Source organism: Lutra lutra, chromosome 1 (genome assembly GCF_902655055.1).
Source record: "Lutra lutra chromosome 1, mLutLut1.2, whole genome shotgun sequence".
NCBI classification, from domain to species: domain Eukaryota; kingdom Metazoa; phylum Chordata; class Mammalia; order Carnivora; family Mustelidae; genus Lutra; species Lutra lutra.
This window is the reverse complement of record NC_062278.1, coordinates 95,937,955-96,010,043: the sequence shown is the minus strand read 5'-3', so window position 1 is coordinate 96,010,043 and position 72,089 is coordinate 95,937,955. Positions and strand designations below refer to the sequence as shown.

General features: G+C 41.7%; 2 long non-coding RNA genes across 2 annotated transcripts; both read right to left on the bottom strand.

Moving 5' to 3' along the window:
- Positions 1-22,359: 22,359 nt before the first annotated feature.
- On the bottom strand, positions 22,360-30,285 carry LOC125100277 (uncharacterized). Its single transcript, XR_007127488.1, has 3 exons — positions 30,054-30,285; positions 29,592-29,868; positions 22,360-22,545 (listed from the first exon to the last, which is right to left on the bottom strand). It is a non-coding gene; the product is annotated as an uncharacterized LOC125100277 (long non-coding RNA).
- Positions 30,286-49,116: 18,831 nt separating this feature from the next.
- LOC125100275 (uncharacterized) lies at positions 49,117-64,785 on the bottom strand. Its single transcript, XR_007127485.1, has 3 exons — positions 64,302-64,785; positions 51,278-52,202; positions 49,117-49,380 (listed from the first exon to the last, which is right to left on the bottom strand). It is a non-coding gene; the product is annotated as an uncharacterized LOC125100275 (long non-coding RNA).
- Between the last annotated feature and the right edge of the window lie 7,304 nt (positions 64,786-72,089).

Genomic DNA, 72,089 nt, shown 5'->3' with positions numbered 1-72,089 from the left:
TAGATCAAGATTACACTTATGGCAGGGCACCCGGGTGGCTCTGTTAGTTGGGCGTCTGCCCTCGGCTCAAATAATGATCCCAGGGTCCAGGGATGGAGTCCCCCATGGACTCTCTGCTCAGTGGGGATCCTGCTTCTCCTTCTGTCTCTGCTGCTCCCCCCAGCTTGTGCTCTCTCTCTCTCTCTCCCTCTGCCAAATAAATAAGTAAAACCTTAAAAAAAAAAAAAAGAAGAAGATTACATTTACGGCTATGTTTCTGAATCCCAGAAGGCAGAGTAGGTAAGTAGCTATCCTTCAGAAAATCTGTCTCAATAAAACTCATTTCTTCATCATTGTACCATGAATTGCACTTGGTGTGTGTGTTTGGCAACTCAGGATTTTTTTTCATACCTTTTCCCCAATTACAAAAGTAATAAATATCCTAAAAACAATACAATATAGGAAAGTATAAAGAAAAATGAAAATCATACTGAATCTTGCCTTTCAGAAGTAAAAACTTTGTGGCCCACCGTGTTTAACTTTGAGTTTTGGAAATTAGGTTGATGAGCTCCATAAAGAACAATCTGGAAATCGCACATTGGAACTTAGCCAAGATCAATGTATGTATTTAAAAATTCTTGAAATTCACGGGAGAAATGTTCAGTTTTTTAAGTTCTTCAATTGTTCCTTAAGGATCCTAGGATTTAAGTATTTGGACCTGCAGAACTGAACATTTGATGTATTAAAATCAACTAGAACTATATTCATTGTTCAAGGTGTACTAGCATAGCTGATGCATGTGTGCAAAGGAGCAACAAGGAAAAGCGTCCATTCTCTCCCTTGTTATCATAGAAAAGGGGACTTCTTTCCTCCTTTTACAATTATATACCTTTTATTGCAAGTGCACCACATATTATCATGTCTTAGCCTCTTTACATGTTGTCTATGCTGTTTTTCTGATTTTACTCAAAGAAATGAGATGGAAATAAAAAGGAATGTAATTTTAAATAAGACTTGATATCCTAATTATTATTATTACCTGTCTCACTCTGTAGTAATTTAAAAATTATTACATTCTACAGGCAAGGTCAAAAACACTAAGCCTGCAAGGACATCAATATACGTGTCTACTTTAAGGTGTTTGGTATAATATTTTGGTAATACAGGAGGACTTACTTGCCTAGAAAGATGAAATTCAGTGAGAACAAGGTCTTCTGGAGATGTGTTTAACCCCCTCTAGTGGAGAGAAGTGTAGGGAAAATTCTCCAAATATTTTGATTAGCCTGCAAAATTTATCTAATTAGATGATTCTCTCCGAGCACATTAGACTTGTTAATTAGTCTTTATTTAGTTAAGCAAGAGAAAGCTGGCCACCATTAAAAAAAAAAAAACCCTCTCATTCCCTACACACCTATAAACTAAATCAGCTTTACAGGGGCGCCTGGGTGGCTCAGTGGGTTAAGCCGCTGCCTTCAGCTCAGGTCATGATCTCAGAGTCCTGGGATCTCAGAGTCCCCGCATGGGGCTCTCTGCTCAGCAGGGAGCCTGCTTCCTCCTCTCTCTCTGCCTGCCTCTCTGCCTGCTTGTGATCTCTCTGTCAAATAAATAAATAAAATCTTTAAAAAAAAAATCAGCTTTACAGAGATATTTAGAAATTAACTGAAATGTTATTAGCATATTTCATTTCTTAGTCAAACCAAACAGGACAGATCCCTGATATAGAAAACACAGCTACTTCGTCTTTAGAAAACTAAACAAAACAAAACTATCTTTGGCCAGATTTCTCCTCAAATCACTATTTTAGGACAAAATCTTATCATTTCTATTAGCAATCATCCAACAAAGAGGGGAAAAATACCTGTCCTCCTTGCTACTGTTGTGTTTAAGAAGAAAAACGCGTCTTATTAAAGCATCTTCAGCTGGCGTTTGTCATGAATTGATGGATCTGTTGAACTTGGGTGTTGTGCAGCTCAAAACACGTTTATTCTCTTAGCATTCTTCGGGGGCTCTGTGCATTCGCTGGGTGCCAAAGATAACATCTAGATCAGCAATTTCTCATCAATCATTGGAACATGGAACATGAAACAAGTAGAAATCAGGAATTCAATAATAAATATGGCAAGGTGCACAAACAAGAGAATTGAAACCAGATGAAAAGGAGCCTTTCAGTACAGAAGGTCAAGGAACACTTTTCCCCTGCTCTCTCAAAGACTTAGAATAATCCCTCTGATTGTGCTCTCCATCCAGCCATCAGCTTACTGCTCCAACTTGGTTTTGGAATATTTATGTGGCGGATTTAAGGCTTTAACATACAACTGAAAAATTAATTGACTTTATTTTAGTTTGCTCAAGGCCCCAGACCATTATGCCATGAAGAGGAAAATAGTGTTTCGTGTACTTTCAGGAGTCCTGTGCTCACATGCCTTGAAATAAATTCTAGATATGTGTATATAAATATAACTCAATTTATACAATAGATTTTTTAAACTTGAAGTTACATATGTGATTAACAAAAGGTAATGTGACTGATTTTGTTTATAAATAAGATGTCAGAATTTCTCAGGAGCCATCTTAGGAAGATATACTTACTCTAACAATGTTAACATTGCTAGAGATGTTACAGGAATTGCTATTTGAGTCTTGAAAAGCTTTAATCTATTTTTAACAAAGCCTCTGTAGTGGCAAAGCCTCCTTTGTCAGTGAGTTTGAACTTTTAGAAACATAGTCATTTGGTGACAAGTATGGTAAATCATGTAGGTGGATTGATTTTTTTTGCTAAAAACAATGTAGAATAATAAATTAATGATAAAACTGGTTTTGAAAGCATTTCCCAGGAAAAGTTACAAAATATGACCAATGTCTGCTTATTCAGTATACTTGGTGAGTATGGAGACTTTTGGATTCTGTTTTATCTTTTAACGAAGAACCTTATTTTGCTCTTTTATCTTTAATATTTTAATTTAATTTGATTGTAAGTACATGATGATAACTCAGTTTAAGACAGCATCCTACATTAAGAAGGGCACAAGATGTAGTGAGCACTGGGAGTTATATAAGACTGATGAATCACTGAACTCTACCTCTGAAACTAATAATACACTGTATGTTAATTAATTAAATTTAAATTAAAAAATAATGAGTATCCTAATACAATCATTAGAGACTAAAGAAATTATTTATTATGTGAATAAATAAGTAGTTGATCACTTTTCAAATTTAGATGTATAAATATTTGTATGTTATTGTTGTTTCTCTTTTTAAATCCAGACAGTTTCATGACATATTTTGTGATTGAGTTAAGTTTAAAGTACTGAGTTGATTCATTTTGGTCCCTTGAAGTTCTCCTTAAAGTTTTTGTTTACCCTTGATTTCAGTTTCCCATATCAGCCTTATCAGAACCGAAGCCTTGCAGAGCAGCCAGGCAACTGACCCTGGACCCACCTCCCTCAGTGCCCCTCTGAGCTGCTTTCAAAGGATGACTTCCTTCCATGCAGAGATGCATCATGGTTGCCATAGGAAAAAAGAAAATGCCTAATTCTCTTTTGTCTTCTAGGTTTCTTGATACATAGGTAGGCACTGTCGCTCGTGGTTAAGCGTGTAGGTATAGATAGAACACCTGGGTCCAAGTCCCAGCCTTCCACCTGCCAACTGTGTGATCTCATCCAAGTTGCTTAATTGCTCTGTATCTCAGTTTTCACACGGGCAAACTGGAAAACCTCACAACTCCTAATTTATGGGGTTGTTGTAAGGTTTAAAGGAATTAACATATTGAAAATGTCTGGTACATGGTGAGTCTCAATGAACATTTGCCATTATCATTACACTGAAATAGATATACACAGTGAGACTTTTTGCTGTTATAATTTCTTTTAAATTTAGAAATTTATGGAGAACCTTTTTTCATGTCTGTAAACGTGTCACAGCTCCTAGTATTTCAGCTTGCAGATACACCGTGATTTACTCGTTAATCCCTTGTGCTTGATATTTGGATGGTTTCTATTTTTTTGCTGTTTTAAATGATGTGATAGATTTGTTTATCCTTGTTTTCTTAATAGGATGTGTACATTTTTAATCCTTTTGATTTTTTTCTTCCAAATTGGCTGTAGAAATATATCGACTTGCATTCAGCATCTGTAGAGATGATGCGGATGTCTGTAGCCTACCACACACACTCCCAGCTGCCTACCCAGCCTAATCCCTCCTCCACTATGTTAGATTAGCCGCCTCTGCACATATTGGACTCCCCTCATAGAAAAATAGCTTTTACTGGTTCGATCATTCAAATCATGATCAATGATGAATATATTAGGGATATATGTATCCCTAATGTTAGTTCTTTCACATTACTTTTCTCTTTAATCTTGGCTCCATTTCTCCAGTCTCTACACCTCATTCCTTACCTCCCGTTCATATCTGTCTCTCCAGAAAGGTTCAAGTTCCAACCTCAGAAACGTTCTTCAGACGTGCCATCACCAGAGTTCTTAGAAGCTTAGGGTCACTGTGGCACAAAGATCCGATTGCCCTTTATGCCAAATGAAATGTAAGAGGAATTGCAAGAAGGCTTAGAACCAAAAAACCACAGAAAAATCATCAAGTAAGGGACAAAACAGATACAAACTGAAGGAACTTGTGTTATGGGGCATGATTTTAAGGTAAAGATCACAGAGAGAAAAGTCCTTTATATACTGAAACGTAAACATATACAAGAGACATTTTTAGTGTAAAAACAAGGCGTGGAATGGTCTGTGTCAAACACTGTGCTCCTATTGGCATCAGAAAATCGGGTCAAAGAACTATGTGTGTTGCTTGTTCATGCATAATGTCCCTCTGACAGAACACAAAAGACCCTGGTGGCTCTGCAGAAGCCCTGGAGAGGAAAACTGGGGCGTGCGGAACAGGGATGTGTAGAGATTGTTTCACTCTCTGTCCTTTTGCACCAAACAAATTTTGAATTACACGAATGCATTGCCTCTTCAAAAGTAGGAAAGTAAGACTTGAGGAAACTTTTCTCTCACAAGTGAGTATCTTGTGTTACTCCTTAACTTCCATCACGGTAGTGTCCTTTTTAGAAGCCACTTCCTTGGGGCTCCCGATTGGCTCAGTCAGTTAAGTGGCTGCCTTTGGCTCAGATCATAATCCCAGGGTCCTGGGGTGGACTCCCACATCCATCCGGCTCCTGGCTCAGCAGGGAATCTGCTTCTCCCTCTCTCTGCCCCTTCCTCTGCTTATGTGCTCGCTCTCTCTCTCTTTCTGACAAATAAATGAGTAAAATCTTAAAAAAACAACAACAAACCACTTCCTTTACTTTATCCTAAACTGTCTCATTAACACACATAATAAAGATCCCTTGAAACTAAAAGGCATTCTTCTGATGAAATTATTACTTGTAAATTTCAATTATCCACAGGCTAAATACAACAAATCTCTATCATAGAGGATCTTTTCTTTTTTTTTTAAGTAGGCTCCCTGCCCAGCATAGTGCCCAGCACAGGGCTCGAACTCATGACCCTGAGATCAAGACCTGAGCTGAGATTAAGAGTCAGACACTCAACAGGCTGAGCCACCCAGGCACCCCCATGCCATATAAAATCTTTGCAGGTCATCTTCATTTTCATTTTGTTAGAAGAAAGCTAAGGACTTCTGGGTCCAGGGGACAGCAATTATTTCCAGGTTTCATAGAATCAGTGGCAAGTAAAAGAGCTAAACTTTCCTTTTTCTTTCTTCCTTCCTTCCTTCCTCCCTCCCTCCCTCCCTTCTTTCCTTCCTTCCTCTCTCTCTCTCTTTCCCTCCCACCTCTCTTTCTTTCTTTCTTTCTTTCTTTCTTTCTTTCTTTCTTTCCAAAAAGAGGAAACTCATTATGTTTGGCTCCTACAGCTATATATTCTAAAAACATTTGGCTTTTTTTTTTTTTTTTTGAGGTACTTTAATCAAACACAACTCAAAATGATTCACTTGGACAAGTGGTCTTAACAGCAAGGAAAACAAACACTTTATGAAAACAACATCTATAAGCCTAAACTTCGGGTCTTTTATCTTTACTATTTTCTCTGAGTCTGGCATGAAACAGACACACACTAGCCTCCACAGGGGGTTAAACAGAGAACCATCCAAACATCACAAAGTGCCGTCCAGAATTTTGATGACTTCCATTTCCTGACTCTGGAGCACAATGCCTGGTTCGTGGCACAGAGACCATGATGTCCTGCCGCGGACAGACACTTGCCGCGAGTGCCAGAAACAGCAGTTCTTGTTAGCCCCGGCACAAGATGCACGCGTCTTAGATCGAGCCTTCATCCCTTTTCTAGGGCACTGAGCATAAATAGCTTGTTTTACATCTGGCTTAAAGTCACTTCTGCTCAATCTTAGAGGAGGGTCTTAGCTCCCACTTCATTTTAGGTCAGCTTTCAGCATTTATTGTAGCTCACTTGTTTAATTCACGAAGTTCTTATTTCTGTGTATTATCATACATAGGGATGGAGAGAGAGTTAAGGGATCTGGACATCTGCTTTCAGCGGGGGAAGCAGGACATACCCGAGGGCTAAGGCTTTGGTTCCTGGATTTTCAGATCTCAGAGAAAGTAACCTTCCCTGGAGCCTGAACTCTGTTAGAGACCACAAAGTAGCCTTTAAATCGGGTCTTAGATAGGGGGAAATTCTACACAGAAGTACACTGAATTGTGTGGAGTTGTGGGTATTCCTTGATTCTTCTTTATAACTTTTTATACCTGTCAAATTTCCTACCGTGAGCCCACTCCTTAGCAGGACTGTAAGCTAGAGCGGTGGTGTTATCTCTCAGACTCTCTCTTTTTTAAGAAGCTTTTAAAGGGAGATAAGAGTAAACATGCTTAGGGCTTGACATGAAATGAGGCCACGAGCATGGGGAGCCTGACTTGGAGTCGTTGCTTGGTGAACCCTAGTCTCCTCACCATCACGCCCCTCACGTCCCCTGTTCATTACAGAATCAGTGGTTTGATGTAGGACCAGCAGGCAGGGTCACTTCTGTCAGAGAAGATCTGTCCACCCCCGTGGTTTTCAGATTTTAGCATGAGTCAGAATCACTGTGAGGCCTTATTCAAAACAGGCTGCTGGGTGTCATCTCTAAAGATCCTGACTCAAGAAGCCTGACGTGAGGGCTGAGAATTCGCATTTTTAACAAGTTCCCTGAGATGCTGCTGCTGGTTCAGAGGGCACACTTTGAAAACTGTGGCTCTACAGGATGCACAACAAAGGTTAATTTCAAATTATTCCGAGTATAAATATCTGATCTCTGTCTTCTCTCTCTCCCTTTCTGCCTCTCTCCCCACTCCTGCTTCATTTTTTTCATATTTGAGGGTTATAGAAACCACCAAACTCTGTGTTTCCCACCTCTGTATTTTTTGTCAACAGCTCAAGTCTCTTCTAATGTCAAAAAACCAGGAGGGAGAAATAATATTGTTATGCTTTAAGTATCTTGTTTCATTTAGATACCAAGAGAAAGAGAAACAAGCATTCTCTGGACATTCACTAATCTCAACTGATATTGTCTACTAATAAAAGATAGTCTCTTTGATGACTAGTGCCTTAAAAAAATTTTGGAAACTCTATAGGCACCCTGGTGCCAAGAAACATTTTTGACATTTTGGACTTGTTTAATCTTTGATCAATATAAATATTTGAAAAATAAAATGATCAGGAAAATGGCTAAGGAAAACATTTCAGGCCAGTGCTTGGAATAGTAGGTCATATTCAGTTTGGAGCCCATAAAAGCCCTCTTTGTCTTCCTAAACTCTGTAGGATAGAAGTTCTTTGCTTGGGAACTTGAAGTTGAATGCAGGATGGCATATTTGCTCATGTGCATTTTTCTGGGAAGAGGGTTCACGTTTTTCAATGGAAGGTCAAAGGGATTTTTTAACTCAGAAAGGGTTAATGGTGCCATGGAGGCTTGCTTGGCCAAAATCCACGTGTTAATTTTTTAGTGAAGAAAGCGAATTTCTAGCGAGGGAGAAGGAGCTGGTAGCATGGGCTGGTAAGTGGCCCATTGCAAGATGGATAAGGAGTGAACTCTGCCAATGATCTGTAGCAGGGAACCATTTTTATTGCCCTCATCTGTAACACCAAGGTAATAAAATACTTAGCTAGCAGAATAGTTCTCAAGTTCAGTGAGATATTTGCAAGGTGCTCAGCATAGTATCTGGCACACGTGGATGCTGAATAATGGTAGAAGTCCTAGCGTGCCGTACAGTGATCGTTACATTAGCACTAGAAGCAAAGCTCTCCAGCGCGTCTTTGGTTCCAGCTGAAGGATCAAAGGTCTCCTTCTGTGAGATAGTGTTATTACCCTCGTCTTACAGTGACGAAACTGAGGCTTACTTCCAAAAGGACTCAGGGCAGGTTGTTCTTGCGTGCTGTATCCATGTATTAGAGCCGTAGTTTCTGCCAGTAAAATTGTGTCATATCATTCTGTGAAATACATAAATATTTCATCCATTCATCCATTGTGCTTTGTGGGGAGCACTGTGATTTGCAAGAACTCAACCTCTCAAACAAGCATGAGAAGCACTGGCCAAAGTGGTGTTTCAGAAAATAGCCTGTGAGAGGCTGGGAACCTCAATCATCTGGTTCTGAACCCATGATCTACCTACTGAACCGCTTGCTTGGTTAGGAGCAACACTTGTATCATACTCCTTGGAATTGGCTTTGTATTTAAGCAAAAACTTAGCTAAAAAAATGGAAATATAATACACATTGACACACAATAACAACACACTCATACTACTTAAAACATTTATTTTCCGAAAAGGTGACAACGGACTCCAAGCAAGATAATATTTTTTTTTTGTTAAGATATAATGTATTATTTGTTCCAGGGGTACAGATCTGTGATTCATCAGTCTTACACAATTCACAGTGCTCACCGTAGGACATACCCTCCATCACCCAGCGACCCTATCCCTCCCACCTCCACTCCCCCCCAGCAACGTCAGTTTGTTTCCTGAGACTAAGAGTCTCTTATGTTTTCTCTCTCTCTCTGGTTTCATCTTCCCCTCCCTTCCTCTGTGATCCTCTCTGTCTTGTTTCTCAAATTCCTCATATCAGAAAGATCATATGATAATTGTCTTTCTCTGATTGACTTATTTCACTTAGCATAATACCCTCTAGTCCCATCCACATTGTTGTAAATGGCAAGATTTCATTTCCTTTGATGGCTGCATAGTACTCCACTGTATATATACACCACATCTTCTTTATCCATTCATCTGTTGATGGACATCTGGGTTCTTTCCATAGTTTAGCTATTGTGAACATTGCTGCTATAAACATTGGGGTGCATGTGCCCCTTCAAATCACTACATTTGTATCTTTAGGGTAAATACCCAGTTGTGCAATTGCTGGGTTGTAGAATAGCTTTATTTTCAACTTTTTGAGGAACCTCCATGCTGTTTTCCTGAGTGGCTGCTCCACCAACAGTGTAGGAGGGTTCCCCTTTCTCTGCATCCTCACCAACATCTGTCATTTCCTGACTTGTTAATTTTAGCCATTCTGACTGGTGTGAGGTGGTATCTCACTGTGGTTCTGATTTGTATTTCCCTGATGCCAAGTGATGTTGAGCACTTTTTCCATGTGTCTGTTGGCCATTTGAATGTCTTCTTTGCAGAAATGTCTGTTCATATTTTCTGCCCATTTCTTGATTGGATAATTTGTTCTTTGGGTGTTGAGTTTGATAAGTTCTTTATAGATTTTGGATACTAGCCCTTTACCTGATATGTCATTTGCAAATATCTTTTCCCATTCTGTCAGTTGTCTTTTGGTTTTGTTGACTGTTTCCTCTGCTATGCAAAAGCTTTTGATTTTGATGAAGTCCCAATAGTTCATTTTTGCCCTTGCAAGATAATATTTTTTTAAAGATTCTATTTATTTCTTTATTTATTTGAGAGAGGAGAGAGAGAGCACGCCAGTGAGGGAAGGGACAGAAGGAAAGGGAGAGAGAGAATCCCAATTTGAGCACTGAGCATGGAGCCCAAAGTGGGGCCTAATCCCAGGACCCTGAAATCATGATCTGAGCCAACCAAGAGTCTTACACTTGACTGACTGAGCCACCCAGGCACTCCAGAAAGATAATATTTTCAGCTAATTTACACTCTGCTGATGATAATACTCAGCAGAAATGTTTGCTATTACTCCCAGCTAATGAATCTCTTATGTTTTTACAGTTCCTGCTTTTAGTAAAGGACCTCACAAATGGAGACATTAGGTTCTTGCTATTCAAAATGCGATTTATGCACCCATAGGATCAGCGTCCCCACGGAGCCGGTCAAAAATGTCAGAATCTCAGGCCCACCCAGACCTGTCTAATCAAATGTACATCTTAATAAGATCCTCAGGTGATTCATATGCACCTGAATACTTGAGAAGCATTTGTTTAGGTAGCTAGAAAGTTTCTTCTGGAGAGTGTGAGCCCATTTCTAGGGTGTGGAGATGATTTCTATTTCCTGCCTCTCGTCTTTCCAGCATGTGTGCAAGCTGGTACCAGGTGTGGCTCTTGGGTCTCTGGAAATGCTCTCTTGTTCTCCCTTGGTGGCTTCCAGCTTATGTTACATGAAGATGCAGCCCTCTTCAACCAATCTTACTTGCCACCTTCTTCCGAAAAGCCCGGAACCCAGAGAATCAGAAACTAGGCAGAAGCCATCCATCCTCCAGCTGACCAAAACCCCTCTGGTCAGGCACTAAAGGGTTCAGGCTGTGCTTCCAGTGACAGAGCTTCTAGAGCAAGTTTTTAATGACTTAAAATGAGAGAAATTGGGGCGCCTGGGTGGCTCAGAGGGTTAAGCCTTTGCCTTCAGCTCAGGTCATGATCTCAGGGTCCTGGGATCGAGCCCCCGTTGAGTTCTCTGCTCAGCAGCGAGCCTGCTTCCCCATTTCTATCTGCCTACCTCTCTGCCTACTTGTGATCTCTCTGTCAAATAAATAAAAAATCTTAAAAAAAAAAAAAAAAAAAAGAGAGAAATTGCTACTGAGAATTCTAACCCATGATAACTAGGAGCTTGCTGAAGAGGAGAGGTTAGGAAGTGAGGAGTGGAGAGAGAGAGATTTAAAATTGAAACATTGTTTCAACTTTTGGTTTTAAGCCCTTGCTGGGGTCCTGTTCTAGCTGTGGGTGAGCCATTTACCTAATAGAACTTCTGTGTTTGGTCAAAGCGCTTTTCCCCATTTCCAAGAGTGCCGATTTTCATGGAGTATGTTTGCATCAGGGAAGAAAATCTGATCCTGCTCTTGGCCAAGAATAAGCTGACCAAGTGGATTCTAGAGCTGTCGTTTCAATGTCAGTATCACAAAGTGGTTACGAATTATTATTATTATTATTATTATTAATTTTATTGTTACTGTTATTAAAATTGTCCCCAACCTTGAGGAAGAGGCACCCCAAGGGACAGAGTAGATGATAGCAGCTCCCCAAAGAGGGAGGAAGAGAGAAAGCAGATGTAGACTTTGTGGGTGAGAGTCAAGAAGGATAATCCTTTTGGGGCCAGGCTTTGACAGGACTTTCTGCAATAGAAAGTCCTGTGTGGACTGTCAGGCTTGGGGCACTTAAGTGGTTTGGTTGAGGTCATGGAGCTATAAAGAGGCAGAGCTAGGACTGGAATCAAGTCCAATGGGTTCCTTGGCTTGGAGAAGTCCAGGCTAGAGAAAAATGTTTACTTCTTAAATGTCAGCTGACTCAGAATCATGTGGAGGGCTCGTTGAAGGTGCTGGACTCCACCCCAGTGTGTCTGACTCAGTGGGTTTACAAAGGGATCTGAAGGGCTGCATTTCTAACAGATTCCCAGGCAGTGCTGATGCTGCTGGTCCAGGGACTAGACTTGGACAACCACTGCTCTACTGCCTCCCTCTACCAGAAGGACGGTCCTGACAGTGCCTTCCTAACAGGCCCTTATTACCTTCCTAATCTCCTAAGGTGGGTTTGTCTGCTAAAAAATATTAATACACAGTGAGGACAGGAATGATCAGTGTCTACACTTTCAGATTTCTCCTCCCTTTTTAACATCCCTGCACCTCTTCCCCCTCCCAGCTTCTCAGTGGGTGAAGATTCTTGCTTGATGGTCAACTGCTATCTTCCTTTCTATCGTGCTGAATCCTGGAACTAGACAAAACTGAGGCTAAAGGAAGCCTGAGAGGCTGAACTCATGTACACAGTAAAGTGCTAAAGAGAGGGAGCTGGATTAAGAATCCACTTTGGCTGGGCACTGGGAAGAGTCATAGAAGAGAACAGAGAGCAAGGGGCTTTAGAGAATGAGGGGCTCCAGAATCACCATAGGAGCTGAAAACAGGAGTGGAGGAGGGGAGAATGGCTCATGGGCCATGGGCTAGATGACTTTCATGTCCTGTAGCTGATACAGTTACAGATTGAAGCTTGTTTTTGCTCCTTAACTGTTTCTTTGAATACAATACCACATGACTCTGGGCCCTGGGGGTCCTAGGATTGATCTGGGACACAGACTTGGTCTTGCAGTAGTAATGATGTTTCTCTTCTGACTCATCCACACTGCAACCTCTAGTTCTTATTGCTTGCTACAAGCTGGGAAAGGATGCCCAAGGAAATTCAAGAATGCTGATGTTGCATATCTGTTTGAGTTACTCCTTAATCTATGCTAGGATTCTTCTCTGTTACTTCCAAATATTTAGTACAAGTCTACTACGCAAAACAGCATTGCCTTGGAGAATGAGGAAAAGGGTAGTATGTCCACGTTGGGCATAAAGAGATCATGGAAAGGACACAATGGATGAGAACAGTGATGAAAAAACAGAGGGGATGGAAATGAGACCAGAAGAGGAGGTTTGGAGTGAGAGGTGGCAGGAGAGTACCAGAGTAATGTGAGTGCTCCTAGAAAATTTGTAGAAAGCACAGGGTTTCTTAGAGTTGTTTTGTTTGGCTATTAAATGCACAGATGAAAGACGGTTGGATCCTTTATGCAATTTTTGTCAACTCTTACAACTAATTTAAATATACATCTGATTCGCCTTGAAACAAGGGGCCATTATGCTAAGAGACAAATCACTGGCAGGGCTCTGAGTTCATAGGAGCCCGGATGTGATGAAGAAAGAGAAAAACCTCACAGGAAAGCTGCATTTTGATATGTTCCCAGGTGGATTCGCCCTGATTAAAGAGATTTGGACATCTGGATTACAAGAAATCTTTAAAGAACATTGGTATTCTCAAAGGAACCCAGGGCCCAATTTAATGTAACCAGTTAGTTTTTAGACCAAAAATCATCTGCCTTGCTCTGCAATACTTGGAGACCAATTTTACTTTCAAGCACACTGACATGATATCAGATCCTTGTATTTTTCGAGGCCTCAGCTTCCCATGATTTCTCGGTTTTGCTGCCTTCATTGAAAACCTACTTTCCAGAGTGAAAAACTGAAAGAAGTATCCTATTTTGTGATATGTTGTAATTATATTCTTTATTGTATTATTGTCACATCTATCATTATTATACACCAATTATATCTCATAAAAATGGCCTGGGTCCACAGTTCAGGATGCCTATGCAAGCCAAAGTGTGATTCTGTTTGCTCCACTCCCCCCACATTCTTCACTTCCTTTTGTCTTCTCCTCTGCCCATCTGCCCTTCCTTCTCAGCTCTTCTTTTCACACCCACAGAGAACCTGATTCCAGTAGTGAGAAAAACATGTGAAACAAATATTTGGGTTGTATTACAAATCAGTTGTCATTTGTTTTCCATTTCCTCTGACTATTTACATCTGCCTCCCTGCCTGGGTTTATCACAAGAGGGGAATGCACCCTCAAGCCTCAGTGTACCAACCAAAACAGTAGGTCTCCACAGCACAACCACGTGCTTAACCCGAGTGTTTGCTAGTACAAGATTTTCATTTTGGCAATATATTGGAAACCTTTTCTTTTTTTTAAAAGATTTTGTTTATTTATTGGAGAGAGAGCGGGAGAGAGAGCAGAGTGAGAGAGCACAAATGGGGGGGTCGGGGTGGGGGGAGGGGAGGGAGGGGGCAGGGGAAGAAGCAGGCTCCCGGCTGAGCAGGGAAGGGGACTATGCAGGGGCTGAATCCTAATACCCTGGGATCATGACCTGAGCCAAAGGGAGATGCTTAACCAACTGAGCTACCCAGGTGCCTCTATTTGCAACCATTTGAAGCTTGCTCTCTGAAGGAGATATGGGTGCAAATGGAGTTCTGCCAATGGCAACCAGTTTTGTAATGTAACATGTTTTACAGTCATTTGGAATTTGAATTCCATATTTGGAATTATGAATCCCATGGTAGGTACCATTTTATGTCTTACTTTGTTTTTCTTAATATTTTATAATATAAAGTTATCTCGTCATAAAATTTGTTTGTAGAGGAAAATACCCTTAATGGCTGCATTATACTCCAGTGTACAATGTAGCAACATTTATGTAATCTCCATCTATTTTGTTAGATAGTTAGGTAATTCTCAGTCTCTTACTAAAATAAACCATGCTGCAATGAACATCTTGGTGAACAAAACCACCATCTGCATTTGAGACCCTTTTCATGGGATTGTCACCTTGAAGTGAAATTTTTTGGCCAAAGAATATGAACATTTTGAGGGCTCTTGATGCATATTGTCAAATTGTTTTCCAGGAAATCTGCACTACTTTACTACTCCATATCCATTACCTCTGTCTCTGTCTCCAGCCTCTTCATGAGTAGTGGAAGAACAAAAGGTGAAATGCTTAGTCCACAGTATTTGGTAGTGGGTAATGACTCAGTCAAGGGTCATTGGTGATGATGTTGAGGATGTACAAGCTTAATATCATGATTGTTTCTCCCCTTCTGTCTCTGACTCTTCATGGAGGTCCAGAGCTCCTGTGGTGCTCTCGGCTTTTCTCTGTTGAGCCTTATCAGCATAACCAGAATCATCTGTTTATGTCCCTTCCTGCAGTGCACTGTGAGGGACAGACAACCTAAGGTGATAAATTTCTTGAAACTGGGGTTGTTGGAAAGAAAATGATTTACAGTCTTACCTGCCCTGGATTTCCAATAGGTGTCTTAAAATTGTAACTCAGTGGTTCTGAGCTCAGGCTGTACAACAGAGTCACGTGGGAACTCTGTAAGCAATACCAGAGCATGGCCTTTGTTGGTTTAGGGTGGGGCCTGATTTTAAAAATCCTTCTCAGACGATTCTAATAGAAGCAAGGGGTGAGAATCGTAACCCCAAAGATGAGCAGTTTGGACATGGCATCTATGGACAGACTTCTTTGGAAGCCAGCTGCCTTTCCTGCTGTCTCTCAAAGGTCAGACCAAGAATATGGGATAAAATCCTAAGAGGCCTCAATCTTCAACATGTTAGCAAATATTTACTAATCAACTAACCCCGTCTAGAAAAGCTATATTTTTCTCTGCATTCATAATAAATTCCATAGTACCTCATGAGGAAGAAAGTGAAGCTCAAAGTGGTTAATTAACTTGCTTGTTAATCTCTGCTATTAAGAGGCCTATCAGGAATCAAACCTAGGACCCCGGACCCCCTGATTTTTCTACCCTTAAAGAAAAATTGTACTCGTCTCTTTGTACCATCTCTTGTGTAACCAATTCTGATTTTAATTTTTTGCTGTGTGGGGCCAACTTGGTTCCTCATTTCCAAAGAAGCTTGTCAATGAAAGTGCCCCTCTCCCCTGACAAACAACAACTGTATCTTGATCAGGTACTCTGGGTGTGTTCTGGACATAGCCTAAGAGGAATGTAGCTGTATCTAGTCATCATTTTATAAATATTGATGAAGAATGGTACAAATGTTTTAAAGGAAACTTTATCTGAAGGAGTGCCTTGGAATTCAGCTGTTTCTTTTCATGTCTTTGATATCTCCTACCCCTAGCTCTGAAATCCAAACAGCTAAGAGTGGGCCAAATCCCAATGTTTATTCACTACTGTGGCACCTGCAATTCTGTCCCTGGTAGGCTTTGAGGCAGGATGACACCAGGGAAGGCATTCGGCACATTCAGCCATCATCCCTGAGCTGTGACAAATACTTCATAACACAGTGGCTCCACAGAAGGAGGTACTGAGCTACAGATCACTCTCCTCACTCCTTTTAGCCTACAGATAGGAGAAAAGAAAAAGCCCATTTTATAGCAGAGAAAACTGAGCCGAAGAAACATTGCTCAAGTTGCCTGAGGACAGTCACACTGGCCAGGCTGGAAGGGAACTTGTGCCTTGGATGGTGGTGGTCCTCTGGGAGCTTGGCCACCTTCATCATTTTCCTCCATTAGCTGCTCATGTAAAAGTTGGTGACCAAAAAGTATCCACAAAGGAGTTTAATGCTGCCCTGGTTACAGTAGCAAAGTTGGAAACAATTTAAATGACAAAAAAGAAGGGGAGTGGTTGAGGGAAAAAATATGGCTTACTGATTGTTTGAAATACATAAATATTAAAAATAATAGTTAAGAAACAGTTTTTAAATAACTTGGGAAAATGCTTCAAATAGGAATGATTTTCCTGGGTCTTCTTCATCTTCTTGACCTCTAAGCCTGTGGTACTCAGCATGGGGCTCACTGACCAGTGGAATCATGCAAATACAGAATCTCAAGCCCCAGCCCAGGCCTGCTGAATCTGCATCTACATTTTAACACCCTCTTGGTGAGTCACACCGCATTAACTTTTCAAAAAGCACTTACCTGAGTAAGGAGTTCTCGAAGATTCAGTCCTCACACATCTTCTCTACTCTAAATACATTTGTGCCTTGAGCTAGTGATCCGCCACCTGGAGGCAACAGAAAGTTTCTGATCCCCTTGGCCTTGAGCTATGGCCTTGGGGACTGGCACTTGTGTAAGCACTTCAGGTGTTTTAAAAACGAGGACAAGGGGCACAGGGGTGGCTCAGTGGGTTAAGCCTCTGCCTTCGGCACAGGTCATGATCCCAGGGTCCTGGGACTGAGCCCCCCATTGGGCTCTCTGCTCAGCAGGGAGCCTGCTTCTCCCTCTCTCTCTGCCTGCCTCTCTGCCTACCTGTGATCTCTGTCTGTCAAATAAATAAATAAAATCTTAAATAAATAAATAAACGTGGACGAGGTTGAGGTCCACGGTCTATGTGATTTCCCCAGTGATGAAACTGTAAGCTGGAAAATGCATGGTATCAAAGAACATGTTCTGTGTGATATTAATTATGGAAAAACACATCAAGAAAAGACTGGAAGAAAATATACCCCTCAATTAACTGTGGTACAATTAGAGGTGGGGTTTTTTTTTGGGGGGGGGGGTGATGAGTTTCTTTCTACATTTCTCTATATACAGATAACAAACCTCAGGCCACAAAATCAGGTGTGTAAGAGATGTAACTTTATTTTTATATACTACAAATTAATTTCTACTTTGAGCCCAATTCTGCTTGTGATGAAAACTCTTCAGTCAATTCCAAGGAAACCCTGTCCAATAAAGTTTTGCTCAATCTGGCCGCCACTGGCCAGCAGCAACACTGCCCATCATAAAGCTGCCCCTTCAGGCCAATGCAACCCCGTCCTAGCAGGAGTGCGATGGCAAGGCACCTACTCCATTTTGGCCTCTTCCTGCTCCCTGGTGGGGTGTCTCCATGTCGTGAACAACCTGCATTCCTGTGTATGGTGGTCCTGGGCTCAGCTCATATAAGACCCTACTTTTCATCCAGTATTTTAGGTAAATTCCAGGAAGTTTGGTGATGGTGCTGGATTAGGAGGGAGGGAAGGAAGGCGTAAAGTCTGGCAATTCATCACTAACATTGTCCTTGTTCCAGTGTCCTGATTCCCGTCTGGCCTTGAAGAGAGTTGGTTGACCAGACTGATGCTAGCAGTTCTTCCTGTTCCAAAGCTTCTGGAACTAACTGGCTGTTCAACAAGGCTCAAGGGAAACAGGAAGTCTGCGAGGCTGGGTCAGCCCCAGCTTCCTGAGATTCCTGCTGCCATCGCCCATGTTGCATTTGGGGTTCCTTCGTCACACTTGCTGCCCTCCTCAGCCCCACTTGTGTACCTCAAACCCTCCTGTGGGTTTTGTCTCCCCTCCCCCAGGACTGGGTGGGGCTGGGGCAGGAGTGGGCAGAGCACAGAGCCGCTTTTCCGTGCAATTCTTTGTGTTTCTACCCAGAGAAACTTTTGCTCCGCTGAAGCAGGCGGACTGTCTTGTGCATCACCTGCCGCATTCCGAATCTACTGTTTATTCACAGGCTTCCTCCCTGGTCTAGGATTTACAAACCAAACTTTGACTTTTGTCCCCAAAGGTATCCCTTCCCCTTTTCACCAGTTTCACCCTTATCTGGCTTGATTAAAGCCTCCAACTGAATGGGGGAGGGAAGGAGTCTCCTAAGGAAACATGGGGGGGAATGTGGAGATCTTAAAGTACTGTCTTTACATGTACTTTCCATATATATTTATGTAGGTCTCGACAAGAAGCCAACAAAATGAGCTGCAGGAAGAAATCTTGCAAGGATTATTTTATAGAGAAGGTTATGCTTTTTTAACAATCACTTTCCCCTTTATTCTTTTCCTGATGGAAGGACAGCTACTACGGAACATTACTGAACACTTATTCTTTGCTAGGCACTCTCGAGAGGGCTTTGTGTGTGTCAGCTCACTGACTCCTCTCTATGACATGATATTATCATCACTGAATTTGGGATGAGAGAACGGAGACATGCAGAGGTGACAGAACTTACTCAAGGCCTCACATCTTGCAACTGGGGACTGACACTCAGGATCCAAGGCCGGCAGCTCCGGAAGAGCCCTGTCTGGGAGCCCGGAACTCAGTCTTACCGAAGTGTATGCTTTCCAAAGTGAGAAGATTCTCCATGGCCACTTGAAGTTCAGAGGCAACAGCCTTTGCTCCCTTACAAAGCCGTATAAAAAATATTTATTTTCTAAAAAGTCATTAGTAACTGTGGATATGTTTTTGCAGGTGGCCTGATGTCTGTTATTCAAGGAAAGATAAGGTTCATGGTGAGAACCTTATATTGAGAAGGGTTTTGGCTCATTCCTCACAGGAAGCCCAGTTTTCTCACTAAATTTTGTTGATCAAAATGGAACAAAGGCCACAAAACCCAATGCTGGGTGAGAAATGCAGCATTCCTTCCTGGGTGCTTGCGGACACTCACGGGGGTGTCAAGGAACCACACAGTTTGAGGGGGGCATCAGAGAGCTTTGTGCTACCTAATTTCATCTCACCTAGTGAAAAGTTGATTTCAAGCTCTCCTACCCATGAAATCACCGACAGCCTACAGCTAGGACAGTTCCAGTGGGAGGAAAACAACACAGGGTAACGGCTTCACCCGGGGTGTTTGGATGGATGCACACAAGTCTCCCTGGAGGTCTTATGTGATGGGAGGACAGTGGGTGAATTTCTTTGAGAAGCAGCTGGTACAGAGACACCATTTACATTGGTTCTCAGTACAGATTAATTTCCATCCTAGCTCCTTCTTTGGAAATTAGAACTGCACTGTCGTCTAGTTGTAAGAGTTTCATTAAAGAGCTTTTCTTTTCTTTTAAAAAAATGTTTTTAATTAATTTATTTTGGGGGTGGGGCAGAGGAAGAGGGAGAGAGAGAGTCTTAAGCAGGCTCCATACTCTGTGCAGAGCCTGCCATGGGGCTCGCTCTCAAGACTATGAGATAATGACCTGAGCCAAAATCAAGTCAGATGCTTAACCAACTGAGCCGGCCAGGCGCCCCAAGAGCTTTCCTTTATGTTCTCCTTTGTGCACAGGCTGCCATAACAAAATACCACAGACTGGGCAGTTTCAACAACAGAAATTTATTTTCTTATAGCTCTGGAGGTTTGAAGTCCAAGATTAAGGTGCCAGCAAGGTTGTGTTCTAGTGAGGCCTCTCTGTCTGGCTTGTAGAAAGCTGCCTTCACATGACTCTTCCTCTATGTTCATGAAGTGAGAGAAAGATCTCCGGTATCCGTTCTTATGAGGACACTAGTCCTAGGCGATTAGGGTCTTATCCTCATTGCCTCATTTGATCTTAATGATCTGCTTAAAGGCTCTATCTCAAATACAGTCACATTGGGTGTTAGGGCTTCAACATGGGATTTGGTGAGGGGGCACAATTCGGTCTATAACTTGTATTGGGGCTGTTCTAGGAGGTGAGAATAGTGATTTATGAAGACATTTCAGTCTCTGGGCTCAGGAGCTCCTACTCTAGGGACTGATTCCATAGCCGTTAGAGTTGTGAGGGCCCTGGACACAGACATCTGCATCCCATGGTAATTCCTGTATGGCCTTTCTCTTGGCTAGATCTTAAGCAAGCCAATTTCACAAATATTCTGGGTGAGTGGTGGTGGAGCTATTTTCCTGGGGCTGGTGAAGTTGTACATTAAGACCCATAAATTCTCTCATTTGTGTTGCACCGTTTCCTTGATTGTAGCTACAGGTTAGATTGGAGCAGCACCTTGGCAGAGGGTTGTCGCAAGATAAGGAGGCTACCAGCCCTTCTCAAAAAACAGCTGTGTGGAAAAGGGACATTCTAAAGAAGATACACCAGACAGAGAAAGATGGATGCTACACAGACCCAAAGACTTTTAAGCTCTTCACTAGATATGACTAAATGTCCACCCTGTAGCCCAAAAATGTCCTTGAATTTGACACATGAGGTTGGCCACAGCCGGTCTGGTAAAACTGTCAATCAACAAAGAAAGAAGGGCCTGGGAGTGCACTAACTACCCTTCCGCCACGAGGGGGCGAGCACGGCCTCCCTCTCCTCTGAGGAATGAGGGAAGGAAGCACTGTGCTGGGAATATGGCTTTAGGGTGGAGCGTTCAGGGTGCTATTGGGGGTGGGGCTCAGAAGCTGTTGTGGTTTTTGGGGAGGGATATCAAATACTGAATTACTTAAGGAATAATATAGTGTATATTGACTTGGCCTTGACCTTTTTAAACCTAGCAGTCCTTATATACTAGCTCCTGAAGAGTTCTGGAGAGTGATGTCCCAAACAAATAACTGTTCATCTTAAGATAACTGACTTATTTGTGTGAGCCTGTTGTGCATCATGCAGGAGAATGCTATGCACCTATGCACACTCGCACACACACGCACACACACGCACACACATTATTAGCCACGTTCACTGACTTAAATACATTAATACAACACACTGTCTAAATATTGCCTCCGTTTGAAAAAAAAATGTTGTATTTAAGCAGAGTCTTTTCAAAATACACCTGCAGTGAAAATAGTGCCTATATTTCAGAGAGCCTTTAAATAAATAGTAGTATATCAACTTATGCTACCAAATGCTAGGAGGAGATGAGTCATCCAGCCAGAGACACTGATCACAGGTAACCCCAGGTCCTACTCCTCGCTCCCCGCCCCCCAACCTACCATCCCCTAACCTTTCCTGGCTCACAAATTTGTGGCTCATGGTCAGTACCAGAATTGACTGGTACTTCTCATGTTCTTGGGCCTGCCTCCTCAAGTCTCCCAGACATGGTAACTTGCTTTCTTCTCTCAAATATTGAAGAGAAAACCTCCAAGGGCTTCCTTCTTTATATTTGGGATTATGGGATAAAAAGATTGAAAGCATAAAGCCAGATTTCCTTGGAGCATTCTCGATGACGGCTTGCCCTCCTCACCTCAGCTGTAGGAGGTGATAGTTACACAAAGGGGTAGGCTGAAGGGCAATGGCCCTGAGAGTTGTAGGGCAAGGGAAGGAAAGCTCGCTCCAGGTGGGTTAAGTATCAGGCCTGATCCTGTCAGTGTCATTACATCACTTAATCTTCACTCTGATTTGCAGGCTTTCTAGTACTATTTCCATTTTATATAGGAGGAAACAAAAAACCAGAGAAGCAACGTACCTTCTAACAGCCATACAGATCTGCCATTTGAACTTAGACATTCTGAGTTGAAAAGTAGCATATTTTTCAGTCCTGGCTTCAGTGATTGGTTTTTTTTTTGTTGTTTGTTTGTTTTTTTTTTAAAAGATTATATTTATTTATTTGACAGAGAGATAGAGAGACCAAGAGAGCACAAGCAGGGGGAACAGCAGGCAGCAGCAGAGGGAGAAGCAGGATCCCCCTGACCTGGGAACCCGATGGTGAACTCAATCCCTGGGATCATTATCTGAGCTGAAGGCAGACACTTAACCAACAGAGCTGCCCAGGCACCCTGTCTTCAGTGCTTTCATCTACTTTTCCGGAACTACCTGAAATCTTCTTCCTTATTCTCTAACTTCTCCATTTGCTAGTCTCCCATGCCTTCCTTATTCTCTAACTTATACCTATCGCAATGACTATGCAAATGGTGTTAACAGTTGACTTTTACTGATCACTTACTACAGGCCAAACAATGTGCTGAGCACCAAGCCTTCCTCACCCTCCACCCTCAGAGCAGGTCTCACAAACTTGGGTACCACGGTCACCATTGCAGAGCAGAGACACCCGATGTGTAGGGGTGTTAGGAATCTTGCCCAAGGCCATGCAACGTGCAAGTGATTGCGCTGGGATTTGAATTGTAGTGTAACTGTCTATAGGCCCTAGGATTTAAACCACAGTGCTATCTATCCTTTTCATCACAGAAGTATTAAGTCTATGGAGAAAAACTCAGGGCTATAGGATTATTCAAAAGATCCTTTAAAAACCTAAAATAAGATGGAGGAGTCAAGATGGCGGAGAAGTAGCAGGCTGAGACTACTTCAGGTAGCGGGAGATCAGCTAAATAGCTTATCTAAAGATTGCAAACACCTACAAATCCAACGGGAGATTGAAGAGAAGAAGAACAGCAATTCTAGAAACAGAAAATCAACCACTATCTGAAAGGTAGGACTGGTGGAGAAGTGAATCCAAAGCGACGGGAAGATAGACCGCGGTGGGAGGGGCCGGCTCCCGGCGAGCGGCGGAGCAACGGAGCACAAAATCGGGACTTTTAAAAGTCTGTTCCGCTGAGGGACATCGCTCCAGAGGCTTAACTGGGGTGAAGCCCAGGCGGGGTCAGCGCAGCCTCAGGTCCCACAGGGTCACAGAAGGAACGGGGTTGTCTGAGTGTCGCAGAGCTTACCGGTATTAGAACAGGGAAGCCGGCTACAGAGACAGAGCCGAGGAGTGAGCTCTAAACTTGGGGTTACCTTGAACCGGTCGCAGCCTCGGTCAGCTCGGAGCACGGCCGGAGGCCAGGGTGACGGGAGTCATTGGGCGCTGTTCTCTGAGGGCGCACTGCGGAGTGGGGCCCCAGGCTCTCGGCTCCTCCGGGCCGGAGACCCGGAGGCCACCATCTTCATTCCCGCCCTCCAGAACTCTACGGAAAGCGCTCAGGGAACAAAAGCTCCTGAAAGCAAACCCAGCAAACCGGAGTGGATTACTCAGCCCGCCCCGGGTAAGGGCGGTGCAACTCAGCCTGGGGCAAAGACGCCTGAGAATCACTACAACAGGCCCCTCCCCCAGAAGATCAACGAGAAACCCAGCCAGGACCAAGTTCACCTACCAAGGAGTGCAGTTTCAATACCAAGGAGAGCAGCGGAATTCCAGAGGAGAAGAAAGCAAGGCACGGAACTCATGGCTTTCTCCCCATGATTCTTTAGCCTTGCAGTTAATTTAATTTTTTTTTCCTTTTTCAATTTTTTTTCTCTTCTTCTGCTAAATTTTTTTTAACTTTTACCGTTTTCTTTTTTAACGTTTTTAAAATAGTTTATCTAATATATATATATATATATTTTTCCTTTTTATATTTTTTATCGGCTTTCTTTTTTAAATAGTTTCTTTCTTTTTTTTTTTTTTTCTCTTTCTGAACCCCTTTTTATCCCCTTTCTCCCCCCTCACGATTTGGGATCTCTTCTGATTTGGCTAAAGCATATTTTCCTGGGGTTGTTGCCACACTTTTAGTATTTTACTTGCTCCTTCATCTACTCTTATCTGGACAAAATGACAAGGCGGAAAAATTCACCAAAAAAAAAGAACAAGAAGCAGTACCAAAGGCTAGGGACCTAATCAATACAGACATTGGTAATATGTCAGATATAGAGTTCAGAATGATGATTCTCAAGGTTCTAGCCGGGCTTGAAAAAGGCATGGAAGATATTAAAGCAACCCTCTCGGGAGATATAAAAGCCCTTTCTGGAGAAATAAAAGAACTAAAATCTAACCAAGTTGAAATCAAAAAAGCTATTAATGAGGTGCAATCAAAAATGGAGGCTCTCACTGCTAGGATAAATGAGGCAGAAGAAAGAATTAGCGATATAGAAGACCAAATGACAGAGAATAAAGAAGCTGAGCAAAAGAGGGACAAACAGCTACTGGACCACGAGGGGAGAATTCGAGAGATAAGTGACACCATAAGACGAAACAACATTAGAATAATTGGGATTCCAGAAGAAGAGGAAACAGAGAGGGGAGCAGAAGGTATGTTGGAGAGAATTATTGGAGAGAATTTCCCCAATATGGCAAAGGGAACAAGCATCAAAATCCAGGAGGTTCAGAGAACCCCTCTCAAAATCAATAAGAATAGGTCCACACCCCGTCACCTAATAGTAAAATTGACAAGTCTTAGTGACAAAGAAAAGATCCTGAAAGCAGCCCGGGAAAAGAAGTCTGTAACGTACAATGGTAAAAATATTAGATTGGCAGCAGACTTATCCACAGAGACCTGGCAGGCCAGAAAGAGCTGGCATGATATATTCAGAGTACTAAATGAGAAAAACATGCAGCCAAGAATACTATATCCAGCTAGGCTATCATTGAAAATAGAAGGAGAGATTAAAAGCTTCCAGGACAAACAAAAACTGAAAGAATTTGCAAATACCAAACCAGCTCTACAGGAAATATTGAAAGGGGTCCTCTAAGCAAAGAGAGACCCTCAAAGTAGTAGATCAGAAAGAAACAGAGACAATATACAATAACAGTCACCTTACAGGCAATACAATGGCACTAAATTCATATCTCTCAATACTTACCCTGAATGTTAATGGGCTAAATGCCCCAATCAAAAGACACAGGGTATCAGAATGGATAAAAAACCAAAACCCATCTATATGTTGCCTACAAGAAACTCATCTTAAACCCGAAGACACCTCCAGGTTGAAAATGAGGGGGTGGAAAAGAATTTGCTATGCTAATGGACATCAGAAGAAAGCAGGAGTGGCAATCCTTATATCAGATCAATTAGATTTTAAGCCAAAGACTATAATAAGGGGCGTCTGGGTGGCTCAGTGGGTTAAGCCACTGCCTTCGGCTCAGGTCATGATCCCAGGTCCTGGGTTCGAGCCCCACATCGGGCTTTCTGCTCAGCAGGGAGCCTGCTTCCTCCTCTCTCTCTGCCTGCCTCTCTGCCTACTTGTGATTTCTCTCTGTCAAATAAATAAATAAAATCTTAAAAAAAAAAAGACTATAATAAGAAATGAGGAAGGACACTATATCATATTCAAAGGAACCGTCCAACAAGAAGCTCTAACAATTTTAAATATCTATGCCCCTAACGTGGGAGCAGCCAACTATATAAACCAATTAATAACAAAATCAAAGAAATACATCGACAATAATACAATAATAGTAGGGGACTTTAACACTCCCTTCACTGAAATGGACAGATCATCCAAGCAAAAGATCAACAAGGAAATCAAGGCCTTAAATGACACACTGGACCAGATGGACATCACAGATATATTCAGAACATTTCATCCCAAAGCAACAGAATACACATTCTTCTCTAATGCACATGGAACATTCTCCAGAATAGATCACATTCTTGGTCCCAAATCAAGTCTCAACTGGTATCAAAAGATTGGGATTATTCCCTGCATATTTTCAGGCCACAATGCTCTAAAGCTAGAACTCAATAACAAGAGGAAATTTGGAAAGAACACAAATACATGGAGACTAAACAGCATCTTTCTAAAGAATGAATGGGTCAACCAGGAAATTAAAGAAGAATTGAAAAAATTTATGGAAACAAATGATAATGAAAACACAACAGTTCAGAATCTGTGGGACACAACAAAGGCAGTCCTGAGAGGAAAATATATAGCGGTACAAGCCTTTCTCAAGAAACAAGAAAGGTCTCAGGTACACAACCTAACCCTACACCTAAAGGAGCTGGAGAAAGAACAAGAAAGAAACCCTAAACCCAGCAGGAGAAGAGAAATCATAAAGATCAGAGCAGAAATCAATGAAATAGAAACCAAAAAAACAATAGAACAAATCAACGAAACGAGGAGCTGGTTCTTTGAAAGAATTAATAAGATTGATAAACCCCTGGCCAGACTTATCAAAAAGAAAAGAGAGAGGACCCAAATAAATAAAATCATGAATGAGAGAGGAGAGATCACAACGAACACCAAAGAAATACAGACAATTATAAGAACATACTATGAGCAACTCTACGCCAACAAATTGGACAATCTGGAAGAAATGGATGCATTCCTAGAGACATATAAACTACCACAACTGAACCAGGAAGAAATGGAAAGCCTGAACAGACCCATAACCAGTAAGGAGATTGAAACAGTCATCAAAAATTTCCAAACAAACAAAAGCCCAGGGCCAGATGGCTTCCCAGGGGAATTCTACCAAACATTTAAAGAAGAACTAATTCCTATTCTCCTGAAACTGTTCCAAAAAATAGAAATGGAAAGAAAACTTCCAAACTCATTTTATGAGGTCAGCCTCACCTTGATCCCAAAACCAGACAAGGATCCCATCAAAAAAGAGAACTACAGACCAATATCCTTGATGAACACAGATGCAAAAATTCTTGCCAAAATACTAGCCAATAGGATTCAGCAGTACATTAAAAGGATTATTCACCATGACCAAGTGGGATTTATTCCAGGGCTGCAAGGCTGGTTCAACATCCGCAAATCAATCAATGTGATACAACACATTAATAAAAGAAAGAACAAGAACCATATGATACTCTCTATAGATGCTGAAAAAGCATTTGACAAAGTGCAGCATCCCTTCCTGATCAAAACTCTTCAAAGTGTAGGGATAGACGGCACATACCTCAATATTATCAAAGCCATCTATGAAAAACCCACCGCAAATATCATTCTCAATGGAGAAAAACTGAAAGCTTTTCCGCTAAGGTCAGGAACACGGCAGGGATGTCCGTTATCACCACTGCTATTCAACATAGTACTAGAAGTCCTAGTCTCAGCAATCAGACAACAAAAGGAAATTAAAGGCATCCAAATCGGCAAAGAAGTCGTCAAGCTATCACTCTTTGGAGATGATATGATACTATATGTGGAAAACCCAAAAGACTCCACTCCAAAACTGCTAGAACTTGTACAGGAATTCAGTAAAGTGTCAGGATATAAAATCAATGCACAGAAATCAGTTGCATTTCTCTACACCAACAACAAGACAGAAGAAAGAGAAATTAAGGAGTCCATCCCATTTACAATTGCACCCAAAACTATTAGATACCTAGGAAGAAACCTAACCAAAGAGACTAAGAATCTATACACAGAAAACTATAAAGTACTCATGAAAGAAATTGAGGAAGACACAAAGAAATGGAAAAATGTTCCATGCTCCTGGATTGGAAGAATAAATATTGTGAAAATGTCTATGCTACCTAAAGCAATCTACACATTTAATGCAATTCCTATCAAAATACCATCCATTTTTTTCAAAGAAATGGAACAAATAATATTAAAATTTCTATGGAACCAGAAAAGACCTCGAATAGCCAAAGGAATATTGAAAAAGAAAGCCAAAGTTGGTGGCAATACAATTCCGGACTTCAAGCTCTATTACAAAGCTGTCATCATCAAGACAGCATGGTACTGGCACAAAAACAGACACATAGATCAATGGAACAGAATAGAGAGCCCAGAAATAGACCCTCGACTCTATGGTCAACTCATCTTCGACAAAGCAGGAAAGAATGTCCAATGGAAAAAAGACAGCCTCTTCAATAAATGGTGTTGGGAAAATTGGACAGCCACATGCAGAAAAATAAAATTGGATCATTTCCTTACACCACACACGAAAATAGACTCAAAATGGATGAAGGATCTCAATGTGAGAAAGGAATCCATCAAAATCCTTGAGGAGAACACAGGCAGCAACCTCTTCGACCTCAGCCGCAGCAACATCTTCCTAGGAACATCACCAAAGGCAAGGGAAGCAAGGGCAAAAATGAACTATTGAGATTTTATCAAGATCAAAAGCTTTTGCACAGCAAAGGAAACAGTTAACAAAACCCAAAGACTACTGACAGAATGGGAGAAGATATTTGCAAATGACATATCAGATAAAGGGCTAGTGTCCAAAATCTATAAAGAACTTAGCAAACTCAACACCCAAAGAACAAAGAATCCAATCAAGAAATGGGCAGAGGACATGAACAGACATTTCTGCAAAGAAGACATCCAGATGGCCAACAGACACATGAAAAAGTGCTCCATATCACTCGGCATCAGGGAAATACAAATCAAAACCACAATGAGATATCACCTCACACCAGTCAGAATGGCTAAAATTAACAAGTCAGGAAATGACAGATGCTGGTGAGGATGCGGAGAAAGGGGAACTCTCCTACACTGTTGGTGGGAATGCAAGCTGGTACAACCACTCTGGAAAACAGCATGGAGGTTCCTCCAAATGTTGAAAATAGAACTACCCTATGACCCAGCAATTGCACTGCTGGGTATTTACCCTAAAGATACAAACGTAGTGATCCGAAGGGGCACATGCACCCGAATGTTTATAGCAGCAATGTCTACAATAGCCAAACTATGGAAAGAACCTAGATGTCCATCAACAGACGAATGGATAAAGAAGAAGTGGTATATATACACAATGGAATACTATGCAGCCATCAAAAGAAATGAAATCTTGCCATTTGCGACAACGTGGATGGAACTAGAGGGTATCATGCTTAGCGAAATAAGTCAATCGGAGAAAGACAACTATCATATGATCTCCCTGATATGAGGAAGAGGAGATGCAACATGGGGGGTTAAGGGGGTAGGAGAAGAGTAAATGAAACAAGATGGAATTGGGAGGGAGACAAACCATAAGTGACTCTTAATCTCACAAAACAAACTGAGGGTTGATGGGGGGAGGGGGGTTGGGAGGGGGGTGGGATTATGGACACTGGGGAGGGTATGTGCTATGGTGAGTGCTGTGAAGTGTGTAAACCTGGCGATTCGCAGACCTGTACCCCTGGGGATAAAAATATATTATATGTTTATAAAAAATAAAATTAATAAAAAAAAAGTAAAAAAAAAAAGAAGATGTGGTATATATACACAATGGAATACTATGCAGCCATCAAAAGAAATGAAATCTTGCCATTTTCGACGACGTGGATGGAAGTAGAGGGTATCATGCTTAGCGAAATAAGTCCATCGGAGAAAGACAACTATCATATGATCTCCCTGATATGAGGGAGAGGAGATGCAACATGGGGGGTTAAGGGGGTAGGAGAAGAATAAATGAAACAAGATGGGATTGGGAGGGAGACAAACCATAAGTGACTCTTAATCTCACAAAACAAACTGAGGGTTGATGGGGGGAGGGGGGTTGGGAGAGGGGGGGTGGGGTTATGGATATTGGGGAGGGTATGTGCTATGGTGAGTGCTGTGAAGTGTGTAAACCTGGCGATTCGCAGACCTGTACCCCTGGGGATAAAAATATATGTTTATAAAAAAATTTAAAAAAATGTAAAAGTTAAAAAAAAACAAACCTAAAATAATAGCAAAAAGGAGACCAATTGTATCTTTAGGTGGCACAGTATATTGATGCAGCTGGCAAAAATGTTTACCTGCTAAAATAGGAGGCTTTCCAACTCTCCCTGCTTAGGAAAATAATCGACCATCATTATTTTCATTTATCTTGTTCCTGTATTGAAAATTCCTGGAGTCTGGTTTTAACTGCATGGGAAGCCAACATGGACTGTTACTGTTTGTCAGAAGCCCCTTTCATCATTTCTATAACCAGTCAGCAGGCTCATCCCTAGGAACCTAGTTTTTTTTTTTTTAAAGATATTTTTTATTTATTTGACAGACAGAGAGGTCACAAGTAGTCAGAGAGGCAGGCAGAGAGAGAGGAGGAAGCAGGCTCCCTGCTGAGAGGAGAGCCCGATGCGGGGCTCGATCCCAGGCAGAGGCTTTAACCCACTGAGCCACCCAGGTGCCCCCTTAGGAACCTAGTTTATGTGTGTTTCTGGTTCAACGAATGCTTTCAAGTAATTGAGATTGAGGGAGTGGATGGTTATTTTGTTGTCAGCTACTAGCATCTGGCTATAAAACACTGATGTGAGGAATGATCAAGGGGACATGGAAGTATGACTATCATTGAACTTGAGTTGATCTGTCTTGACCCACTGAATTTGAGTCAATTGGTCTGGTATTCTCCTGTCTGCAATGCTGGGGATGAAGTAGATGAATCCCTTCTTCCCAGCACCTTGAAAAAAAAATCAGACATCAAACTGGATCTCAGCAGCCAGTCAACACTCCTGGAGTAATATTTTAAACCTCCCTAACAGTATTTCAAAGAACAAACAAAAAGATGTGTATTACCTGGGGTCAGATGGGTACGACCTGAATATCTAGGATAGGACTAGTTCTGCTAATTGGTGAGCTGAGCATGAAGAAGGATTTGTTAAGGAGATAGACACTGAACAGGATGACCGTGCATGGCATCTGTCCCAAGGCAACAGCCCAAGGAAGAGAACTCACTTTAATTCCCTAGGTGGCAGCAGCCAACAAGGATTTAGAAGTCTGCGAGGGTATGGCATCTTGGGGAAGGGAACCTTCTGGAGACACAGAGAGACTCTGGATTTACTACAGAGTTTAAGATTCTGAGCTGGGTGGTGAAGAGTGTGAGAAGGGGAGGCAAGTCACAAGGAGGAGTTAGACTCAGGAAGTCTGCATCTAAGTCTGGCTCTGCCACTGGCTGGCCGTGGGACCTGGGGCAGCTCTTCTGTCAACAAATACCACTCCACGGGTCATTGTCCTCATTCTCACCTTTATTCAAATAAGTGGGGTTGAATGAAGTTACTTTTAAGTACTTTTTGAGATTATATGGCTCACAATCTGATGATTCCCTGACATTTTCATCACATTCTTTCCAATGAAAGAACTTGAGTACATTGGAGGGAGTTGTGGAGGGAAGGGCAGAAGGTGTGTGTTGGAGAGAGAGGCATTATGCCATTGTCATTTTAAGAGCCTTATGTCCAGAGAATATGCTGACCTTCACGAACTAGGACACTGTTGTCCTACCATTGGCAAAGGTGGTTTTTCTGTGGTTGGTGACATAATGTGGCACCTCTCACTCCCTGTCATTTGGACCTCCTTGAAGTCCAGCCATGGTACCCATAAGAGACAGAGCTTTTTAGCATTGTTTTCCAGCCAGCTGAGCTTGTGGCTAAGCAATGACAGTAATAATTCTTTGTTCTCTTCCCATGTCCCAGACTCTGCTAAGCCCTTAGTATATTTCACATGCATATATCTCTTATTCTACCTTTAAGTCCCTTTTAATTATCCATGTTGAAACAAAACAACCTCTTAAGCCAAGTTCACCTGAGTAATAGTCGATATGTACAATGCTTAGTATGTTCTAGGCACTATTCTAAGTGCTTTACATGTATTATTTTATTTAACCCTCAAAACAACTCTATGGATTAATATTTGTACTTAACATTATTTATATTTATAGATGGAAATTGAGGCACAGAGAGGCTAAATAACTTCCCAATGTCGCACAATTGATACATCACATAACCAGGGTTTAAACCCAGGCACTCTGGCTGTAGGATTCCCCAAGACACCACACTTCAAAGAGGGCTAGTGATCTATGCATACTGCTTCTATTTTTTTTCACACTAGGTTGAAAGCAGACCCTCCCCCCCCAAACTTGGTAATTTATTATAGAGACATTCTGATTTAATATTGTTCTCTTGCTAAGATTTATAATTTGGGAGTGTAGTTACAACAAATTCTACCACCACTCCACCAAAACAATATGACTCTCCTTTGGAGTATCTATCTGTCTATCTGTCTATCTATCTATCTATCTATCTATGTGTGTATGTGATTGGAAAGGAAATAGTTGTTGGAAGATGGAGAAGCACCATTAGGACATTAGGAGGAAAGGAGCAGATGCCTTGCATTGCAGGATTATCTGAAGGGGGATGTCATTGGCTTGGATGAGTCCTTTACAACAGGACACAGATATGAGAAACAATGAAGGATTGTGAATGACAGAAATACCAACGGTTTCCTTGAAGGAATATAGCCAGAGTCCAACACCACACCGGAGGAACCCCAGCGAATTTCCCAAGTCAAGTAGGCTGAGGACACTCAGACTATACTTCTAAGGCTTTTGATTCTGACTATAGAAAAATTAGTCCACTTCATGGACGTCTCTTACTTAATATTCTTTGGAGGACTTCTCTGTGTAGTTGGGCTGGTATTCCAAACTCGAAATGTGCCCATTTTCGAGATGGAATGAGTGTGAGAATGATTATTCTACTGGTCTGCAGCTCACAGCACACTTCATCCCTCCCAGAAACCCAGGAAAATAGCTCAGCATTTCAGTCAAGTTGCCTCTCCTTCCCATTCTGTCTCCTTAACCTAAAAGCAACTCAAGTGTTTATGTGATGTCTGCCAGAGGCCAAGGTGATCATAGGCTTCTGCATATTTTGTTCAGTATTTATGCACCTCAAAGGTGGTTCAAATCCAGTCTCAGAGCCAAATTGGCCATTGGCCATTGCCTTTGGTTTCCCCAGAGGGAGGACTTGTTGCCCAGCCAAAGGCTTTTATTCCTGAAATTTTTAAATCACAATCTATATCCGTTCCTTAGAGACGAAACTGGCAAAGGCTAATCTCGCTGCTGTGAGTTTATTACTTAAATGATACTGTTTGGAGCACACTGTCCCAGTGATTCTTGGCAAGTCAGCAGAGTTTTTCTCCAGCTGCAAACCGTTTGGGTTTTAACTGTATTAAGACTGAAAGCTCGGGGCACCTGGGTGGCTCAGCTGGTTAAGCGACTGCCTTCGGCTCAGGTCATGATCCTGGAGTCCTGGGATCGAGTTCTGCATTGGGCTCCCTGCTCAGCAGGGAGTCTGCTTCTCCCTCTGACCCTCTCCCCTCTCATGCTCTCTCTCTCTCTCTCTCTCAAGTAAATAAACAAAATCTTAAAAAAAAATTAAAAAAAGACTGAAAGCTCATGCAATGTGCTTCCTACATAGAGCCTCTCTCACAGTTGCTCCTTGGAGGATGTTTTTTAAAAGCCATATTAATCCCAGGAGAACCTGTGGTGCCAGGAAGGAACAGAAATGGGAGTAAGTGCCATTTGAGATGTATCCTTGACTTCCTCTGTGTCTTGTCAGTACCCTGTACCTTTGGCTTGGAAGGAAAATATTGAAAGGTTTCTGTTGATTTATTCTCTCCTCAGTGTCTGAGGGAAGATTCTCGAGTTCTAGGGACAGCTGAGTCAGCTCCCTCACTCTAGAAGATGTCACCTAACCTCCACTCTATATATGACATCTTGGCTTTTAAAGGGTTCTTGGCAAAGAAACCTGATTATTTATCATTCATTATTCTGAAGTTATGAGGCCATTCTCTTTCAGAAATGCATATTCTTTGGCATTATTTCAATAGGTAATAGTAGAAAACATGGTTTAATAGGTAATAGTTTCTCCAATATTTCCTAGTACTAAGAGGCTCCTCCAAACACACATTTTCTTGGTGTTTCGCAGCAGCTCTACTGAGGTAGGTTATTAGAATTTCTTTTGTTTCTTTAAAGATGTATTTATTTGAGAGAGAGAGTTGGGGGGAGGGGCAGAGGGAGAGAATCCCCAAGCAGACTCCACACCGAGCCTGGAGTGGTGGAAGGGCTTGATTCCACAACCCTGAGATCATGACCTGAGCTGAAACCAAGAGTTGGACATTTAACTGACAGAGCAACCCAAGCACCCCTAGAATTTCCAACTTGCTATCTGAAAAATAAAGACTGGACAAGTTAAATGACTTGCCTGAAGCCACACAGGTGACAAACAACAGGCCCCAAACTCAAATGCAGGTGTCCTGACTCAAAGGCTAGCATGCTTTGACCACCTTCACCTTTTCCTTCCCCCTCACAACCACCAATCTGCTCTCGTTTCTGTGAGTCCAGTTTTTTTTTTTTTTTTAGATGGGAGGGGTTCTACATTGGAAGGAAGCAGGATGACGTTGGGGAGGTTAGAGGATAGTAGGGAGGGATGGGTGGAGACCTTCATTACCAAGAAGCCAGGAGTTCAGCACTAGAACAACTAGTTTAGCATCTGATCCAGTTCTACTACCTTGTCAGTTCTTTTTTTCTTTTTTTTTTAAGATTTTATTTATTTGACAGAGAGAGAAATCACAAGCAGGTAGAGAGGCAGGCAGAGAGAGAGGAAGCAGGCTTCCCACTGAGCAGGGAGTCTGATGCGGGGCGTGATCCCAGGACCCTGAGATCATGACCTGAGCTGAAAGCAGAGGCTTAACCCACTGAGCCAGGGTGTCCCTTCCTTGTCAGTTCTTAAAATGAACGGCAGATTACAGAGTTTCCACAAACAGGAAGTTGCACTCTAGTGAGAGGTTCCAGAGGGAGGGCTTCTTGTGGGAGAGACAAGTCAAAGAGGCATTTCTGTGGCCACTCTTGGAGGAAGGAGAGTAAATATCAGGGATTATGGGACTAGCTCTTGAGAGTACAGGTGTGCAGGAAATGTTGATCCTGAGGCACAAGCTCACAAAAATAGGAGTTCTTACATTAGGGTTTATGAATCCCTTGAAATCAAATGCAAAATTATCTGTGTGTGTGCACATATGTAGGCGTTAGGAAGAGTGTCCATAGCTTTTATTGGAGAGTCCTGTGACTCTAAAAAGATTAAGAGCAACTATCAATGCAATTAATAGGATCCAATTTTGAAGGATTGGAGGAGAAACTGGGAAACAAACTGATGACATCAGTAAAGCTAATGGAATGGGATTGGTCAGAAGATGAGAAGACTATGGACTTTCTCTGCATTGTTTGACTTAGAAAAGTGAATATGTGTTACTTCCATGATTTGGAAAAGTTTAAACAAAAGAAGAGAAAAATTTCCATTTGAAAAAAAAATGAGCCACTCTAGACCAAATAAGATATAACTGTTCTTCCTGAGTGGCTGGTTACAGAGAAAACACATAGGAAGGAGCCCTGTTCTGGGGGTTGGTAGGGCAGGGGTGAGGAAGGGGCGGGAGCCCAAGACAAAGGGAGTTCGTGGGAAGGTGAAGAAAATGTCTGCTGTGTGAGGCAACTTATCTGAAACCAGAGAATGTTTCCCTGGAGGCCAAGGGGGAAAGAAATTTCCTCATGTAGAGACACTAGAGCCATTGACTTGAAGAGAGGGTGAAGGGTTGATTGACACTGGGACATGGGTCAAGTGACCCTTAGAGCCAAAACTAGGAAGCAGCTCATAAGGACCAGAATCTTTTTTTAAAATTTTATTTACTTTAGTTATTTATTTGACACACACACAGAGCGAGAACGTAAGAGAGAGCACACAAGCAGGGAGAACAGCAAAAGGAAAGGGAGAGGGAGAACTGACTCTCTGCTGAGTGGGGAACCTGATGTGGGCCTTGATCCTAGGACCTGGGATTATGACCTTAGCTGAAGGCAGACACTTACCACACTGAGCCATCCAGGTGCTAATAAAGACGAGAATCTATAGATCCGGCTAGATCCAATCTAGCTCACACTGTCTTCCAGGAGTGATGCTCTCTGAGGAGGTTCTCTGGCCATTTGGGAAGCAGGGAAGACCAGTGAAGGTCTAAGATCCTTTGGTTACCCATTGGCTGCTTCACCTAATTAGGTAGTGTTGAAATCCTCCAAATAAAAGAGACCTAAATGTTTATTTGGGTAGCCAATAAGGAAAGGGAGGTTGGGAACACTGTGCCTTCTGTCAGATCATGTCTTAATGGAAGAGGACACCCAAAGTATGGAGTAGGAGATACACCAGGAAAACTGAAAAGGAGATAAATGCAGGTTGAATCCTTGGGACTTCTGGGAAAGAAGAATGGGGAAGAGAAGGGAAGGTGGGGGAGTACCTGCTGGTGGGCCTCTGCACCCTTTAACAAGCCAACTTGTGGTCTGCATTCAGACCACCAAGGAAGCTGAGCCAAACCTATATTGGACGTTTCTATGCTTTGTCACTTAGACGTCTCTGGCTCCTGTTTCAGACAGTTGGTCTCTAGGTCTGCCCAAATCCTCCCAGTACTTGCTGGCACCGAAATGAGTTGAAGGAAGTGACTCAGAAACCATTTTGTCCTCCTCTTATTTTGGTTCAGGCAAAGTAGTATTATTTTAGGGCCCTGGAAGATTCACTCCCCCTAAAATGCCATACTTTTTCTCTGCCCTTGGCCCTCATATTTTTGCCCCCAGACACCACCTCCCCCAAAAGAAATTGAAGCCTTTATTTTTAAAGTTAGAACTGTATCTTTCAGCTTATGACTTCAAGTTTGGTTAATGGAAGTGCTGTTTTTAGCTATTATCTACCAAAGATAGATTCCTTTTTACTGTCCATTTAATGCTCTCAAGTTTACAGAATACTTTTTCATGCATTATCTGGTTAAAACTTTACTACCAGTCTTTGAAGGTATGTGTTGCTGATAGACAGCTGATGCTGTGAGGGATTAGGTAAGTCCGTGAGGTGGTAGAGTCGGGCTTTTAACATAGTTAGACACCAAATTCCAGACATTTCCCACTATACCAGTCTGCTTATTTATAGATGGAAGTGTTGTCTGTGGTCGGTAAGTATCTGGACTCTGAAATTGTGTCTCTCAATCACATCCCAATGCACCACTGACAGTCGAATGACCTTGGATAAGTCACTTAGCATTGGTTACATCAGTTTTCTTATCTGTAAACTGGTGATGTATTATTATTGCCCATCTTATAGGGTTGCAGGGAGGATTAAATGAGTTTATACATTTGAAGGCTGTAGACCAGTTTCTGGCACATCAGGCACATTGTATAAAAACTTGATATCATTAAGAAATTGCTACTTCTTTTTTTTTTTTAAAGATTTTTATTTATTTGACAGACAGATCACAAGTAGGCATAGAGGCAGGCAGAGAGAGGAGGAGGAGGCAGGCTCCCTGCTGAGCAGAGAGCCCGATGTGAGGCTGGATCCCAGGACCCTGGGATCATGACCTGGGCCAAAGGCAGAGGCTTTAACCACTGAGCCACCCAGGCGCCCCAAGAAATTGCTACTTCTAAGAGCCTTTATGGTAAAATGAATCTTGTTCTTTGTGCATTTCATTCCACCTTTACTTTTCTCTTAGAGAATAATAGGAGGAAAATCAGCTGCTTCCCTGGTAGAAATACTGGACCGAGTCTCTCTGGAACTTTCCAGAGATTTCCTCCAGGATGAAGAGATTAAACTGAGGAATTATAGAACTCCTGGGTTGGAAGTGACTTCAGTAAGTGTCCTGTTCTGGAGAAGAAGCTGCAATCCAGATAACTCCTCACCTGACTGGCATCTGAGCCATTTCTTGACTCCTAATCTAGTGCTCTGACTTGGAGCTAGAGACCACATAGACATCATACCTTTTCAGCTGAGAGGACAAGCCAGCATCCTCAGGAAATTTTTGTACCGCAGTACATTTGTACTGCAAAGCCTGTTTGAAATCAAGTGGGTGATTGTCATAATAGCACGTTGTTTTTAAAAAAAAAGGTGGAAAGAAAAAGATGATTATGTGTGTAGAAGCTACACTTTTTAATTTTTATTTATTTATTTTTTAAAGATTTTATTGATTTATTTTGACAGACAGAGATCACAAATAGGCAGAGAAGCAGAGAGAGAGAGAGAGAGAGAGAGGAGGAAGCAGGCTCCCCGCCGAGCAGAGAGCCCGATTCGGGGCTCAATCCCAGGATCCCGGAATCATGACCTGAGCCGAAGGCAGAGGCTTTAACCCACTGAGCCACCCAGGCGCCCCAAAGCTACACTTTTTTAAAAAGTATAACTGACATATAACATCCTATTAGTTTCAGGTATACATCATAGTGATTCGGTATTTTTATTTATTTATTTTAAAGATTTATTTATTTATTTATTCATTTGAGATAGAGAGAGAGAGTGCAAGTGGCATGAGGGGCAAAGGGAGAGAGAGAGAGTCCTCAAACTCCCTGCTGAGCATGGGACCTGATGTGGGGCTCTATCCCAGGATCCTGAGATCCTGACCTAAACCAAAATCAAGAGTTGGCTGCTCAACCAACTGAGCCACTCAGGGCCCCCTTAATAATTTTATATATTATGAAATGATCCCCATGATACGTCTAGTTACCATCTGTCACCATGCCAAGTTATTACAATATTATTGACTACATTCCCTATGCTGTACTAACACAGTTAAATTTCTCCTCCTTCCTGAGAAGGAAGCCATTTTACGTGTCTTCTAAAGAAGAAAAATTCTGTGCATTCAGGCTCAAAGCAGAAAAAAATTCAAACATGCTGTTATATTTATTTCCTTTCAAGGTCATCAGAGGAAGCAAATAGAAACTGACGCTTTAACCAAAGGTAAAGAAAAAAATTCGCTCCGAGATTGAAACTGAAATGACACGGACATTTCTCATCACCAGGCAAGATCTTAAGGGAAGGAAAACATGTGTTTCTCATCTCATCCCCTAAAAGAAATGTTAGCAAGCTTTGGATTATTCATCTGAGAAATTTTTCTTAATGTGATTAGTGATCAGACTTTCAATTCCTGTGCTTTAGAGTCCAGGTGATGAACCATGTTTGGTATGTAGTTGTTTCATCAAAAATAAGAGAACATCAAAGAAATAAGGATTCGTGTGTAAGCAAAAGATTCTAGTTTTCTCAGATTGGGATGGGAAGCCAAGACTTCAAGGGCAGAGGCATAGCTGACTCCCAAGGAGCCCCTGCCAAACCTGCAAACCTTCGACAAATGACGGGTCCCCCAGGAGGAGGGCATCTGGCCAATGTGATCTGGAAAAGAAACACTTCCCACAGTTTTCTTTGAGGGAACAGATTTAAATTGTAGATCAATTATACCAGTTAAGATCAGCGATTATCTCTCTGAGTCCTACAATGTGCTTTATTTCTTTTAATTACACAAGGATCAGACAACTGGGGCCTGGGCAGTTCCACCTCTAACTTATGTGGGATCTGAACAACATTAAAAATGGAAGCCCACATACCAAGAGTCTCAATAGGTACAAGTAATAAATGAAGCTAACAAACTGTTAAACAAAATTTGTTCTGTCTTCTTACCCTGACAAACGTATCTTCTGGTCTATTGTTCCAGCCTAAGATGGATCCTAGAAGGGAGTTAATTGTCCTTCAAGGCAGAGGCAAGAACACAAGCACTGGGTATGGTCTGCAGCTAAATTAGCACATGTTATGAATTTTCTGGAATGATCGTGATTTAAAATATGCTATCGTGTTGTTTGACCATGGGTCAGGCTACAGGTTGTAGTGTTTAGCTTGGCGACCCATACATATGTGCGAAGTTCCAGGGTTCTTAAAGAAGGCAGCATTTGCGATTCTATTGGGATAATTTCTCATTGTATGTGACTGTCATGAGCCTTGCAACAATTTTAGCCTTCCTGACCATTTTCCATGAATATCTCAGTCACTGACAAGTAAAAGTGTCCCAACTTTTTCTCAGATGCCCCCTAAGGGAGTGCTATCACTCCTGGTTTATAACTTCTGGTAGATTGTATTTTCAATATTTCTTATCAACTGCAGGGGCTAAATGGGTGTTGACCACTTTCTATATGTAGAACACTGTCTTGGGTTCTGGGCTGAGAATACACACTTGATCCAGTGACATTGTGTTTTCACTGGTATCATCAGGATAACTTGGGAGATGATGTAAAAATTATCCTTAAGGTGTATGGGTATATTTTTTGTCCCAAGTCTGTATTGTCACAATAGCATGGCACCCTATTTGATAAACCAAACTTTTTTTTAAAAGATTTTATTTATTTGACAGAGAAAGAGCCCATGTGGGGTGGGGTGGGGAGTGGCAAGCAGAGGAAGAGGGAGAAGCAGGTTCTCCGCTGGGCAGAGAGCCTGACACAGGACTCAATCCCAGGACCCTGAGATCATGAAGGCAGGCGTTTAACCGACTGTGTCACCCAGGCACCCCTGATAAACCAAACTTTTAAGAACACTAACATTTCCCTCATCTTGTACTTGGTTTATAAAGAATACAGTTGTAATTTTTCACTAGATGGTCTTATTAGTAGCAAGAAATAGGATTCACTTCAAATAATAGATTTATCATGAGGATACTCTTGGGCTTAAGTGAAACAGACCATCAGCCCCCATGGGACCCCAGGAATTGTTGTTGACCCCAGGGAGCAGAGAGAACAGGATTTATGAACTAAAAGGTCGCTGGGGTCCAGTGCAGTTCTAGAGGCTGAGTAACATGGATATCCTCTTGGCAGTTGGAGCTGTCAGTCCTAACTGAGGGGCTCTGAATTTATAGGGACTCAGCTCTTTGCTATTTATCCTCCTACAATTCCCAAGCAACTACCTTCCTCTCTAATATATGCGTCCTTTAGCTTCTGTTAACTCAAGGTTCCCTTCTGTCCTGGTTTATTCTTATTTTCTTCCTCCTCCTCCTGTTTTCTTCTTTAATGGCCTCTGCCTTCTAATATCTTCTGGTCCTCAATGGTGTATTGACTCATGTCTTCCATCAACTCATGACCTCTGCTGCTTCATGACCTTTGCCCTGCAGTCTTTCTGCTTCTGCACCTTTTCCTCTGCCTCAAATTCAAATTCTCAAGAAAAATAATCAGATCGGTTCAGGTAGTCACTAACATTTGTGAGGGGCAGCTCTCACATGCGAAGTTCGAGCTGTTCTTTGGTTCAAGTAGTGGTACATAAAATGGCAATCAGGGACTCTCTGGGGCTACTGTTGTCTTTTGTAAGTGTGGTGTGAATCTTAAGGCCGGCAGACTACCCTTCAGGATGTGAAGGGGTATAAAAGGAGAAGGTGATTTACAACTTGGATGGAAGAAATGGACAAAGTATGAAATGATAGAAAACCCTATTTACAGGACCCTGAAACCCAAATATTTTTATTGTTCTGTTTTTTTCTAATTAAAAATGAGAAAACCATCTGTTCTCTCTTTCAAAGTCACTATGCATAATTTGATTAAAGAAGACCTGGGTGACCTTAAGCCATTGATGTAAGTCATTCGAACATCATCACCTGCATGATGGAGGTGCACTTTACAAAGGGCCAAACGAGGTTCCCACGAGATCAAGCTGTGAAAGGTGTTTGGGCATGCTAATGTTATAAATGATTTTTAGTGTTTTTTGACTTTAAAAATGTGTGTATAAATAACGCACATTATTCGGTAACATGTTCATAGTCCTTTAAAATCTCCTCCCCCCAATTAACACTACGTTTCCTATTGGTATTCATCTGTGCTTCAGTTAAACAATTTTACTCAGAAACAGCACATGTACATTCTGGAGTGGCAAATCATGTGGATGCTGGAGCCTCCCTGAGAGACTTTTTTCCAGAAAGTAGAATTCAGTAAGAGGGTCTCCTGGTCACTGTCCACGGGGCTTTTCCAGGAGGATTTCTATAGGGTGGTTTCATTCCTTATACTCCTGGGAACAAAGCCTGAACACAGGCTCCTGGAATGGCTTCAAGAAGATCACAATCATCCCACGCCTAGTGTGGGTGGCCTGGCCTGAACCAGGAGGGAAACAAATCATAAGCACAGAAGGACACCACAGTCCCCTGACAGATGCTCCTCTGAAAAAAAACAGAGAAGGCGAGAAAAAGTCACTGCCAAAGGATCTTCAACACCAGTTGTGTTGCAAAATCCAATCTCATGTTTGTGATTTATAATCCCCCTGGTGTGAAGGACTCAAGCTTTAATGCCTGAAGGAGAAAACGGTTCTTTAGCCCAAGATATTACTATCCACAGTGATAGAAGGAAAAGAAGGGAAACGAAAGAGCTAAACTACCCCAGCCATGTGCCAATGTTGATGCTGCTGCTATGATTATCAGTGTTCTACTTCCAACTGCTTGGTGATTCTCAGATTGGGAATAACAAGATGTAGTTTAGGGTCATTTAAGAAGTCATTTGGTCATAATCTGGATGCATTTGGCTGTGAGATATGTAGGTACCTCCATATAGGTGACCGTAAGTTCTTTGACACTGGTCCCAATGAGAGGTAGGGTCTGCTCCCGTTCTCCGTGAACCTGGCTGGCCTCTGCTTGGATGGAGCAATAGAACATGGCAGGAGTGATGCTGTGCAGCTCCAAGCCTGGCCTTTACAAGGACTGGCAGTGCCTATCATAGTTTCTTGGAGCTCTTGGCTATTGTGTAGATAGGCCCAACTTGCCAGAGAAACCACATGGGGAGGCTGAAACTACATGCAAGTAGAGAAGAGACCCACTGAGCCAGCCTTCCTATTGTCTTGGACCCTCTGACCTAGCCCAGCTGCTAACAAAATAGAGTGAGGGCTCCCAGTTGACACCGGGTGGAGCAGAAAATTTATTCAGCCAAACACTGCTCAGATTTCCTGGTCTACAGAAGTATAAGGTATAATGAAATGTGGGTACCTTAAGCCATTAAATTTGAGGTGGTTTTTAAAGGTAATGATAGATAGCTAAAATACAATAGCAGGAAAGGAAGATGGGGTGGGCTTGGACCTGAGGGAAGGGAGTAAAAAGGCCAGAGACTAGTGGATGAGTCATAAGAGGACTATCCCAATTGGAGGGCATCATGGGGTCAAAATGCCTAAAAGTTTAATCAACTGTGCATCTACTGAGCCTTTGAAAACTCCAGATCCATTTAGTCAGTGACAGTGTCAAGGGTGCTAGAGCAGAAGATTCTTAAAGAGGACAAGCTCGGACTCAGGAGATGGGGGCATTGGGATTCCTTATCTTCTGACTGGTGGGTGCAGGGCTCAGCCCCGAAAGAAGAGATGTGAAGTGGTAGGGAAGTGTTTCAGAGCCTCAGATGAACAGCCTGAGAGTCAGGGACAGGATCCATCCCCAGAACATCCTTAGAGGACAAATGGAGAGAGACAGTCATGTGAGTATGAAAATGGGGAGAGGACTCACAGTTTAGACTGTGCCTCAGTAGCCTAGGGGTGCCTTGTATGCTCCGTGGTGAGTCTCAGACCTGGGAAATGCTGAAGAAAAACTGAAGAGAAAGGTTGTGAGTTTGCTGAAGTGACTGCACATCAATTTATATATGAATATGAACAGATATGTAGATAGGTATGGATATTGGGTTGTTTTTTAAAAAAGATTTTATTTATTTATTTGACAGAGACAGAGATCACAAGTAGGCAGAGAGGCAGGCAGAGAGCAGGCTCCCCCCTGAGCAGAGAGCCCGATGCGGGGCTCGATTCCCGGACCCTGGGATCATGACCTGAGCTGAAGGTAGAGGCTTTAACCCACTGAGCCACCCAGGCGCCTCTGGATATTGATTTTTACTTGTTAAGGTCCCAGGGGAAATAAGCAACTGACTACAAAGCACTTGATTAAAAAGTCTTAAATGAAGAAATCCTTTACAGAAATGTGGGCAGGTACACAGGAAAGAGTTAGCATAGTAGACTGCTCTCCTTCAAGAGGTCAGTTTGCAAAGTTGGCCCTTGGCTGGCACCCGAGAGGTTGGATCTGGGGAGGGTTCCCATTATTCCCTGAAAAGAATGGCTCACTGTGCACAAGCCACTTATGCAAACAATATGGTTTATGCTGGATACCTACTTTTCTTCTAGGAGTCTGGGATTTTGGTAGGTGCTATATAAGAGGTGCTTATGTGACTGGCTCCCAGTAAAAATCTTGGGCACTAAGTCTTTAATGAGCATTCCTGGTAGACAACATTTCACCCATGCTGCCACAACTCATTGTGGGAGGAAGTAAGCACACCACGTGGGACTCTGCTGGGAGAGCATCCTTGGAGTTTGTGCCTGGTTTCTTCCAGACTTCACCCTGTGTTCCTTTTACTTTTGCTGATTTTCCCTTTCACTGTAATAAATCTGAGCCCTGGATATGACTGTATATTGAGCAACGTGTGTCCTCTTAGTGAACCATGAAACCCAGGAGTGGTTTATCTCCCCTTCCCTAATACTTCAAGGTAAAGGGAAACATTAAGGGAGGGTGAGGCATCCAGGGACCAGGAACAGCAGGAAGCCGTTACCATCCTTGGAGCTGAAGGGGCAGGAGAATGCAGCAGTAACCAGAACTTGGTGACTGTTGTAGCTGCAGAAAGAGCTGGAGCCTTGATGCAGGCACACAGTCCCTGAACGAACATATCTTTACCACTCCCTCCTTCTGGCTGCCCAAATCCAGTTGGTACCTCCCTCTGGCCACACCCTACTGGGAGGCAGAGGGCAAGGGAGCCTGGTGGAGCCCTCAGCTTCCGGGGACACAGTGCAAGAGAGAGAGAGACAGGGAAGAATGGATCTTAGCAGGCAAACAGAATAACCAGGACAAGGTTAAAAGCAAATAATTTTTAATCATTATTGAGCTAGGTTGATAAGTCAGCTTTTTACTGAAAGGTCATATGCCACATTGTGTTACTCAGCAATCCTGGGTGGATTCTCATTGCGCATATAGAATAAAGTCCAAATTACTTATCATGGCATTTTCAAGGCCCTTCTTAATCTAGACCAGGTCCCTCTTGAATCTCCTTTCTCCTTCCCACAGCTGCATACACGCCACATTCCTGATGCACCATTACTAGCCATGGCTACTGATAGGAGCATTCTCTAGACTTCATATTTTGCTTTCCTCTTCCTTGTACTTTTGCATACCCACTCCTTGTTACTTCTGCTTAATGAGGTCCCACCTCTCTCTTAGGGCTCAGCTTAGCTGCTTGCAAAGCCTTCTTGAACCCCAGCCATTCTCCTGTCAGATAGAGCTGCCCGGTCCCATGGTATTAACCAGCTTACCAGGGGGTGAGTGTTGGGCCGTGTCTTCCTTTACCAGCCCCACTCAGTGTCCAAGACAGAGGCCATGGGCCCCATCTAGGAATGTCCAAATGAGCCCCGATTGATGCATTTCTTCACACATTGGCTTCCCTTGTGTGGTAACCCACTCTGAGCTGCTACTCTGATGCTACTCTGGTACCCTGACAATGCTGCCGATCTCAATCAGCCCTTTGGCTAATAACCAATGCAAGCTCCAGACCCGTGTTTCTGCAGACCCCAAAGCAGGTCCTGGGATTATCCCCGCTGCCTGGAGTGGCTCAATCCTCTGCTCTTCTGTAGACTGACACTGGACATGGTGCTCACGTCTGTGAGATAAAAGACAGTGACTGTTGGGTATTTATCTTTGTGCTCTCCAGACTGGTTAGTAACTCATACATACACGGTGTTCAAAGCACATTGCTGAACTGAATTAACTGGAATAAAAATAAATGAAAGAATATCCAATTTTTTACCTTCTAATCTATGTCACTTTCAGAAGGCAGGGGAAATAAATTATTCTCGCTTCTAGTTTTGAAACTGAGAGCCCTAAGAAAGAAGGAGAAAATGGATCTCCTCTGAAGGAGGACTTTTTCTGTACCCTAGAGATTTCATCTTTGAGAGACAAAGTGAGTCAGCCATTCTAGAAGGAAGAAAAGGTTTCTGTGATATGACCTCCCCTTCCACTTATAGGCAAACTAATACACAAAGCTAAGACTTGCAACTTTAATGATAAAGTTGGGTTTTTCCATTTTTATTTTTTTTAAGATTTTCTTTATTTGATAGAGAGAGAACATAAGAAGGGAGAGTGGCAGGCAGAGGGAGAGGGAGAAGCAGACTTTTCACTGAGCAGGGAGCTGGATGTGGGGCTGATTCCAGGACCTGGGCTGGATGTGGGCTGCACCATTTTACATTCTCAGAGTAAGATATGAGGGTTCTAATTTCTCCACATTTTCACAGGCACTTGTTATTGTAGACCTTTTTTAGTACAGCCATCCTAGTGGATGTAAAGTGGTATCTTACTGCACTTTGATTTGCAATTACCTAATGATTAATAATGATGAGCATCACTTCAGATTCCTTTTGACTATCTGTAGCTCTTCTTTAGAACACTCTTACATTGTTGGTGGGAATGTAAGCTGGTGCAGCCACTCTGGAAAACAGTATGGAGGTTCCTCAGAAAGTTGAAAATAGACCTTCCCTACAACTCAGCAATTGCACTACTGGGTACTTACCCCAAAGATACAAATGTAGTGATCCAAAAGAGTACCTGTCCCGCAATGTTTATAGCAGCAGTGTCCATAATAACCAAACCATGGAAAGAGGCCATATGTCCATCAACAAATGAATGGATGAAGAAGATGGTATATATTTATATATGTGTATATATTACACAGGGATATTACACAACCATCAAAAAATGAAATCTTGGGACACCTGGGTGGCTCAGTTGGTTAAGCCGCTGCCTTTGGCTCGGGTCATGATCCCGGTGTCCTGGGATTGAGTGGCACATGGGGCTCCTTGCTCGGCAGGGAGCCTGTTTCTCTCTCTCTCTGCTTCTTCCGCTGCTTGTGTGCTCTCCCTCTCTCTTTCTCTCTGACAAATAAACCGATAAAATCTTTAAAAAAAAATGAAATCTTGCTGTTTGCAACAATGTGAATGGAACTAGAGGGTATTAATCTAAATGAAGTAAGTCAATCAGAGAAAGACAATTATTGTATGAACTCACTGATATGTGGGATTTAAGAAACAAGGCAGAGGATCATAAGGGAAGAGAGGAAAAAAATGAGGCAAGATGAAACGAGAGAGGGAGATAAACCATAGAGACTCTTAAGCTTAGTAAACTAACTGAGGGTTGCTAGAGGTGAGGGGATAGAGGGATGGGGTAACTGTGTGATGGACATTGGGGAGGGTACATGTTGTAATGAGCACTGGGTATTATATAAGACTGATAAATCACAGACCTGTACCCCTGAAACAAGTAATACATTATATGTTAATTAATTGAATTTAAATTAAAAAATAAATAACTCTGGACTGCAGCTATTCATTTTCCCCTTCCTTTTCCCTTCCCCTGGCAACCATTGATTTTTTACTATATCTATACTTTGCCTTTTCCTAAATGCCATATAGTTGAAATCCTTTTTTTTTTTTTTAAGATTTTATTTATTTATTTGAGAGAGAGACAGTGAGAGAGAGCATGAGTGAGGAGAAGGTCAGAGGGAGAAGCAGACTCCCCATGGAGCTGGGAGCCCGATGTGGGACTCGATCCCGGGACCCCGGGATCATGACCTGAGCCGAAGGCAGTCGTCCAACCAACTGAGCCACCCAGGCGTCCCCATATAGTTGAAATCTTACAGTGAGTAGCCTTTTTCAGATTGGCTTCTTTCACTTTCTATTATGCAATTAAGTTTCCTCTATGTTTAGCTTGATAGCTCATTTCTTTTTAGAGCTAAAATATATTCTGTTGTGTGGTTGTACCACAGTTATTTATCCATTCACCTACTGGAAAACACCTTGGTTTCTTCCAAGTTTTGATAATTATGAGTAAAGCTGCTATAAACACTCATGTACAGGTTTTTTTGTTTACATGTTTTCAGCTGTTTTGAGTAAATACCAGGAAGCAAGATTGCCAGATCATATAATAGTATGTTTAGTTTTGTGAGAAACTGCCAAACTGTCTTCCAGAGTGGTTATACCATTTTGAATTCCCATCAGCAGTGAATGAGAGCTCCTGTTGCTATACATCCTTGCTAGCATTTGGTATCATTAGTGTTTTGAATTTTTGTCGGGGTTGACTTTTTACTATCTTGGTGATGTCCTTTAAGACACAAAAGGTTTTAATTTTTATGAAGTCTAATTTATCTATTTTCGTTGTTCTTTGTGCTTTGGTGTCATAGAATATCTTGCCTAACCTATAGTCATGAAGATCACTCCAAGATTCACTCTCCAAGTTTTATGTTTTAGCTCTTACATTTAGGTCTATACTGCATTTTAACTTATTTTTATTTGTGTGAGGTAAGGATCTGATTTCAGTGTTTTGCCTGTGGATATTCAGTTGTCCCAACACCATTTGTTGAAAGGACTATTGATTCCTTATTGAATGGTCTTGGCATCCTTGATGAAAATATGTAGCTCATAAATGCAAAGGTTTATTTCTGAACTCTCAATTCTATCCTTATGCCCATACAACACCTTCTTGATTACTATATATTAAGTTTTGAAACCATTAAGTGTGATTACTCTAATTTTATTTATCAAGATTGTTTTGGATATTCTGGGTCCTTGAAATTTCCATGTAAATTTTAGAATGAACTTGTCACTTTCAACACAAAAGTGTATTGGCAGGGCACCTGGTGGCTCAGGCAGTTAAGCATCTGACTCTTGATTTCGGCTCAGGTCATGATCTCAGGGTCCTGAGATGGAGACCTGCATTGGACTCTGTGCTCAGCATGAGGTTAGCTTAGGATTTTCTTTCTCCTCTCCCTCTGCCCCTCTCCCCACTCACTCTCTCTAAATACATACATACATGCATACATACATATGTAAAATTTTTTTTTAAAGTGTACTGGGATTTTGATTAAGAATGCATGGGATTTATAGATCAATTTAAGAAAAATTGACATAATAACAATATGTTCTGTTATCTGTGAAGATAGTATCTCTCTCCATTTATTTAGATCTTCTCCAGAATATTTGGTAGTTCTCAACATACATGTTGTAGACATATTTCATTATATTTATTTCTAAATATTTAATTTTTTTGCATGGTGTTAGTGAAATAACAGACACATAGATCAGTGGAACAGAATAGAGTCCAGAAGTAAACCCACACAAAAACAGTCAACTAATCCTTGACAAAGGAATAAAAATAATTCAATGGAGAAAGGATAGTCTTTTCAAAACAAATGGTGCTAGAACAATTGAACATCCATATGCAAAAAATGAACTTAAACACAGACCTCACATTTTTCATAAGCAATAAATAAAAATTGATCAGAGATATAAATTTAAAATGTGAGAGTATAAAAACTTCTTGAAAAAGTAAAAAAAAAAAGATATTTGCACAGCCTTGTGTATGGTGATGAGTTTTTAGATAGAAAACCGATAGAAATGAAAGAAAAAATGACAAATTGGGATTTCTTAAAAAATAAAGACTTCTGCTCTGTAAAAGACTGTTAAGAGAATGAAAAGCCAAGACTCAGACTGGGAGAAAATATTTGCAAAACACATATCTGATAAAAGAGGTATCCAAAATGTACAAAAGACTCAAAATCAACAATAAGAAAACAAATAATCCAATTAAAAAATCAGTAAAAGATCAGAGAGAAGACACAGATAGCAAATAAGCATATGGAAAAAATACTCAACACCATTTGTCACTAGGGACTTTCAAAGTAAATAACAATAAGAAATCACTATACACCTATTAAAATGACTAAAATCCCCAAAACTGACAATATCAATTGTTGGTGAGGATTCAGAATAACAGGAACTCTTGTTCATTGATGATCAGAATGCAAAATGATGCAGCAACATTGAAAGGCAGTTTGGTTGTTTCCTGCAAAATTAAAAATAGTTTACTATAGGATCAAATAATCATGCTACTAAGTATTTGCTCAGCTGATCTGAAAACATACCCACACAAAAACCTGCTTGTTCAGCTTTATTCATAATCTCCAAAAAACAATGACAGTATTTTTCAATGAATGAATTGATAAACAAATTATATATCCACTCAATGGAAATTAATAGCATAATAAACCTTAATGTATGCAAATTTTTAAAAACATATCATTTAGGAAGTCAGAAAATCTTAGAATGGAACGTAGAATGTGAAAAAGCAATCTACCTCTATCACAGGGAGTGGGGAGAGAGAGTGCTGATATGAGTTATCTTTTAAAGTGAGTGGAGTCTATAAAAACCAAAGGCAAAATAGACTGTACATAAACATAATACTCTAGTTGATAACATTGTTTCCCACAGAGGTGGAAGTTAAGAATTCTGAAGCCACTGAACATATATACTGGAATTGAATAATTAAGCAAATGGGTGACAGAGAGAGCCAGATTTTTCACTGTTGGAGTGGGAGGTTACAAGGGGAGGAGGCTAGACTGATCCTTGTGCGAATGGATTAAGTTAGAAATATCATATGAACTGATGGTCGACTTAATAGACATTCACATGGTTACATTAGAAATATTAATAATTATGTGTATATACACTAGGTCATTTACACACGTGAAATTACATTCACACATATGTCTTTGTGCTCTGTCACCTAAGAGGATTTGAAGCAATGACAAACCAATAGTAATGAACACACTTTGTACCCAGATCTTGGTTTCCAATACCGCTCTCCAGTTAAGAAATCAGGTCTCCTTTTTCTGGAGGAGGAAATACACAAGATGACTCTCTAGTGCCAAAAAGCTGGAAAGTGCTTGAAAAAACCCTCACAACAATGGAGATGTGTCAGATGGACACAGAAGTCAACTGAAAGAACTCCCAGTGGCCAAAGCTGGAAAGAGAGCTACAAAGTAAATGTAGTGTTGGATTATAACCCAAAGCATAAAATAAGTACCCATGAGTTCATACTGATATAAATGATTGAACAAATAAATGAGAAAGAACAGAAATATCATTTGTGTGGAAGAATCTCCAATAATTTGGGTAAATACTCCACCATAACTCTTCCCTCCCTAAGTGCAGGTTGTGCATAGAGACCACCTTCCAAAGAGTACAGCTGGAAAGGACCAAGTAGCCTTACTTGAGGGGCTAGCTTATTTTGCCTATGCCTTCCAAAAGAATAACAAAAAAGGCCATGTAGTAGGAGTTCTGCTAATTCTTTAAAGCTTCCATTTAGGGTCCTGATGCAGAAAATTACTAAATGCTATGCTGGGATTTTGAAGGTATAAATACAGCTGACAAAGAGCTTGGTGAATTCCCTTGGAAGAAAGCCTTGTTTTAGGAAAATGTGGTTCATTAACTGTGATAATGGATCAGAGATAGATGGATATGCAAGCATTTTTAGAACAAGAACTCTGGAGTTTGTGCAAATGATGCATGGATTAGGTATGGGAGTAAGAATATTAGTGCAATATAGTGAGGAGAAAAAAGTGGAATCTTGGGAAACCTCTGAGACTAAGGTAGTATTTCTCCAATAGTTTGGACCTGACCCCTGTACAAAAATAATTTTACATCATGATCTACTATGTATATATGCATATGTAATATGTATAATTAAAATTATTATTTGTGTTCTCTTCTATTTTACTTTTAAAAAAGGCTCACCTAACTCATTAAAGTATTTTTTACCTCCCACTAATGAGTCAAGGTTTACAATTATTTCCCAGACACCTTATTATAAAAAAATTCCAAATACACAGAAAAGCATTGGCAGAGCTATATTCCTTTCTGGAGTTTCCAGGGTCTGGGGGCAAGGAACCCTGTTTCCTTACCTTTTCCAGCTTCTAGACATCACCCACTTGCCTTGGTTCATAGCCTCCCTTCTCCATCTTCAAAGCCAGCAACATTGCATTTCGATGACCATCCTTCCGTAATCTCATGTCCCTCTTACTCTCTTCTTTGCCTCTTCTTTCAATTTAAAGGACCCTATAATTACCTTGGACCCATTTAGATAATCCAAACTAATCTCCCTATTTTAATGTCAGCTGATTAGTAACCTTAATTCCATCTGCAACCTTAATTCTCCTGTGATAAGTAACATAGGTCTGGGTATTCAAACCTGAACATCTTTGGGATGGTCATTGTACTGCCTACTATAGGTACATAGTCAGGAGTGGAATTGCTGATCATAGAAAACAGTTACATTTAACTTTTTGAGAACCTGCCAGAACTTTCCTTGAAGTGATTATAAAATTTTATATTTCCACCAACAATGTAGAAGAGTCATTACTCTCCTACCAACAATGTACGAGCATTCTGGTTGTGACACATCCTTGTCAATATTTGTTGCTGTCTTCCTCGTTGTAGCCTTTCTAGTGGATATTGTGTGCCATTGTGGTTTTAATCTCCTTTTCCACAATGCAGCACTTTTCATTTGTTTATTAAGTGATTTATATATTCCTTTTGTGAATTTTTTTCAAAATTTTTGGTCCTTTTTTATCAAGTTGTTAGTTTGTTACCGAGTTGTGTGAGTTCTTCTCATATACCGGATAGCAACCTTCTTTTATATATATGTTTTGCTAATGTGTTTTGAGTCTATGGTGACATCATCAGGGGCCTGCTCTACTATCCTTGGCATAGTCTCCTTGTACTAAACGCCTTCATGTTTCCAAGATTGCTGCCACAGGTCCAGACATCACATGAAGAAGCAACATCCCATAAAATAAGATCTGTTTATCTTTTATGTGTCTTTAAGAGCTTTAAAAAAGCAAAAAACAGAAAGAATGTTACTAAATACATGCCCTCCAGGAGAATCCCACACATATTTCTTTAGTTAGGGTAAGCCTACCACTGAGTTAATCAGTAATAAGGGAAATGGCACCACAATAATTAGTTTGGTCTAAAGGGTGTGGAACAAAATCTGGCTCTCCTAGTATGGAAAAAGGGTCTTGGGTATTGGGTTGCAGGGGGTGTGGGGTGGGGGTGAGGACAACAAACATTGCCACCTCCACTGGAGAGCTTCTCAGCTGTTTGTATTACTAAGTCCATCACCGTGTGTCAGGAGTAGACAGTCTATATACTCTGCCCTTATATACTATATACTCAGTCTATATACTCTGTCCATGAGACAGACTCTCATGGAGCTTTACATAAGAAATTGTCAGATCTCCACCATTAAAATAAGAGCACCTCCAGCAGAAATCTCTGTGGATCTCTGGACAAAACTGTGGCTGCTACTTCATGCTACACTTGGACTGACCTTTAAAAAACTACGAGAAGCCCAAAAATCCAGCACTGGAAGATAGACAAATATAAAAAGGAACTATATTAATCTCTATTAACAAAACAGAATGAAACAAAACAAAAGCAAGGCTGCAGTAATTGCAGAGACTAACTTTCTGTGAGTATTTGAGGTTGGATCTTGAAATGGTTATTTTGAGTCCTTGGAACTTTATTTTGGCTATTTATATCTTAATGAAGCTTACATAATAATGGCCAGGAAATGCATAAACTGCAAAATTACTTTTCTTCACACAGGAGGATATTCAGGAAAGTGCATCAGGGAAATAGCATCAAATCTAGCCACTGTTTTGCTGGGGACACATCTTGATGGAAAGAAGAAGCTAGAATTTGTGTCTCAGCTCTAAAGGCACAAGTTGATAGCATGCATCCTACCACCGAGTACAGCAATACAGACATATCAGAGGAAAAAGCTCAGGAAGACTGGGCAGAAGGAGGTCATGCCACTTAAATAGAGACAAGACCTCTTCCAGATAATAAGCAACTTCAGCTGACATTTTGCAAAATATATTAAAGAAGAATAAATCTTCTTAAATTCTAGCATATAATGAAGACTTAAAGAATGAACTTTAAAGATCATTGTTGCCAAGAGATTTGTGAAATCTCTAAAACAGTACTAAAATATTTGCTAAAAGGAAGCAGCCGTTTCAAATGCAGGTGGTGAGTGTGGTGAACGCCTTCAGAAAGGGAAAGAATCGGAGGGAGGAGTCAAGATGGCGGAGAAGTAGCAGGCTGAGACTACTTCGGGTAGCGGGAGATCAGCTAAATAGCTTATCTAAAGATTGCAAACACCTACAAATCCAACGGGAGATTGAAGAGAAGAAGAACAGCAATTCCAGAAACAGAAAATCAACCACTTTCTGCAAGGTAGGACTGGCGGAGAAGTGAATCCAAAGCGACGGGAAGATAGACCGCGGGGGGAGGGGCCGGCTCCCGGCGAGCGGCGGAGCAACGGAGCAAAATCAGGACTTCTAAAAGTCTGTTCCGCTGAGGGACATCGCTCCAGAGACTTAACTGGGGTGAAGCCCAGGCGGGGTAAGCGCGGCCTCAGGTCCCGCAGGGTCGCAGAAGGATCGGGGGTGTCTGAGTGTCGCAGAGCTTACCGGTATTAGAACGGGGAAGCCGGCTGCAGAGACAGAGCCGAGGAGTGACTCTCAGCTCAGGGTTGCCTTGAACCGGTCGCAGGCTCGGTCAGCTCGGAGCGCAGCCGGAGGCCAGGGTGACGGGAGTCATTTGGCGCTGTTCTCTGAGGGTGCACTTTGGAGTGGGGCCCCGGGCTCTCGGCTCCTCCGGGCCGGAGACTGGGAGGCCGCCATCTTTATTCCCGTCCTCCGGACTCTACGGATAGCGCTCAGGGAACAAAAGCTCCCGAAAGGGAACCCGAGCGGATGACTCAGCCCGGCCCCGGGTAAGGGCGGTGCAACTCCGCCTGGGGCAAAGACGCTTGAGAATCACTACAACGGGCCCCTCCCCCAGAAGATCTACGGGAAACCCAGCCAGGACCAAGTTCACCTACCAAGGAGAACGGCGGAATTCCAGAGGAGAAGAAAGCAAAGCACGGAACTCATGGCTTTCTCCACATGATTTTTTAGCCTTGCAGTTAATTTAATTTTTTTTCTTTTTCAATTTTTTTTTCTTTTTCTCTTCTTCTGCTAAATTTTTTTTAACTTTTACCGTTTTTTTTAACGTTTTTTAAATAGTTTATCTAATATATATATATTTTTTCCTCTTTTTATATTTTTTCTTTATCGGCTTTCTTTTTTTTAATAGTTTTTTTTTTTTTCTTTCTGAACCCCTTTTTATCCCCTTTCTCCCCCCTCACAATTCAGGATCTCTTCTGATTTGGCTAAAGCATATTTTCCTGGGGTTGTTGCCACCCTTTTAGTATTTTACTTGCTCCTTCATAAACTCTTATCTGGACAAAATGACAAGGCGGAAAAATTCACCAAAAAAAAAGAACAAGAGGCAATACCAAAGGCTAGGGACCTAATCAATACAGACATTGGTAATATGTCAGATATAGAGTTCAGAATGATGATTCTCAAGGTTCTAGCCGGGCTTGAAAAAGGCATGGAAGATATTAAAGCAACCCTCTCGGGAGATATAAAAGCCCTTTCTGGAGAAATAAAAGAACTAAAATCGAACCAAGTTGAAATCAAAAAAGCTATTAATGAGGTGCAATCAAAAATGGAGGCTCTCACTGCTAGGATAAATGAGGCAGAAGAAAGAATTAGCGATATAGAAGACCAAATGACAGAGAATAAAGAAGCTGAGCAAAAGAGGGACAAACAGCTACTGGACCACGAGGGGAGAATTCGAGAGATAAGTGACACCATAAGACGAAACAACATTAGAATAATTGGGATTCCAGAAGAAGAGGAAACAGAGAGGGGAGCAGAAGGTATATTGGAGAGAATTATTGGAGAGAATTTCCCCAATATGGCAAAGGGAACAAGCATCAAAATCCAGGAGGTTCAGAGAACCCCCCTCAAAATCAATAAGAATAGGTCTACACCCCATCACCTAATAGTAAAATTGACAAGTCTTAGTGACAAAGAAAAGATCCTGAAAGCAGCCCGGGAAAAGAAGTCTGTAACGTACAATGGTAAAAATATTAGATTGGCAGCAGACTTATCCACAGAGACCTGGCAGGCCAGAAAGAGCTGGCATGATATATTCAGAGTACTAAATGAGAAAAACATGCAGCCAAGAATACTATATCCAGCTAGGCTATCATTGAAAATAGATGGAGAGATTAAAAGCTTCCAGGACAAACAAAAACTGAAAGAATTTGCAAATACCAAACCAGCTCTACAGGAAATATTGAAAGGGGTCCTCTAAGCAAAGAGAGACCCTCAAAGTAGTAGATCAGAAAGAAACAGAGACAATATACAATAACAGTCACCTTACAGGCAATACAATGGCACTAAATTCATATCTCTCAATACTTAACCTGAATGTTAATGGGCTAAATGCCCCAATCAAAAGACACAGGGTATCAGAATGGATAAAAAACCAAAACCCATCTATATGTTGCCTACAAGAAACTCATCTTAAACCTGAAGACACCTCCAGGTTTAAAGTGAGGGGGTGGAAAAGAATTTACCATGCTAATGGACATCAGAAGAAAGCAGGAGTGGCAATCCTTATATCAGATCAATTAGATTTTAAGCCAAAGATTATAATAAGAGATGAGGAAGGACACTATATCATACTCAAAGGAACTGTCCAACAAGAAGATCTAACAATTTTAAATATCTATGCCCCTAACGTGGGAGCAGCCAACTATATAAACCAATTAATAACAAAATCAAAGAAACACATCGACAAGAATACAATAATAGTAGGGGATTTTAACACTCCCCTCACTGAAATGGACAGATCATCCAAGCAAAAGATCAACAAGGAAATCAAGGCCTTAAATGACACACTGGACCAGATGGACATCACAGATATATTCAGAACATTTCATCCCAAAGCAACAGAATACACATTCTTCTCTAGTGCACATGGAACATTCTCCAGAATAGATCACATTCTTGGTCCTAAATCAAGTCTCAACCGGTATCAAAAGATTGGGATCATTCCCTGCATATTTTCAGACCACAATGCTCTAAAGCTAGAACTCAATAACAAGAGGAAATTTGGAAAGAACCCAAATACATGGAGACTAAACAGCATCCTTCTAAAGAATGAATGGGTCAACCAGGAAATCAAAGAAGAATTGAAAAAATTTATGGAAACAAATGATAATGAAAACACAACAGTTCAGAATCTGTGGGACACAACAAAGGCAGTCCTGAGAGGAAAATATATAGCGGTACAAGCCTTTCTCAAGAAACAAGAAAGGTCTCAGGTACACAACCTAACCCTACACCTAAAGGAGCTGGAGAAAGAACAAGAAAGAAACCCTAAACCCAGCAGGAGAAGAGAAATCATAAAGATCAGAGCAGAAATCAATGAAATAGAAACCAAAAAAACAATAGAACAAATCAATGAAACGAGGAGCTGGTTCTTTGAAAGAATTAATAAGATTGATAAACCCCTGGCCAGACTTATCAAAAAGAAAAGAGAGAGGACCCAAATAAATAAAATCATGAATGAAAGAGGAGAGATCACAACGAACACCAAAGAAATACAGACAATTATAAGAACATACTATGAGCAACTCTACGCCAACAAATTGGACAATCTGGAAGAAATGGATGCATTCCTAGAGACATATAAACTACCACAACTGAACCAGGAAGAAATAGAAAGCCTGAACAGACCCATAACCAGTAAGGAGATTGAAACAGTCATCAAAAATCTCCAAACAAACAAAAGCCCAGGGCCAGACGGCTTCCCGGGGGAATTCTACCAAACATTTAAAGAAGAACTAATTCCTATTCTCCTGAAACTGTTCCAAAAAATAGCAATAGAAGGAAAACTTCCAAACTCATTTTATGAGGCCAGCATCACCTTGATCCCAAAACCAGACAAGGATCCCAACAAAAAAGAGAACTACAGACCAATATCCTTGATGAATACAGATGCGAAAATTCTTGCCAAAATACTAGCCAATAGGATTCAACAGTACATTAAAAGGATTATTCACCACGACCAAGTGGGATTTATTCCAGGGCTGCAAGGCTGGTTCAACATCCGCAAATCAATCAATGTGATACAACACATTAATAAAAGAAAGAACAAGAACCATATGATACTCTCCATAGATGCTGAAAAAGCATTTGACAAAGTACAGCATCCCTTCCTGATCAAAACTCTTCAAAGTGTAGGGATAGACGGCACATACCTCAATATTATCAAAGCCATCTATGAAAAACCCACCGCAAATATCATTCTCAATGGAGAAAAACTGAAAGCTTTTCCGCTAAGGTCAGGAACACGGCAGGGATGTCCGTTATCACCACTGCTATTCAACATAGTACTAGAAGTCCTAGCCTCAGCAATCAGACAACAAAAGGAAATTAAAGGCATCCAAATCGGCAAAGAAGTCGTCAAGCTATCACTCTTTGGAGATGATATGATACTCTATGTGGAAAACCCAAAAGACTCCACTCCAAAACTGCTAGAACTTGTACAGGAATTCAGTAAAGTGTCAGGATATAAAATCAATGCACAGAAATCAGTTGCATTTCTCTACACCAACAACAAGACAGAAGAAAGAGAAATTAAGGAGTCCATCCCATTTACAATTGCACCCAAAACTATAAGATACCTAGGAATAAACCTAACCAAAGAGACTAAGAATCTATACTCAGAAAACTATAAAGTACTCATGAAAGAAATTGAGGAAGACACAAAGAAATGGAAAAATGTTCCATGCTCCTGGATTGGAAGAATAAATATTGTGAAAATGTCTATGCTACCTAAAGCAATCTACACATTTAATGCAATTCCTATCAAAGTACCATCCATTTTTTTCAAAGAAATGGAACAAATAATCCTAAAATTTATATGGAGCCAGAAAAGACCTCGAATAGCCAAAGGAATATTGAAAAAGAAAGCCAAAGTTGGTGGCATCACAATTCCGGACTTCAAGCTCTATTACAAAGCTGTCATCATCAAGACAGCATGGTACTGGCACAAAAACAGACACATAGATCAATGGAACAGAATAGAGAGCCCAGAAATGGACCCTCAACTCTATGGTCAACTCATCTTCGACAAAGCAGGAAAGAATGTCCAATGGAACAAAGACAGCCTCTTCAATAAATGGTGTTGGGAAAATTGGACAGCCACATGCAGAAAAATGAAATTGGATCATTTCCTTACACCACACACGAAAATAGACTCAAAATGGATGAAGGATCTCAATGTGAGAAAGGAATCCATCAAAATCCTCGAGGAGAACACAGGCAGCAACCTCTTCGACGTCAGCCGCAGCAACATCTTCCTAGGAACATCACCAAAGGCAAGGGAAGCAAGGGCAAAAATGAACTTTTGGGATTTTATCAAGATCAAAAGCTTTTGCACAGCAAAGGAAACACTTAAAAAAACCAAAAGACAACTGACAGAATGGGAGAAGATATTTGCAAATGACATATCAGATAAAGGGCTAGTGTCCAAAATCTATAAAGAACTTAGCAAACTCAACACCCAAAGAACAAAGAATCCAATCAAGAAATGGGCAGAGGACATGAACAGACATTTCTGCAAAGAAGACATCCAGATGGCCAACAGACACATGAAAAAGTGCTCCATATCACTCGGCATCAGGGAAATACAAATCAAAACGACCATGAGATATCACCTCACACCAGTCAGAATGGCTAAAATTAACAAGTCAGGAAATGACAGATGCTGGCGAGGATGCGGAGAAAGGGGAACCCTCCTACACTGTTGGTGGGAATGCAAGCTGGTGCAACCCCTCTGGAAAACAGCATGGAGGTTCCTCAAAATGTTGAAAATAGAACTACCCTATGACCCAGCAATTGCACTGCTGGGTATTTACCCTAAAGATACAAACATAGTGATCCGAAGGGGCACATGCACCCGAATGTTTATAGCAGCAATGTCTACAATAGCCAAACTATGGAAAGAACCTAGATGTCCATCTACAGACGAATGGATAAAGAAGATGTGGTATATATACACAATGGAATACTATGCAGCCATCAAAAGAAATGAAATCTTGCCATTTGCGACGACATGGATGGAACTAGAGGGTATCATGCTTAGCGAAATAAGTCAATCGGAGAAAGACAACTATCATATGATCTCCCTGATATGAGGGAGAGGAGATGCAACATGGGGGGTTGAGGGGGTAGGAGAAGAGTAAATGAAACAAGATGGGATTGGGAGGGAGTCAAACCATAAGTGACTCTTAATCTCACAAAACAAACTGAGGGTTGATGGGGGGAGGGGGTTGGGAGAGGGGGTGGGGTTATGGATATCGGGGAGGGTATGTGCTATGGTGAGTGTTGTGAAGTGTGTAAACCTGGCGATTCGCAGACCTGTACCCCTGGGGATAAAAATATATGTTTATAAAGCTGTAAAAAAAAAAAAAGAAAGAAAGAAAGGATGAATCCCCATGTTTTGTAGCAACATGGACGGGACTGGAAGAGATTATGCTGAGTGAAATAAGTCAAGCAGAGAGAGTCAATTATCATATGGTTTCACTTATTTGTGGAGCATAACAAATAGCATGGAGGACAAGGGGAGATGGAGAGGAGAAGGGAGTTGAGGGAAATTGGAAGGGGAGGTGAACCATGAGAGACTATGGACTCTGAAAAACGATCTGAGAATTTTGAAGGGGTGGGGGGTGGGAGGTTGGGGGCACCAGGTGGTGGGTATTGTAGAGGGCACGGATTGCATGGAGCACTGGGTGTGGTGCAAAAATAATGAATACTGTTATGCTGAAAAAATAAAAAAATTAAAAAAAAAAAAAAGAAAGGGAAAGAATCTATACGTTGACAGTAAACAAAAAAGCAACTTTACCTTGGCTCTCCCTGGCTAATGATTTCAACAATTCCTAGTTAAGAAGGACTGAAACTTTGAAAGTCGTTATTAGGCCTGTGCTACTTATTGTTTTATGTGTACACACACTTGATCTTGTACATTTGTACATCCAATTCCTCTACATACACATACATGTGCACTTGCATATACACACATACACTCACAGACTCATGCTTAAGTAATCTGAATAGTAACGTATACTTAGTTTTCATTCTGTCAGATAAGTTTAGTTAATTTTTTTTTTGTCATTACAAAGGGCCAGGTTCAATATCCCTTCCAGTGAGTAGAAAAGACCTTGAAATCAAACCTGAATTTAAACCCTGATTCTTCCATTTGCCAGACATGAGACCTCCAGAAAATTGCTTAGTCTCCAAGCTACTAAAATGAAAATAAAACTGATGCCCATGTCTTTGTGAGAATTAAATTATATAAAATATTTAAAATCCTGTATGAGCTATTCTCCATGCCCACGACTCAAAGAGAAGCTTCCTGCCCAAATATCCCACTGACAGGGACTGGTCTGCCCTCTCCTACATCTGTTTTGGCCTTGGGTAACCCCCGTACTCTGGAGCTGAGGAGGAGATGGCCCTGTCCCCAGACTGGTGTCTTATGGGCCCATGGTAGTTATAGCAATGCTGCCAGCCATAGTGTCCTTGGCTCTATCCTCATTCATTATTCCTTCATTTCATCCTATTTCTGTCCCTTTCAGCCCAGCCTGAGAGTGTTTCTGTTGATATTAAATTCTCAATAAACTTGTTGGCCTCTCATGCAATACATGGGGGTTCAAGCCACCAGACAAGACGGTCATCCCCAGGTTTTTCCTAGATAACCCCATCTCTATTCCTGGCTTTTGCTCAGATAGTTGATTGGATCTATGAATCACATGCTTAATCTCCTTAGCAAATAACTGTCCAGTTTCCAGAATGGGCTATCTGGATAGGTTGAGAATTCTTCCAAATCATCACATGCTGGTTTCTTTCAGTTTAACAGTTCCTTCTCCATTTTATTTTTCTCCTCTTAAGTTTTACTATAAGCAGTAAGGAGAAACCAGGTTGCTCTTTAAACACTTTGCTTGGGAATCTCCTCAGTTAAATACCTAAGTTCATTACTTATAAATTCTACTTTCCATCCAATAGTACACAATTCAGCCAAGTCCTCTGCCACTCTATAACGAGGATCACCTTTCCCCCAGTTTCCAATAACACGTCCCTCATTTCTGTCTGGGACCTCTGTTATGGGCTGTATGTTTGTGCCACCCCCAACAATTGTTATGTTAAAGCCCTAAACCCCAGCATGATGGTATTTGAAGATGGGTCCTTGGGAAATAAAATTAAATTTTGATGAGGTCATGAGAGTGGGGACTCTATGATGGGATGAGTGTCCTTATTAGAAGAGGAAGAGAGATTAGAACTCACTCCTCACCATGTGAGCACACAGCAAGAAGACCACCATAGGTCAGACAGAAGGCCCTCACCCGGAACCAAATCTGTTGACAGCTTGGACTTGGACTTCCAGCCTCCAGAACTGTGAGAAATAATGTTTGTTGTTTAAGCCACCCAGTCTACGGTATTTTGTTATAACAGCCCAAGCGAAGACTTCATAAAAGGCACTTTTAACATTTACATTCCTGGCAACATTCTGTTTGTGATAATATAATGTATCCTCTTAGACAATAGAAGCTTTCTCTATAGCTCCCCTCTTTTCTTTCTGAGTTTTCACCAGAATCTCCTTTAACATCCACATTAATACCAATAGTCACTTCAGAGAATCTTGATTGTTCCATCATGAACCCTAAAATTCTTCTCATCGCTACCCATTACCCAATTCCAAAGTCACTTCCACATGTTCAGGTACTTGTTACAGCAGCACCCTTCTTTTAGGCACCAGAATCTGTACTAGTTTCCCAGGGCTGTCATAACAAAGACCATAAACTGGTCAAAACCAACAGAGCTTTATCGTCTCACAGTTCTGGGGGCTGGAAGTCTGAAATCAAGCTATTGATGGGGTTGGTTCTGTTTGAGGGCCGTGAGAGAAGAACCTGCTCCAGGCTTCATTCCTTGCCTTGTAGATACTGTCTTCTTTTGTCTCATCACAAAGCTTTCTCCCTGTGCATTCTGCATTCATGTTTCCCCTTCTGATAAAAACACCAATAATATTAAATTAAGCACTTACCTTACTCTGGTATGACTTCATCCTTTTTTTTTTTTTTAAAGATTTCATTTATTTATTTGACAGAGAGAGAGATCACAAGTAGGCAGAGAGGCAGGCAGAGGGAGAGGGGGAAGCAGGCTCCCTACTGTGCAGAGAGCCCGATGCGGGGCTAGATCCCAGGACCCTGGGATCGTGACCTGAGCCGAAGGCAGAGGCTTAACCCACTGAGCCACCCAGGCACCCCTGACCTCATCCTATTTTAACTAATCATATCTGCAATGCCCCTATTTCCAAATAAGGTCACATTCTGAGGTACTGAGGGTTAGAACCTCAACCTTTGTGTGAGGGCACACAAGTTAATCCACAAAACCTCCTTTACCCTGGTACCAGCTAATAGGGCCAGGGTTTCTGATTCATAGTTGACCATTGGCTTATGACATTGCCTAGATTGGGAAGGTCATTTTTAGGTATTTGGCTTGCAAAGTCTAGAGACAACCAGAAGTTTATAGGAAGAGCTGAAGCTGGAAGAAACACAGAGAGAATTCCTAAGGCAGACAGGAGCCCCTGAGCAAATCAGTTACGTAGGAGCAGCAGCTCTGAGTTTTGAATATACTGCGATTTGTGGTTAAGGTGAAGATAAGGGGTAGAGAGTGAAAGCAAAAAGAAACTCTATAAACTATACAAGGAGAGCAGATGGAGAGAGCAGTGGAGTTCTGTAAAAATGGAGCACGGGAGGAAAGAGAGGGGAAAGCTCCGCCAAGACGCTCTGTGATGGTGAGGCTGTGATTCCAGGCTCCATGAGGCCAGGTCTTACTGGGGGTCCTCCTCTGGGAGTTCTGTATGATTTCTCTCCCTCTGAACTCCTGCCTGACTTCCTCCCACCAACAAAACAAAACAAAACAAAACAACTCACCTGAGCCAGCCCCATCCAATCTAAGGTATGGCACAAAGCTGATCCCAACAATACTAATCTTCCTCCTTCTCTATCAGCTCATAATTGGGTCAAAACTCTTGGACACAAAAATACCAGGCTCGTCAAGCAATGGCCCTTCCAGAATGATTGGTGCCTAAAACTCTTTGACTCCTGTATGAGTTTTAATGAGTTAAAAACACCATTAGAATTTAGCTTCTTCTAGTAACGGATCATTTTGGACTGTACAAGCCTTGATATTAGCATTAGGGATTATTGCACTTAAACAACCCTCATTTTTCTGTTTATGAACTGAGAGGAGGAGGTCATCACAGAGCAGTAGCTTTCTTTCCCTTTAGCCTGCATTTGCAAAGGTGGGAGAAGAAACTAATGAGAGAAAAGAGATAGCTTGCTGTTGCTAAGCAACCTAAGTTGGCAAGGAATGTAAAAACAAGATTCAAAGAGCTCCTAATTGGGCAAATATCTTAGAGAATATTTATAATTCCAGAGAGATTTGTTTTCAGACCATTCTTTTTTTTAAATTGAAACATTTAATCCCTTATTGTAGAGATGGTTGTCAGAATTACATAAAATTTTATCACTTAAAACTAATTTTGGAGTGTCACTGATTGAGTTCCAAGTATTTGCAGAAGACACATTAAAAATTTTTTAATTTAAATAAGCCTCAGAACATATATAGTTTACACATGAGTACCATGACTCTCCACATCTATAGCCAAATTAATCATCTCCCTGCAGGGGTAACGGCACTGGTAATAAAAGGGCGGCTCTTAAGCTTGCTCTTTACATAATTATGATCTCTGAAAAGATGACCACCAATTCATCCTGATTTGCCCAGAACTTTCCCAGTTTGGGTACTGCCAGTCCTGCATCCTGGAACCCCCTTAGTCCAGGGCACATGGGGACGTTTCATTAGCCTATCTCTGATTTTATTAGTATACCTGAGTTGCTTAGACTGGATTCAGGATAAACCTTAGGGCATCTTTCCTGGGCACAGATGAACTTCATACCTGGTGTTCCTCCGGACTGGATGTGGCTCTAATCAGCTTGGGGGGGTCCCAGGAGAGGGTAGCTGGGTAGAACCAACCGGAGCTCGTTGGCACTGATAGTGAAACTGACCTGTTTCTCCTCCATTTCAGTTTTCTTAATCTGTATTGTTGGCTCATATTCTAAGTCTAAGATTTCAACTTCTTTTAGGCTCCCAAATGGTTTATATATGTAATAAGTTCCCATCAGTAACATCTGTCATTATACAAAGCAATTCGTTGGCGTGGATATTGGGTGGGGGCAGCAGCAGTGTAGGAGTGAAGGGGAGGTTCTTAGCAGTTTCCCAGGGAAGGAGCATTGTTCCTTCTACGGGAGCAGTCACATTCTCTCCCACAAGTGTGTAAGAAAACTCCCAAATGACCAAACCACAGTAAATTGATTAACTATGCGTCTAACTGCCCCTGAGGTTCTTGGTACATAATCCAGTTGGCTTTGTGACCAACTGGCCTGCATCCCATTGTCTAGAACACGGAATATTAAGATGCAAAGTGAGTGCTATGCAGAGGCCCAGGGAAGAGGAGATTAAGGTGAGTAAATGATTGGGAAATAAGACAGCTGGAACAGAGGTACTCTAATCTAGTGAAAACAGGACAGGTAATAATCAGTGCTCATGTAGGTAAGGACGTTCTCAAGTAAAGAATATCTCTTTCGCTGAAAGAGAACAAATACAAGAAATTGTGGGCCATCCAAATATGCCAGATTTAGGTGGGATATCCTGATTTCCAATGTGTAATGATTCTATCGCATGCAATCTGACAACACAGGGATGCACCGTGTCCAAGACTAACAAAGGATTACTCAAAGCATGGCTTGATAATTCTCTGTGTTATCAATTTCTACACTGCAGGGAAGGCCCTAGCTGAACGCAGCACACAGGTGTCCCTCAAACTAACCCACGGTAACTCACTCCTTGAATAATACAAGGAAGCTCCACAGTGATCCGTGTGAGTGCGCGCGTGCGCTAATGGCTAAGAGGCTGATGGAGGAGACACCAACGCTGATTTCGCAGTTAGATTCACTAGCACTACAACGTGGTAGCAAAGATGTGGAAGGAAACTCAGTTGACAGCCATTAACATACCACTCAGTCAAATGAATAGAGTTATTTTCTAAGCTGGTGCTAAGTGGGGACAGTGGTGTCACATTTTTAACTAACAAATGCTGTGGGAGTGTTAAGTGCATTTAAAAGAAGTATGGGATTTCTGCAGGCTCAGAAAGGCAGATAAAAACTGAGAGAGACACGGAATAACAAGGCATGCTCTGTTCTGGAAAAACAAGGATGCGAGGCTCTGGGTCGTCCTGTTTTGAGAGTGCCATCCGCGTACTATGCTCCTTGACACATGAAGAAGAGGTGGCACTGTCAGTACCAGAAGATTAGTGTCAACAAGCCAGCAAATACACAAAATTCTAAAACTCTGAGTTCTGTTCTTGGGGTTCAATGGATAACCTTACCCATTCCCAGCCAACAAGGGATGAGTACGAGACGGCTATGCAGTGGGGCAACTTGATGGAGGTTCAGACATAGCGTTTTTATGCTATTCATCTTGTCCCCAGATCCATGCATACACACATGGATTTCACCTTAGCCTCTTGGGGGCTACCTTGTGGTTAAACACTGGGTCGGCAGAACTCATCCTTCCTGTCCTTTTTTGCATGGACACATGCACACACATAAACACACACAGTCCTTTGGCCTTTTTAAGCCTTTCCCCTTTCCATGGAGGTTCTGCCCCTCTTCTTCTGTGAACTCTGGTGTAACACCCAGGGCTCCGATGGGGCACATGTTCCACGCCTCTTCAGATCCTGACCCGGGAGAGTCCTTACAAACACAAGCCCGGCTAGGATCTCCTGCTAGGACGAGCTATAAATCTGACTGTGCCAACAGAGTATCTGCTTCCTGCCAATCTTGAGATACAAGACAAAAGCCTTCCTTCTAGCCCTTGGTCTCATGAGCCACCATGTTCCAGAAAAGAGAAACTTGTCCTGCCACAAACAGGGCAAGTTTGTCATCTTGAGTGGGCTTAGCCCAGAGCAAAGGGGTTGGAGAGGCTTATTCTAGGCCTTACTGAGCAAAGCCTCTTACTAAATGAAGGTTTGCACGGGGAGGGACAGAAGGAAAGAAAAGGAGGAAGGAAAACGAAGAAAAGGAAGGGCGGCACCTATGCCCTCAAGGCCTTGGAATGTGTCTGTCACACAGGCTGTTCAACAGGATGGCGGGGGTTACATAAATTCTTCTCCGGACTCTGCCTTTGCCAGTTCTTCTTTCCAGAATGCTCTTTCCCCCGATTGTGTAGCTTCTCCCTCACTCTGCTTGGCCTCTGTTCAAATGCAACCTTGCTCAGAAAGACATTTCCTGACTGCCTCTGACCGCGCATCCTGCTTTATCCTCCACCTATAGACTTCTCACTGCCTGGTGCATTACGCATCTATCTGCTTATTGTCTATTCCTCCCCACACTAGAATGCGAGCTCTGTGTGAACAGAGACCTGCCGGTTTAGTTCAGTGATAGCCCCAGAACAGTTTCTGGCAACAAAACAGATGCTCCATAAATATTTGTTGAGTGAAAATAAGGGATATAGGTTTCGGTGGAGCTCTATTGAGGTCGCCAGGATTTATTCTATTGGTTTAAAGACTGGATTTATTCTATTGGTTTAAAGATGGGGACTAAAGTATTAAGGCTATGGTATATGGTCTTCAACTAAAGTAAACAGCGGAACAAGGCCAGGCACTTCTTGGTTTGGAGAATACCAGATGCTTCCTGGCAGCTAAACCTCCTTCTTATTATAATCAATGAGAAGGAACCCCTAATACCTGGGGTGTGAATGACCAAGGGCTGTGGTCTTCTAGACGCTGTCAGTCTTTGGCTGTGTGGAAGTTCTTGGAGAATACTAGTTAGCTACACAAAGCATACGGCAACTGGGAACACTACTCTGGGCCCCGACGCTCACCACTCACCTCCCGGTAAGTAGATATCTTGATTTAACTGATTGCAGTGCACTTCAAGTCTCTACAATAATTTGAGCAGACAAAAATGTCTGCCCAAAAAGAGCTTTGAAATCAGGGTCACTTGGGTGGCTCAGTCAGTTAAGTGTCCAATTCTTAATTTTGGTTCAGGTCATGATCTCAGGGTTCTGAGATCAAGCCCTGGGTCGGGCCTGTGCTGGTCATGGAGTCTGCTTAAGATTCTCTCTCTCCTTCCCCCTCTGCCCCTTCCCTCCTTCCAACCACCCCCCTCACATACACTGCACATGTTCTCTTTTAAAAAAAGAGAGAGAGAGATTTGAGACCTTAGAATAAAGTACAGATAACCCAAGATAAGACAAGGGGGGATAGATACAAGAGAGTCAATAAATTTAAGTGGCACACCCATTTGGGGTTTGGGTTCATCTATAAAATGCCTTGTTTGCTCCATCTTATTGTAATTGCCCTGGACTACCACAGAGAACTTGCATTTTATCCAAAATAAATATTCCAGTAGATGAAATCTAAGCAGACCACGTTAGCACTATAAGGTTGAGTGTTAATGGATTTCTCCCATACCAGGATTTGATACTTTTTGGTAGAGGAGAAAGGGGAGCTTTATTTTTTAAATGAGCAGTCTCTTCTCTCTCTAAATCAATTGTGCGTGGGTCTATAACCTCCAGTCTGATCAGCTATGTCAGGCTGAAAAATGAAAATTTGCCTTGGAAGGAGTCTCCTCTCTCCACTATTTGATATTAAAAAATCTGGCCTTTCCTTAGCTGTTTGTGTCATTTTCCACTTTATTTGTGTACTTGCACCTCTCCCCTTTTTATTATTAGTCGGTGGGATTTTCATGCCTTTTCCTTAAACCTGATGGACATCTGAGAGAGATTTGGCAGCTCTGATGTGTTCCCTCTCAGGAAGTCATGTCTAAGACAGAGAGGTCACACAAATCAAAGACAAGCTGAATAGCTGGGAGAGAAAGTCAATAGCTTTAGAACGGCTTCACTTTTCATGATTATTTTTTAAAATTTACCCTTTCCATTGTCACGTAGGAAGGGTCACAGCTCTATGCAAATCCAGAGCATCTTCTTTGTGCAAAGCCAGATGACCGCTGGGCTGGAAATTTATGTCACTGTTTCTGCCGGAGGGTTGAGCCAGGATCCTTCCCTGCTCTGTGCACCTGCTCTTGCCTGGGACTCTACTGCACAACAGGAGCAAACGCTCAGAGGAAGAAGAGATAGGATGCCATCCGTTGGCACTCCTCAGGGGCTTCTGTACAGGGGGATTGCATGAATGTCCCAAAACATCTCTTCCGAACTCAATCTTATTCCCTCCAATCTACTCTCAACAAAACAGCACCAGTAGCCTTCCAAAAACAATCAGATGGTGGTCATTATTCTGCTTGAACACCTTCAGTGGCTTCCTCTGTGCAACATGGGATGAAGGCCAAGATTTTAAGATTTTATTTATTTGTCAGAGAGAGAGGAGAGCGAGCGAGCACAGGCAGACAGAATGGCAGGCAGAGGCAGAGGGAGAAGCAGGCTCCCCGCCAAGCAAGGAGCCCGATGTGGGACTCGATCACAGGACGCTGGGATCATGACCTGAGCCGAAGGCAGCTGCTTAACCAACTGAGCCACCCAGGCGTCCCAAGGCCAACATTTTAAATAGGACTTACCCCTGCCTACCTCTCCAGCTTCTCACTTGAAGCTCCAGCTGTGAGCAATGTTCTACCTTGCTCAGACACACCTGGTCCCCTTGCTCTCAGACTCTCCAGCCTGCACTTCTGGGCCCTTTCAATCAATCAATCAATCTATCTATCTATCTATCTATCTATCTATCTATCATCTATCTATCATTTATCTATCAAAATTCCAGTTAGTTAACATACAGTGTAATATTAGTTTCAGGTGTACAATATAATGACTGAACACTCCCATACATTACTCAATGCTCATCATGACAAGTGCACATCTTGATCGCCATCACATATTTCCCGGATCCACCCCCATCCCCAGCCCTGCCACCTCCCCTGTAGTAACTATCAGTTTGTTCTCTAGAGTTAAAAGTCTGTTTTTTGGCTTGCTTCTCTCTCTCTCCTTTTTTCCCCTTTGCTCATTTGTTTTCTCTCTCCATTTCAACATATGAGTGAGATCACATGGTATTTATCTTTCTCTGACTGACTTATTTCACTTAGCATTATACTCTCTAGATCCATCCATGTTGTTGCAAGTGGCAAGATTTCTTTCTTGTTTTATAGCTGAATAACATTCCATTGTATTTATCCATGGACATTTGTAAATAATGCTGTAGTAAACACAGGGGTGCATGCATCTTTTCAATTAGTGTTTTTGTAGTCTGTGGGTAAATACCCAGTAGTATGATTCCTGGATCCTAGGGTAGCTCTATTTTTAACTTTTTGAGGAACCTCCATACTCTTTTCCACAGTGGCTGCACCATTTGCATTCCCACCAACAGTGCAAGAGGGTTCCTTTTTCTCCACATCCCTGCCAACACCTGTTGTTTCTTGTGTTTTTCATTTTAGCCATTCTGATATGGGTGAGGTGATCTCATTGTAGTTTTGCTTTGCATTTCCCTGGTGATGAGTGATGTTGAGCATCTTTTCATGTGTCTGTTGGCCATCTGGATGTCTTCTTTGGAGAAATGTCCATTCATGTCTTCTGCCTGTTTTTAAATTGGTTTGTTTTGAGGGTGTTGAGTTTAATAAGTCCTTTATATATTTTGGATACTAACCCTTTATCATGTATGTCATTTGCATACCTTCTGCAATTCTGTAGGTTGCCTTTTAGTCATGTTGATTGTTTCCTTCACAATGGAGAAGCTTTCTATTTTAATATAGTCCCAATAGTTTATTTTTGTTTTTTATTTCCCCTGTCTCAGGGTAACTATCTAGAAAAGAGTTGTTACAGCTGAGGTCAGAGAGATTATTGCCTGTGCTCTCTTCTAGGATTTTTATGGCTTCAGCTTTTACATTTAGGTCTTTAACCCATTTCAAATTTACTTTTGTGTACAGTCTAAGAAAGTGATCTTGTTTCATTCTTCTGCATGTGGATGTCCAGTTTTCCCAACACCATTTGTTGAAGAGACTGCCTTTTTCCTATTGGATATTCTTTCCTGCTTTGTCAAAGATTGATCACATAACTATGGGTAAGAAAATAATTCTGTTCATTCCTGGGGCAAGTCTGTCTTGTTAATTGTTCTGTGTATTTGCAATGCATAGCATGGGATCTAACATTTAGTAGGTGCTCAAAAAAAAAAGAAAAATACTGATTGAATGAACAAATGGCTAAATTGAAATATCAAACCTGGCCTATTTTTGCAAGCTGCTGCCTCTCAGATCACCCAAATCCTATCCTGAAGATTTGTCCAGATTGAGTTGAGAGGGACTGACCCCTTCTATTAACCATCAGCCCCTTCCAAACTTGCTCTTGTCTTTATTTTCTGACATTGACATTGATCCAGATGTGGCACTGGCTTAGATGAAACCATGAGCATTGTGTCTTCTCCCCTGACTGATTTAGATTTTCTTAGAATCATTTACCAAGGAAAGAGGTGGGTAGTTTCATAGACAGAAGAGGGGGTTCAGGAGGTAGATTGTTGGTAGCCCAGAGCAGGAACTCTAGCCTCCTCCTGAGCTCCTGCCTCTCCAGGGTCTGAACTTCAAGGCATCTACACATGCATGAATGCATGCCCAGCCGGGTGGTAAAAGAAAATCCTCTCCTGTGGACAGGCTGGGATCCAGCTGGGAAATAGCCTTGAAGGGGACCCCACACTGAAGATGAGAAAACTATCTCTTGTAAATGGGATTATTTAATCACAAACTACTCTGTGCATATTTATTCGTTTTTCATTCCAAGGCCTTTAACACAGTCTTGTTTAAATCTTTCAACCTTGTTTGGAAGGGGAGATACTTGAGTAAGAGTCACAAATGAGGAGCAGCGCCCTTCAGAAGCCACCCCGTGGCAGCAGCAGAAACCTGGAAGTGGACCTCAAGTATCTTAGGGTGCTTGTTAGAAATGCAGATGCCCAGGCATCCAACCCTCCCCAGACCTCCCTTCATCTAGAAGTGAGACCCATATATATCTGCCTTTCCAAGAAGTGCTTACTACTCTTTAAGAAACATTGCCTAAGGGGAAAGGAAGGTAGATTCTTCCCTCCTTCATGGCTATTTTGCATGCCAAAGCTTTGATTTTGTTAAGGAAGATGGCGAACTAGAGGGTATTATGTTAAGTGAAATAAATCAATCAGAGAAAGACAATAATCATATGATCTCACGGATACGTGGAATTTGAGAAACAAGACAGAGGATAATGGGAGAAGAGAGGGAAAAAATGAGATGGGACAAAACCAGAAAGGGAGACAAACCATAAGAGACTCGATCTCGGGAAACAAACTGAGGGTTGCTGGGAGTATGGGGGAAGGACAGGGTGGCTGGGTGATGGACATTGGGGAGGGTATGTGCTATGGGGAATGCCGTGAAATGTGTAAGACTGATGATTCACCAACCTCTACCCCTGAAACAAATAATACATGATATGTTAAAAAAAAAAAAAACTAATAAAAAAGACAGACAAACAAAAAACCGGACTCTTAAATATAGAGGACAAATGGATGGTTATCAGAGGGGAGGGGAGATGGGTGAACTAGGTGAAGGGGATTAAGAGTTAATTTATCATGATGAGAACTGAGTAATGTATACAATTTTTGAATCACTATATTGTACACCTGAAACTAATATAACACATTATGTTAACTGTACCAGAATTAAAA